General features: G+C 41.3%; 2 protein-coding genes, 1 long non-coding RNA gene and 1 pseudogene across 5 annotated transcripts; 1 reads left to right on the forward strand and 3 right to left on the reverse strand.

Moving 5' to 3' along the window:
• Positions 1–6,041: 6,041 nt before the first annotated feature.
• On the reverse strand, positions 6,042–7,062 carry LOC116360063 (T-cell ecto-ADP-ribosyltransferase 1-like; annotated as a pseudogene).
• Positions 7,063–29,414: 22,352 nt separating this feature from the next.
• LOC116360211 (ecto-ADP-ribosyltransferase 5-like) lies at positions 29,415–35,055 on the reverse strand. 2 transcript variants are annotated; one of them, XM_031815128.1, is made up of 3 exons: positions 34,699–35,055; positions 33,383–33,490; positions 29,415–33,227 (listed from the first exon to the last, which is right to left on the reverse strand). In XM_031815128.1, the coding sequence occupies exons 2-3, from the start codon at positions 33,488–33,490 to the stop codon at positions 32,358–32,360; spliced, it is 978 nt and encodes a 325-aa protein (XP_031670988.1). In that variant the 5' UTR covers positions 34,699–35,055; the 3' UTR covers positions 29,415–32,357. The 2 variants fall into 2 exon arrangements, with proteins under 2 accessions (XP_031670988.1, XP_031670990.1); XM_031815130.1 differs by lacking the exon at positions 34,699–35,055 and having other exon boundaries at positions 33,383–34,641.
• Positions 35,056–41,929: 6,874 nt separating this feature from the next.
• Positions 41,930–42,738, reverse strand: LOC116360156 (uncharacterized). The gene is made up of 3 exons (XR_004206945.1): positions 42,619–42,738; positions 42,259–42,360; positions 41,930–42,154 (listed from the first exon to the last, which is right to left on the reverse strand). It is a non-coding gene; the product is annotated as an uncharacterized LOC116360156 (long non-coding RNA).
• Positions 42,739–58,058: 15,320 nt separating this feature from the next.
• On the forward strand, positions 58,059–64,000 carry LOC116360153 (CD209 antigen-like protein C). 2 transcript variants are annotated; one of them, XM_031814921.1, is made up of 6 exons: positions 58,059–58,314; positions 61,703–61,816; positions 61,914–62,231; positions 62,368–62,492; positions 62,593–62,693; positions 63,694–64,000. In XM_031814921.1, the coding sequence occupies exons 1-6, from the start codon at positions 58,173–58,175 to the stop codon at positions 63,839–63,841; spliced, it is 948 nt and encodes a 315-aa protein (XP_031670781.1). In that variant the 5' UTR covers positions 58,059–58,172; the 3' UTR covers positions 63,842–64,000. The 2 variants fall into 2 exon arrangements, with proteins under 2 accessions (XP_031670781.1, XP_031670782.1); XM_031814922.1 differs by having other exon boundaries at positions 61,718–61,816.
• Positions 64,001–72,089: the final 8,089 nt, after the last annotated feature.

Genomic DNA, 72,089 nt, shown 5'->3' on the forward strand with positions numbered 1-72,089 from the left:
GATGGAGTCCGTCACTCCTCAGCAGGTCAGGCTTGGTCCTGTTTGTGGGTGAGTCCCAGAAAGAGGGCCAATTATCTACAAATTCTAACTTTTGGGAGGGGCAGAAAACAGTTTTCAACCAGCGATTGAGTTGTGAGACTCTGCTGTAGAGCTCATCACTCCCCCTAACTGGGAGGGGGCCAGAGACAATTACTCGATGCCGACACATCTTTCTAGCTGATATGCATGCAGAAGCTATGTTGCGCTTGGTGATTTCTGACTGTTTCATCCTAACATCGTTGGTGCCGACGTGGATAACAATATCTCTATACTCTCTACACTCGCCAGTTTTAGCTTTAGCCAGCACCATCTTCAGATTAGCCTTAACGTCGGTAGCCCTGCCCCCGGGTAAACAGTGTATGATCGCTGGATGATTCGCTTTAAGTCTAATACTGCGGGTAATGGAGTCGCCAATGACTAGAGTTTTCAATTTGTCAGAGCTAATGGTGGGAAGCTTCGGCGTCTCAGACCCCGTAACGGGAGGAGTAGAGACCAGAGAAGAATCGGCCTCTGACTCTGACCCGCTGCTTAATGGGGAAAACCGGTTGAAAGTTTCTGTCGGCTGAATGAGCGACACCGGTTGAGCGTTCCTACAGCATTTCCTTCCAGAAACCGTGAGAAAGTTGTCCGGCTGCGGGGACTGTGCCAGGGGATTTACACTACTATCTGTACTTACTGGTGCCACAGACGCTGTTTCATCCTTTCCTACACTGAAATTACCCTTGCCTAACGATTGCGTCTGAAGCTGGGCTTGCAGCACAGCTATCCTCGCCGTAAGGCGAGTACAGCGGCTGCAATTAGAAGGCATCATGTTAATGTTACTACTTAGCTTCGGCTGTTGGAGGTCCTGACGAATCGTGTCCAGATAAAGCGTCCGGAGTGAAAAAGTTGAGGAAAAAATAAATAAATATATGAACGGTAATTAAAAAGTGAAAAACGTAAAGTTGTCAGGTAGCAAAACAGGTTGGCAACAAAACGCACAGCAACTCGAAAACAAGCCTGCAAGTTGTGACCAGAAATGACGTCAGACGTTCACACACGTGAAAGTATATCGCCTGATATACCTGATCTCGCCTTCCATAATTTGAGGATATGTATTTCCATTGATAGAGCTGTCACTTGATTATCTTCTCAATATAATAGACAATCTTTGTCATGGTTCAAGACAGAAGCCATGTGAGGGTCAGCTGTTTGTTCACCCTGCACCTGCCCACAATTACTAATAACAACCCATCCACAACTTTAAAGTACTACTTAAGTCGTTTTTTGGGATATCTATTCTTGACTATTTATATTTTTGACTACTTTTACTTCACTACATTCCTAAAGACAATATTGTACTTTTTACTCCATACATTTTACCTGACACCCAAAAGTACTCGTACATTTTGAATGCTTAGCAGGACAGGAAAATGGTTTAATTTACACACTTTTTAAGAGAACATCCCTGGTCATCTCCACTGCCTCTGATCTAGCGGACTCACTATCAAACACATGCCTTGTTTGTAAATTATGTCTGAGTGTTGGAGTGTGCCCCTGGCTATCCGTAAATAATATAAAAACAAGGAAATGGTGCCGTCTGGTTTGCTTAATATAAGGAATTTGAAATGATTAATACTTTTACTTTTACTTAAATTACGTACTTTTGATACTTAAGTATATTTAACCTTTTGCGTGTAGGGGGCAGTATTGTCGTTTTGGGCTAAAAAACGTACCCATTTGAAACTGCCTATTTCTCAGCCCCAGAAACTAGGATATGCATATAATTGTCAGATTAACATAGAAAACACTCTAAAGTTTCCAAAAGTGTAAACAATATTGTCTGTGAGAATAACAGAACTGATATTGCAGGTGAAAGCCTGAGGAAAATCCAATCAGGAAGTGCCTCTTATTTTGAAACCTCTCTGTTCCTATGCATATCTATCCTCCATTTAAAGGGATATCAACCAGATTCCTCTTTCTATGTCTTCCCTAAGGTGTCAACAGTCTTTAGACATAGTTTCAGGCTTTTATTTTGAAAAATGAGCGTGAAAGATCACATTGCGTAAGTGGATAGGTGGGGGCTCTCAGAGTGAGTTTTGCGCTACAGAGTAAAGTGGCCATTGTTTCTCCCGGTGTTATTGAAAAACCTACACACCAGGTTGATATATTATCGAATATACAGTATATTTAAAACAACCGCTGAATAGCATAGCGCCACAGTCAAATAATATTACTAAAAATATTCATATTCATGAAATCACAAGTGCAATATAGGAAAACACAGTTTAGCCTTTTGTTAATCCACCTGTCGTGTCAGATTTTGAAATGATGCTTTACAGCGAAAGCAATCCAAGCGTTTGTGTAAGTTTATCGATCGCACGACAAAACATTAAGTACACTTAGCATCAGGAAGCTTGGTCACGAAAATCAGAAAAGCAATCAAAATAATAGTTTACCTTTGATGATCTTTGGATATTTTCACTCACGAGACTCCCAGTTACACAACAAATGTTCCTTTTGTTCCATAAAGATTATTTTTATATCCAAAATACCTCCGTTTGTTTGTCACGTTATGTTCAGAAATCCACAGGAAAGAGCGGTCACGACAACGCAGGCGAAAACTCCAAATAGTTTCCATAATGTCCACAGAAACATGTCAAACGTTTTTTTATAATCAATCCTCAGGTTGTTTTTAAAATATGTAATTGATAATATATCAACCGCAAATGTCTTTCACAGTAGGAGAGGGAAAAGCAATACCTATCCAAACTCTGTTGCATGAGCAAAACTCATGTGACCACTTGACGCGACGTTATCGTTCTGGCTCATTTTTCAAACTAAAAGCCTGAAACTATGTCTGAAGACTGTTGACACCTTGAGGAACTGATAGGAAAAGGAATCTGGTTCATATCCCTTTAAATCCAGCAAAGGGAGGCTATGGAACATGGAGTTTTCAAAATAGAAGCCACTTCCTGTTTGATTTCCTCAGGGTTTCTTCTGCAATATCAGTTCTGTTATACTCACAGACAATATTTTACAGTTTTGGAAACTTTAGAGTGTTTTCTATCCAATACTAATATTAATATGCATATATTAGCAACTGAGACTGAGGAGCTGGCCGTTTACAATGGGCACCTTTTCATCCAAGCTACTCAATACTGCCCCTGCAGCCATAAAAAGTTATCCAACATATCATACTGAAACATGGTATCAAAAGTGGCTCGAAAACCACAAGTTTGTTATTTTTGTAGCTAAGTACAGTATAGGCGCAGCTACGTTCCATATGCGAACACACACCGTGTCCTACTCCTAGTTACAACACTGATCAACTCGTTGTTAGCTGGCTTCACTACTTACCTTGATGGCTGAAGGCAAAGAGATCTCTTGTTCTATCGCTATGGCAGCAAACATTCCGCCACCAAATCCCACGACTGTATATTTTTTACACACATTGAAACCCTACTTCCATTTATTTGTATGGGTACCATGACTCTCATGTTTGTGAGAGTCCCAACTTTCCATAGAGTGGTCATATTAGTTAGTGGGCTGAACCGTTCAGATGCTACAGATGTTTTTATGAGAAGGCCGAATTTGTCTCCAGTCTGACAAACAGCACTTTCCACTACAGATGCTGAAAGGCCACTATAGGCAGATATGCTAGATTGAGAAGCAGCCCATGCAAAAAAAACTGGTATCTCTAGCTTAAACTGACAGATTTTGAAGGGCATTTCTTCATTATGTTCCTTAGATTGATGCTCCTTGCATCAATAGACTAGATACTACTGACCATGCGGACAGTATTTGAAAACTCATTGGTTATGTCTTGTTTTTAGACCCAAATTAATATACAAACAACACAGCATCAGCTTAGTTAATTTATTCATCAGGCACAGTTCTGGGGGTGTTCCAACACCAGCGTCCTCCTGCTGGACCCCAGCTCTGACACACTCTACCTGGGAGCCAAGAGGCTCCATCCTGGTCCTGCACACCTCCAACCTGAGGGAGGGAGGGACAGAGAGATGAGAGAGAGAGAGGGGGGGGTGGGAGGGAGGGAGGGATGAAGGAAGAAGATACAGTGAGAGAGAGAGAGAGAGGTGGGGGGGGGAGACTTCTTCACTTGACTGAGTGTGTGTGTTTCTCTGTGCTGCATATTGATTATTAACCAACCAGCAGAGAATCACGTGTGTATTTGCACCCCATTGGAAGACAGAAATAAGAGGGGAGCCAATCAGGGACAGCAGGGGTGGGGCCCCACCTGCTCTGAGAATCTGGTGATGAGTGACACCTGTCGGCCAATTTAAGTCAAGACGCCAACTTTGCTCTGTAACAGTACTGTGGACAGTACTGTACTACAGTACTGTGGAGCCAGCCAGTCAATCCTTAAATTGGGCGTGCAAAATTATTCAGCCCCTTTACTTTCAGTGCAGCAAACTCTCTCCAGAAGTTCAGTGGGGATCTCTGAATGATCCAATGTTGACCTAAATGACTAATGATGATAAATACAATCCACCTGTGTGTAATCAAGTCTCCGTATAAATGCACCTGCACTGTGATAGTCTCAGAGGTCCGTTAAAAGCGCAGAGAGCATCATGAAGAACAAGGAACACACCAGGCAGGTCCGAGATACTATTGTGAAGAAGTTTAAAGCCGGATTTGGATACAAAAAGATTTCCCAAGCTTTAAACATCCCAAGGAGCACTGTGCAAGTGATAATATTGAAATGGAAGGAGTATCAGACCACTGCAAATCTACCAAGACCTGGCCGTCCCTCTAAACTTTCAGCTCATACAAGGAGAAGACTGATCAGAGATGCAGCCAAGAGGCCCATGATCACTCTGGATAAACTGCAGAGATCTACAGCTGAGGTGGGAGACTCTGTCCATAGGACAACAATCAGTCGTATATTGCACAAATCTGGCCTTTATGGAAGAGTGGCAAGAAGAAAGCCAAGAAGAAAGTCCATAAAAAGTGTTGTTTAAATTTTGCCACAAGCCACCTGGGAGACACACCAAACATGTGGAAGAAGGTGCTCTGGTCAGATGAAACCAAAATTGAACTTTTTGGCAACAATGCAAAACGTTATGTTTGGCGTAAAAGCAACACAGCTCATCACCCTGAACACATCATCCCCACTGTCAAACATGGTGGTGGCAGCATCATGGTTTGGGCCTGCTTTTCTTCAGCAGGGACAGGGAAGATGGTTAAATTGATGGGAAGATGGATGGAGCCAAATACAGGACCATTCTGGAAGAAAACCTGATGGAGTCTGCAAAAGACCTGAGACTGGGACTTAGATTTGTCTTCCAACAAGACAATGATCCAAAACATAAAGCAAAATCTACAATGGAATGGTTCAAAAATAAACATATCCAGGTGTTAGAATGGCCAAGTCAAGGTCCAGACCTGAATCCAATCGAGAATCTGTGGAAAGAACTGAAAACTGCTGTTCACAAATGCTCTCCATCCAACCTCACTGAGCTCGAGCTGTTTTGCAAGGAGGAATGGGAAAAAATGTCAGTCTCTCAATGTGCAAAACTGATAGAGACAACACCCCAAGCGACTTACAGCTGTAATCACAGCAAAAGGTGGCGCTACAAACTATTAACTTAAGGGGGCTGAATAATTTTGCACGCCCAATTTTTCAGTTTTTGATTTGTTAAAAAAGTTTGAAATATCCAATAAATGTCGTTCCACTTCATGATTGTGTCCCACTTGTTGTTGATTCTTCACAAAAAAAATACAGTTTTATATCTTTATGTTTGAAGCCTGAAATGTGGCAAAAGGTCGCAAAGTTCAAGGGGGCCGAATACCTTCGCAAGGCACTGTAAGTGCTTTAAAGTCTGATACACAGGTTAATACACACATCTTAATAATAACTATTCTGGTAGTCAGAATGAGGTTTGTATGTAACATCCACAAATAAACCAATTAACGCATTACAATAGAAACTATGGTCACTCAACATTTTATTGTATTTATTTTTGTAAGAAGCGTGAGAATAGGAAGCTGAGCTGGTTGAATTACATCCTCTTTAGGGACAATGACTCAATGTTCATTTTCTTAATTAATAATTGGCTTCTTAAACATTTGCAATTCAGGTTACTCTTGGCTATTTTGGTGCTCTGTAGTTTGTTTCACAACATCACACCAAAGTGTTGGATCATCTTCTTTCTTGAGTACTTCAGTAACGTTGAACACTTCATAGGGTGGAATCAACACCTCCTCTTCTTTTGTCCCCATTTTGGGGAAGGACTTCAGGTAAGCGCCAAAAACACGTCTCTATCTCAAAGCAGGACTTGTCTCCAAATTCAGAATTGTCCTTGTTAAGAGAGCTGGAGGCAAAGTAGCCAAATCTAATAGTTTTGTTAACTTTACCCACAAACTTCCTTTTGGTTCTTCTGTATGTGATGTGACAAGATTGTTTTTTTTTCAGGAGGCGAATGGCGTCAGTCAGGAGGAAATGCAGGGAGTGGAACTGGAAGGAGGTTGTGTACTCATATCTATTGGTCCGGACTGCTTGGTTGAACTCTGAGTGTATTGAAGGATGACCTGTTGTGTAAGCACAGATAGCCTTGATATGATTATGTGAAAGTTTGTTGCCAACATTGTACTCAGACTTGTCCTTTCGGAATCGTTCCTTCACATTTTTTGCACACCTTTCGGCCCACTTCCAGGCATTTTTGAAGGGCTCTTTGTTTTCATGTACAAGATATTCCTTCTGCACCTTGTTGTACATTTGTTCAGTGCAGCCGTTATACATGTCGTCAACAGAGTCAGGGACCATGTCTAAGGGTATGCTGGAATTGAGACCAGGCTGATGGAGATGAACCTTCAGAGAATACGGAGGAGAATACAGTTTTATATATATTATTATTATATATTTTTTACTGTAATAATCTTGTTCTCATCTTAAAAGTAGCAAGACTATATGCTGAAAGTACCATCTTGGAGACCAAGTCTTACCATCTTCGAGTCCACACCCAGAGTCCAAACATGGAAGATACACAGCACAGCAAAGGTTAGGATGTTGTCTCTCCCCATGACTTCAACAGCACCTGTAGTAAAACAACATGTACAGGAAACAAATACCAATCATCATAACAGTACCCAACATGATACAACATAGCTTTGATGTTTTTCACATTTTAAAACCAATTGCAAAAGCACCATATATGAGCTGATAGTAAACATACTGGCAATCATTATATTCGTTATAGATATTATTAATGATATTATTCACTTCTAAAAATTGCCAGGACTTTTTGGAAACCCACCATTTAATAAAGGCTTTATTGTGAAGTAAAACTACTGTCAATCAAGTCTCATTCAATAATTGTTGTTTTGGCAATTTCCTGTATTACCAATTGAGGAGAGTTACAAACCACACACCAGTCAGAGTTATACTTAAACTTCATCTTTAATAATAATAAAGCTTTTGCAATAGCATTTGACTCTCAACAATTCACTATCTCTAATGAAAAGTTGAGAGTGTCAACATAATGGCAACTGAGATATTTTATAGCAAAGATACACCCCTCTCAACTTACATGACCAACCACAGATCTTAGGAAAACTTCACAAAGGGCCTTTTACTCGAGAAAGGAGTATCCCATAGCCAGATAGCATTAGCTATATATTATCATCCAGTTTGGTCTCTAAGACGAGGTTCTAATCCCGTTCCTGGTACTTTATAGTACCAAAACATTACCTCATCCAAGGCATAACTCAATTGTCAACTCTAGATACTCCCATCTCAAGTAACCCCCCCCCCCCCCCCGCCTTGACCCCACTCCTGGACAAGCTCACTGAGGGGAGTGACTTGGCAACAGACATTGTGGAGACAAGTAATTGGTTCCCTGTTAATCACACCATCCCTTCACATGGTTTAACAGATACATTCACATATGAAGACAATGTTCCATCCTGTTCTCTTCCCTTTCTGATATTCTGCATAGCACCAGAGACATACTAAAGAAAAACCTGACCTCTCCCCTCTCTGGGCCCCAAATGACTTTTCCTTAGCTGAGAAGGGAAAAGTGCAACTGCCAACAGTATATTCCAAAAGGAGACATTCTCATGACAAGTATCTCACATAAGCATATTATGTAAATAAAACGTCTTATTTATCAACGTTACCCAACTAATTCTGATTCATCCTCCACATTGTCTTGCTACTTTTTTCCAATTGACCGCAGAATGACAACAGATATATGCAAACTCTATAGAGAACGGAAGGAAACCGTTCAGGGATTTCACAATGAGGTCAATGGTGACTTTAGAACAGTTAAAGACTGTAATGCCTGTGATAGTAGAAAACTGAGCATGGATCAACAACATTGTACTCACTCCACAACACTTACCTAAATGACAGATGGAGAACGAAGCCTGTACAGAATACAATGTTGCAAAACATGCCACCTGTTTGCAATAAGACACAAAAGTAAAACTGCTAAAGAAATGGCAATTAAATTAATTATATCCTGAATACAAAGCGTTATATAAGGGGGAAAATCCAACAGAACAAATCACTGAGTATTATATTTTCAAGCATGGTGATGGTTGCATCATGTTATGGGTATAATTGTCATTGACAAGGACCAGGGAGTTTTTTCGGGGGGAATAAAGCTAAGCACAAGAAAAATCCTAGAGTAAAATCTTGTTCAGTCTGCTTTCCACCAGACACAGAGAAATACATTCACCTTTCAGCAGGAAATAGCCTGAAACACAAGGCCAAATGTACATTGGAGTTGCTTAACAAGACGACATTGAATGTTCTTGAGTGGTCTAGTTACAGTTTTGACTAAATTGTCTTGAAAATATATGGCAAGACTAGAAAATGACTATCTAGCAATGATCAACAACCAACTTGATTGAGCTTTAAGAATACAAAAACATGCAAATGTTGTACAATGCAGGTAGGCAAAGTTCCTAACTTACCCAGAAAGACTCACAGCTGTAATTGTTGTCAAAATTGATTCTATCATGTATTGACTCAGGGGGTTGAATACTTATCTAATCAAGATATATTTGTTTTATTTTTCATTAACTTTTCACAAATGTAAAATAATTTCTTCCACTTTGACACCTAGTCAAAACTAGGGGCGGCAGGGTAACCTAGTGGTTAGAGTGCTGGACTAGTTGCAAGCTCAAACCCCCGAGCTGACAAGGTACAAATCTGTCCTTCTGCCCCTGAACAGGCAGTTAACCCACTGTTCCTAGGCTGTCATTGTAAATAAGAATTTGTTCTTAACTGACTTGCTTAGTTAAATAAAGGTAAAAATATATATATTTTGTGTAAATCTTTGACAAAAAAATGACATTTAAATCCATTTTATTCCCGCTTTGTAACACAACTAAATATTAAGTAAGTATTTAGTTAGTATTTAACTAAGTATTTAATTAGTACTACTGATATAAACTCTATAGAGAAATAATGAATACTACTACTGACAATGCTATATATCATACCACCACTGTTGATGTAACAAATTATAAGATTATAATGATCTGATAGTTCAACTTACCAGACTGGAGCACGATTGAGGTTGTTTTGTATTGATCAGCTTCAGGACTTGTGTTTGCAGCTTTTCTGCAAAGGTCTACTTATACCTGGTCAGACATCTGACTAATACAAGCCCACACAACCACACACATTGTTCCCACACAGAAGTACCAGATCCTACGGTCACACGGTCACAGGCTCTCAGGTTGTGTGAGTAACTGGTAATGACGTCACAGTTCCAGCGATTTCTCAGTGATACGATTTAATGTAAAAAGTTTGTGAAAGAACCAACCCACTGGTTGAATAAATGTTGTTTCCACGTCATTTCAATGAAATTAGGTTGAACCAGCGTGGAATGGATGTTGAATTGACGTCTGTGCCCATTGGGAAGTATCCTAATATGAATGGAATAGAAAATATTGTCTATTGAACACTTCATAGGGGGCAAATCAGCACCTCCTTCTCATGCGGCAGCTGAGAGTACCCCCCCAGTGGGGTACCAAGGTAGGTGGTGACCTCAAAACAGGAGCAGGAGTTCCAAGGTATTTAAGGTATTTAGAGGTGATTTGCTTGTCTAAAGAGCTGTCCAAATCACATTGTAGTATTTCAGACACCATAGAAAGCCTCTGGTTCCTCGGGAAGGTTTGGAAATGCTTCATGTTCTTGTTCAGAATTCCTAAGGCCTTGGTCAGAAGGTACAGGGAATGGTACTTAAATATTGTGTTGTTGCTCTTATTTTGAGTACGAGTGGCTTCGTTGAATGACTTGTAAATGTTGGATGTTGCATTCACACACAGCTGGATTGTCAGGGAATACTTTTTAGTTCAGTTCTGGTTTGTAATGTAATGTCAATGTAAAATGCACATATAATCAACAGTGTAATGTTTGGATTCAGTCTAGTCAGGTGACCTGTTGTGTCCTCACCTTTAGTTTGGTCATTGTTCCATAGTCTCCCAACTGTTCCCTTTTAAGTGCTACCATGGTTATGCATATATCTTCTGCAAGAAACACTTCAATTAAGCCCTATCCATATAGGTAAATTCCCATGAGTGTAAGTGGTTAATGGTATTACATTTTTTTTTAAATATTTCATAAAATATTTCACATTTGGTCAAATGTGGAATGATACCAGTCATCCGTCAATCATGATCTCTTTCCCCACTAACAGGTATCTTTTTCTAGTATTTTCCCACTCAGAACCCACACTAAAGTTTGAGGCCCTCTTGAAGGTGTGACACAGTCATCATCAGACTGAGTTTAGTGTAAACACCAACCACAACACAAACAACCTGACAAAGATAAATGTCATTAAGTTAGCCAGATGTAACTATGCAGGTGTCAGTATTGCTGTAATAGACATTTATGATCATGTCCATCTCTTAGAGATATTGTGTTTTATAGTAGTGGTTGGTACTGCCACAAAAAAAAGTTTCCCAGTTGCATCTGGGAAACTAAATGACATGTATCTTTGTCAGGTTGTTTGTGTTGTGGTTTGCACCATACTCAGTCTGATGATGACTCTGTCACACCCTCAAGAGGGCCTCAAACGTTAGCGTGGGTTTTGAGTGGTCAAGTCACTCTGAACTTCAGTGCTCACTAATGTGTAGACAACTTCACGTCAGTCTTTTTTTTGTGGCAGTACCAAGTATCCTAATTTGAATAGAACAGGACAGAATAGAATAAAATAGAACATCTTTATTGTCCATTAACATATTTTATGAATATATCCCATTTGGTAAACATGGATTGATAAAAATAATTGTATGCTTATGGATGTGTAGCTAGCTACAGTATGTAGTCGATCTGTGTATGGACCTTGGTATGAACATTAGTTCAGAACCTATCTATGAACCTCAGCTATCATAGTTGTTGTATTGACTTCAAGTCTGAAAGGCATTAATGAAGCCTATGGATTGAGTAGAATATAATGACATTTATGTTCCAAGGATGAAAGTCCTATATTCATGTAGTGTAGTTATTACCACTCATGAGATCCCCACATTGTAGCCTGTACATTGAACATATTCACTGATCATGTACTCATCCTTGGAAAATAAAGGTGCGGTTCAGATATGAATCTCTGTGAGACATTATTTTTCAGTCATATTCAATACCAGATGTATCAAACTCCATTATTTGAATGATGCTGTGTCTGCAACAATGTATTACAATTATACACTTCAATAGTTTTTACCACTCCTGCTCCTGGGACATCAATGATTACACATTGTAACTATACAATAGACTATAAACATGTAAAGGCTGATTTGTAATTCATATATACAGCAATACACCTATGCTTATCCAACTCCCTTCATCTACAGTCATCTGAGGACACAGGATAGTATTCCAATGAGATACTTAATTTCCACCAGTGGAGAATGTGTACCGCTTTATTCAAATGTCATGATACAGGTGTTATAAATAGATAATACATGCATTATAAATATTATAATTGTAATAGTATGTTCTAAATACAAGTTCAATCTGTACTTCAATGCACATATGGTGTTTATTACAACAAAGAGGAAGAAAGAGGAGGTAGAGGTGTAGAAGACAGAAAAGGTAAAACAGAGGAACAGGGAAGACAGCATATGATTAATGAATTACAGTGTTACACTAATATTCTATCAGTTCATCACAATTACAAAGTGTCTCTAGCGGTGTCTCCTAACCAGCCTTGGGCTCCAAGTCGGCCCGAAGGTTATCTTAAGAGTGGGTGAGGTGGCAATGACGGGACTGGCTTCCTCTCTCACATCAAAACATACCTGCTGACGAGAGACAGATAGATAGAGAGAGAGAGCATGATTAAGCTTAGTTGTTTTTTATTCTAACACGGTCACCATAATCATCTGGAGGTGAAATACAAAACTCACCTTGGATCATTAACTCTGGGACTACTACATCTCTATCTGTATGTCAATGTAAAGCATATCTTTAATAATACTTCCTGCATAATATAGGGATAATATCCCTTATAACAAATCATGATAACATTGGATAGATAGATACATGTGCACGTGTAGCATGTGACAATAGCAGGGTCATATCAAGGATAGCATCACAAATGAATACATAAATACCACTTGAGGTTTGATGATAACTTGATCATTTGAATCAGCTGCCCACTGCACTGAGGCTAGGTAACACGGTCACCACCAATAAATCCATGATTATCGAAAACTTCAACAAGCATTTCTCAACGGCCGGCCATGCCTTCCTCCTGGCTACTCCAACCTCGGCCAACAACCTCGCCCCGCCCCCCCCGCAGCTACTCGCCCAAGCCTCTCCAGCTTCTCCTTTACCCAAATCCAGATAGCAGATGTTCTGAAAGAGCTGCAAAACCTGGACCCGTACAAATCAGCTGGGCTTGACAATCTGGACCCTCTATTTCTGAAACTATCCGCCGCCATTGTCGCAACCCCTATTACCAGCCTGTTCAACCTCTCTTTCATATCGTCTGAGATCCCCAAGGATTGGAAAGCTGCCGCAGTCATCCCCCTCTTAAAAGGGGGAGACACCCTGGACCCAAACTGTTACAGACCTATATCCATCCTGCCCTGCCTATCTAAGGTCTTCGAAAGCCAAGTCAACAAACAGGTCACTGACCATCTCGAATCCCACCGTACCTTCTCCGATGTGCAATCTGGTTTCCGAGCCGGTCAAGGGGGCACCTCAGCCACGCTCAAGGTATTAAACGATATCATAACCGCCATCGATAAAAGACAGTACTGTGCAGCCGTCTTCATCGACCTTGCCAAGGCTTTCGACTCTGTCAATCACCATATTCTTATCGGCAGACTCAGTAGCCTCGGTTTTTCTGATGACTGCCTTGCCTGGTTCACCAACTACTTTGCAGACAGAGTTCAGTGTGTCAAATCGAAGGGCATGCTGTCCGGTCCTCTGGCAGTCTCTATGGGGGTGCCACAGGGTTCAATTCTCGGGCCGACTCTTTTCTCTGTATATATCAATGATGTTGCTCTTGCTGCGGGCGATTCCCTGATCCACCTCTACGCAGACGACACCATTCTGTATACTTCCGGGCCCGTCCTTGGACACTGTGCTATCTAACCTCCAAACGAGCTTCAATGCCATACAACACTCCTTCCGTGGTCTCCAACTGCTCTTAAACGCTAATAAAACCAAATGCATGCTTTTCAACCGTTCGCTGCCTGCACCCGCACGCCCGACTAGCATCACCACCCTGGATGGTTCCGACCTAGAATATGTGGACATCTATAAGTACCTAGGTGTCTGGCTAGACTGTAAACTCTCCTTCCAGACTCATATCAAACATCTCCAATCTAAAATAAAATCTAGAGTCGGCTTTTTATTCCGCAACAAAGCCTCCTTCACTCACATCGCCAAACTGACTATCCTACCGATCCTCGACTTCGGCGATGTCATCTACAAAATAGCTTCCAACACTCTACTCAGCAAACTGGATGCAGTTTATCACAGTGCCATCCGTTTTGTTACTAAAGCACCTTATACCACCCACCACTGCGACCTGTATGCTCTAGTCGGCTGGCCCTCGCTACATGTTCGTCGCCAGACCCACTGGCTCCAGTTCATCTACAAGTCCATGCTAGGTAAAGCTCTGCCTTATCTCAGTTCACTGGTTACGATGGCAACACCCACCCGTAGCACGCGCTCCAGCAGGTGTATCTCACTGATCATCCCTAAAGCCAACACCTCATTTGGCCGCCTTTCGTTCCAGTTCTCTGCTGCCTGTGACTGGAACGAATTGCAAAAATCGCTGAAGTTGGAGACTTTTATCTCCCTCACCAATTTCAAACATCTGCTATAGGAGCAGCTAACCTATCGCTGCAGCTGTACATAGTCTATCGGTAAATAGCCCACCCAATTTTACCTACCTCATCCCCATACTGTTTTTATTTATGTACTTTTCTGCTCTTTTGCACACCAATATCTCTACCTGTTCATGACCATCTGATCATTTATCACTCCAGTGTTAATCTGCAAAATTGTAATTATTCGCCTACCTCCTCATGCCTTTTGCACACAATGTATATAGACTCTCTTTTTTTCTACTGTGTTGTTGATTTGTTAATTGTTTACTCCATGTGTAACTCTGTGTTGTCTGTTCACACTGCTATGCTTTATCTTGGCCAGGTCGCAGTTGCAAATGAGAACTTGTTCTCAACTAGCCTACCTGGTTAAATAAAGGTGAAATAAAATTAAATTTAAAAAGTGCTAAGGCAAAAACCAAAAAATAGACTACACAAAAGTACTTGATCTATCCAAAATAGCCTACTCTCTCACTTTGACAGCTGGGCCTGTTATCCTTTCACCCTCCTCCAAAAAATCCAAATGTTTGCCATTATCAAGAGTGGCACTGGGGCTAAAACAATATCCATTGTGTTGGAGGACTGCACCTAAAATGGCTGGAGACTCATAACTAATCGAAGAGCATGTATTTATATGTCCTGACCAAAAGAGGAGGAGTGAGTGGTAGGGTTCAATTGACGTTGGAGCACAGCAATATTCTCAGAAGACATGGGGCATGGGATGTCAGGAACAATGACCCCATTGTCACAGTGTATCCAGATTCCAGGTTATCCTCCTGATAAAGCAGGTACTCCAGATGCTGAATCTGAAATGCTCAAAATAAACAAATCTGTATTAGTGATGATATATTTGGCAGCAACAGGGGCTTGATAGTCCAGTGAAAATGGCTGAGTGTTTATGTGGTGTAAATCTGTAGTAAGCATGTGAAAAACATGTGCATAAGACAAGTACCAAACACCTTTATAGAAGAAGTGCAAGCAGATGAGCAAATGTGGCTATATACAGTAGAATACATTATATAGTGAATCCTGCAAAATGGCACATGTAAATCAAGGAAAAAACACACTACCCTCCCAAAAGCAGAATAAAATGTTAGACAACCCACCAGTCCCCCCCCCCCCTCCACACACAAACATTTCTAACTGTTCCTAACAGGTATCTTTTGTGATCTTTCACCCCTCAGAAACCCCCTGCTAACAAGTTTGAGGCCCTCTTGAAGGTGTGAGACAGACAGTCATCAGGTTGAGTTTGGTGTAAACCACAACACACAAATAACCTAACAAAGATAAGATAAATGTAATTTAGTTCCCAATGTAACTTTGCATGTGCCATTACTGTATTAGATATTCATTATCATGTCCATCTTTTAGGTAAACACATTGTTTATATTAGTGTCAAAGACACTGTTTAGTGTCAAAGTGGATAGACGGTAGGTTGTATGATTGTTCACTGCCTCCCTGTGACTTCTGTTTTCTCTGTTAGTCAACACATGGCTGCTGAAAGGGTTCTTGATAACTGGGCCCCGCCCCCCATCTAACCCCTGTCATAACATTATCCGTGTTCCAGGTTGAGTTTCATTGCAAACACCTACCAGACCTCAAAACTCTTGGATAGGTGTTTAACATAGTTTAGGGTTAGGATAAGGGTTAAAGTTAGGGTTATGGCTATTGTTAGTTAGTAGATAGTTAGTTGAAATGTTACTGAAGCCTCGGTTCCATTTGCACTTTGAAGCCAGACACAGAGCCATGTATTTAGCTTGCTAATGTTATCGCTACATAACAGACTAGCTAGCTTTATTCCTACCTTGCTAGCCATGGCATTGGCTATATGATGTAGCTAGCTAGCTAGCTTTCAATACGACCTGGCCAGTTAAAAATTCCTGCTCTCTCGTTAGCTCAATCACAAATAAATGAATGATCCAGCTATGATGCTAATTCATGCCATGTCTGACTACAACAGTGTTGCTTGTCCATGTGCAAGCTAACAGCAACAAGCTAATACGAGCTAGCTAAACGTGGTATCAGCATCCAGCAGTGATCATCTGGTGGTTGCATGGTAACAACGTCACCAGCACAATTTTTAATCGAGCTGGCACCAGTTGTGAAACTGGGCTGCACTGGCCCGGGTTTCCCTCGACCCAGCTCCAATTAGAGAATTCCATTCAAGCCAGCTCGAATTTGACCCTAATTTGGCCCTAAGGGGCACCCGAGTGGCGCAGTGGTCTAAGACACTGCATCTCAGTGCAAGAGACATTAAAGGCCAGTGGAAATCGATGGACTATAACGGAAAAAGAGTTACAAAATGATATTACACAGAGATTACAATGTTTACAGATTTTTTTTTGCACTTTTCACAATGATTTTTCACAACACTATGTCTGATACCACTGTTGTTGTAACATTTTATCAGATTATAATAATCTGATTGTTGAATTCACCAGACTGTAGTACAATAGATGTTGTTTTGTATTGTTCAGTTTCAGGACTTTTGTGTTGCAGACTGAAAATACCTCTACTTATACCTGGTCAGTTTTCTGACTTTACAAGCAGACATACAGTTGAAGTCAAAAGTTTACATACACTTAGGTCATTAAAACTAGTTTTTCAACCACTCCACAAATTTCTCATTAACAAACTATAGTTTTGGCAAGTCGGTTAGGACATCTACTTTGTGTATGACAAGTAATTTTCCTGCAATTGTTTACTGACAGATTATTTAACTTATAATTCACTGTATCACCATGTCAGTGGTTCAGAAGTTTACATACACTAAGTTGACTGTGCCTTTAAACAGCTTGGAAAATTCCTGAAAATTATGTCATGGCTTTAGAAGCTTCTGATAGGCTAATTGACATCATTTGAGTCAATTGGAGGTGTATCTCTGGATGTATTTCAAGGCCAACCTTCAAACTCAGTGCCTCTTTGCTTGACATCATGTGAAAATCAAAAGAAATCAGCCAAGACTTCAGATTTTTTTTTGTAGACCTCCAGACTACGGTTTGCAACTGCACATGGGAACAAATATCATACTTTTTGGAGACATGCCCTCTGATCTGATGAAACAAAAATTGAACTGTTTGGCTTGCAAGCCGAAGAACACCATCCCAACCATGAAGCATGTGGATGGCAGCATCATGTTGTGGGACTGGTGCACTTCACAAAATAGATGGCATCATGAGGAAGGGAAATTATGTGGATATATTGAAGCAACATCTCAAGACATCAGTTAAAGTTAAAGCTTGGTCGCAAATAGGTCTTCCAAATGGACAATGACCCCAAGCATACTTCCAAAGTTGTGGCAAAATGGCTTAAGGACAACAAAGTCAAGATATTGGAGTGGCCATCACAAATCCCTGACCTCAAACCTATAGAAAATGTATGGGCAGAACTGAAAAAGTGTGTGTGAGCAAGGAGGCCTACAAACCTGACTAAGTTACACCAGCTCTGTCAGGAGGAACGGGCAAAATTCACCCAACTTATTGTGGGAAGCTTGTGGAAGGCTACCCGAAATGTTTGACCCAAGTTAAACAATTTATAGGCAATGCTACCAAATACTAATTGAGTGCATGTAAACTTCTGACCCACTGGGAATGTGATGAAAGAAAGAAAATATGAAATAAATAATTATCTCTACTATTATTCTGACATTTCACATTCTTAAAATAAAGTCATGATCCTAACTGACCTAAAACAGGGAATTTTACTAGGATTGAATGTCAGAAATTGTGCAAAACTGAGTTTAAATGTATTTGGCTATGGTGTATGTAAACTTCCGACATCAACTGTAACTACAAATCCTGTTCCCACACTGAAGCACCAAGCGAATACGTGCACAAAGTCATGCAGATCTTCATGTCTGCAAATGTACACATGCATGAGGATGTGCACAGCTCTACCTTGGTTCACCACAGGCCCATTTTCAACTAAAAGTGATGCTGCTGAGAAAGAGTTAACGTTCCCCCTTTCTGTCTTTCTCACGCTCTTCTCAACCCCTAGTCAAACACCTCAATGTGTGGTCAGTCAGTTGTCATGGTCACCGTCTCTGAGGTTGTGTGACTGGGAATGACGTCACTGGATGAGTTCTACTATTTCTCAACAACAGGTTTTATTTAAAAATGTTGTGGCAGAACCAAGTATCATCATTTTAATAGAATAAAATAGAAAATCTTAATTGTCAATTAAAATATGTCGTAAAATATATAATATTTGGTATATGTGGAACAGTGGAGGCTGCTGAAGGGAGTACCATGTGTTTGATGTATTTGAATCCCTTCCCCTGATTCCGCTCCAGTCATTACTACAAGCCCGTTCTCCCCAACTAAGGTGCCACCAACCTCCTGTGATATGGAAGGATACCAGTCATCAGTCAGTCACCAAGGGGGACTTCACTCATGACTTCTGACTGCTGTTTAGATCTTTCCTAGCCTGAGTCCCAGATCTGTTTGTACTGTCTTGCTAACTTGAGGTGTCATAAAAAAGATTCACCCCCCTCTGCAATGTAAAAAATATTTTCACATAACCTTCCCCTTGTCCTGTCCAAAAATGTGCAGACACTCCCTACTATTAAAATCTACTCAGAAAAATGTATTACGACGATTAATAACAATACATGTAGCAAACCTGTGCTTATAAACGTGGATATCAACTTTACCACAGTGGATGCCACGCAGGGTTAACGGGCCAGAAGGTTGAGGGTTCGCCGACCACAACAGACGAGCCAGCTCTCTCTGCCTGTTTTATTACACTATGATAAGGGCCGGCTTCAGATAATGATGAGATAAGATATATGCAACACATTTTCCACCAATCAATAAGCAACGCATAACTGCATACCGATTACTGACTTTGAGTGCTTATCTCCATTGTTTGTGTCATAATTAACCCTCCCTACTCAGTATTAAAGTCTTGGCTTGACAATCTCCCAATGTATTTACATTTGTTGGTGTAATAGAATGGCCGGTGTGCAGTTTGGATGCTGGAATTATATTAGAGGGGAGTGGATGAGCGTGTGCAGGTAGCCTACAGGAGACTTTTAAAGTCTGGCCTGCTGCTGTGCCTTTCTAGAATCGGTCAGAGTAGACCCACAACTGATCCAAATGGAATGAAACATTCAAATTACAGGGCTTATTATTACATTTTTACTGCAGTCTACAGCCTAGAGTAGAACAATAATGCAATTATTCATTGGTTTTTGGTCTCGTAGGCTAGTGTAGGTAGGAATATTGTATTGTCCCTAAGCAAGATCAATAGGGGAGCTGCATGTGTCTTCACTGTTCTTTCATGCGCAATGATGCACCTGGCCTCTCCAGTGCCTGTCAGCAATTCCTATTTGTTGTTGTGGATTTATACTAAGCATTGATGCAGCTTTGAATGCTTTTATGTGTGGTATGATTTCTAGTTAGCCTACAGCAGATCTGGACAAATGATCCACCTACCACTATTGCCACTATGAATGGTGGATAGAGGGCAGGATAGACAGTTGACTGGTAGACTATATTGACCTGTGGTATAATAAGCTTGCGGAAAAGCATAGTGCATAAGACAAGTACCATTCACCTTGATAGCAGAAGTGCATGCAAGCAGATGAGGACATGTGGTTATATACCGTAGTGTTAGGTTCAACATTTTCAGAGTAAATAACTCACGATTAACCAAGTTTAATTCTTCCCAAAGGGTTGTTACAGCTGTAATTCAGATAAAAAACATTTCACACAAGCACTGATATTTAACCCTTTCTCCTAGGTTGAGTCTCCTCCTCCACAACTGAACATCCAGACAGAACCTTAGTTATATCTGTTCTTCCTCACTTCATCTGACCTGACCTCTACCCCAAAGTGCTCACTCCTTCCCAACTCAAGGCTGTCAGGGTGATTGATACCAGACTGTGTCTCCTCTCCTCCCAGAGTATCCTTGATGGCTAACAATAACATATCCTGACACTGTAAACGTTATACATTACCCTCTCTGCCTTAGTGACATTGTTAGTTTCCAAGTTTAGCCCGAATCCAACTGTAGAATACATTAAATAGTAAAACCTGCCAAATGGTCAATGTAAATCAGGGAAGAACATGCCCCTGTGCCCGGAAAACCCTGCACTACCCTCCCAAATGCAAAACAAATTTGACAACCCACCCCTATTTTGGACAATTTCTAACTGTTCCTAACAGGTATCTTTTGTGATCTTTCCCCCCTCAGAAACCCCCTGCTAACAAGTTTGAGGCACTCTTGAAGGTGTGAGACAGACAGTCATCAGGTTGAGTTTGGTGTAAACCACAACACACAAATAACCTAACAAAGATAAGATAAATGTCATTTAGTTACCAATATGTAACTTTGCATGTGCCATTACTGTAAAATACATTCATTATCATGTCCATCTCCTATATAAAAAACATTGTTTTATATTAGTGTCAAAGCAACCATTTAGTATCAAAGTGGATAGATAGTATGTTGTATGATTGTTCACTGTGGTCTCTGTTAGTCAACACAGGTTTTGACAGGTTTTATTTAAAAATGTTGCTGAACGGGTTCTTTCTAACTGAGCCCCACCCCCTCTCTCCTCACACCCCGTCATAACATTGGTGTCACGTTCTGACCTTAGTTCCTTTGTTTTTTCTTTGTTTTAGTGAGTTGGGGTGGGTAGTTTATGTTGGTTTTTCTATGTTGGTTTTTGAGTTTGGCCTGGTATGGTTCTCAATCAGAGGCATGTGTCGTTAGTTGTCTCTGATTGAGAATCATACTTAGGTAGCCTTTTTCCACCTGTGATTCATGGGTGTTTATTTTCAGTGTTTGTGTGTCTGCACCAGACAGATCTGTTTTGGATGTTTCTTTGTTGTTTGTTATTCAGTGTTCAGTTTTTTCATGAAATAAGATGAACACTTACCACGCTGCGCTTTGGTCCTCACCTTCTTCCCACGACAGCTGTTACAATTGGCCGTGTTTCAGGTTGACTACGTTGCAAACACCTGCCAGGCCTCCCAACTCTTGGATAGGGTTAGGGTCAGTAGATATAGTTAATTGAAATGTTACTGAAGCCCCGTTTCCATTGACACTTTGAAGTCAACCCAGGTAGGGCCTTGGTCGGCTAGCTCGAATTGCATTTTCACTGCCTTCAGAAATGTGAAGGTATGTCATGTTGCTAAGTAGCCAATATGTGACTGTGCAGCTGGTTTAGGTAATGTTGCTAGCTAGCAAGATGTTGAAGAATTGTATTCAAACTCACCATGCTGTAACTAAAGTTGACCCATACTCCTGCCAGTGCCAGCCAGACTCAGAGCCATGTATTTAGCTTGCTAGCATTAGCTAGCTAAACGGTTAGCATCATCGCTAGCATAACAGACTAGCTAGCTAGCTTAATTCCTACCTTGCTTGCCATGGTATTGGCTATTTGCTAGCTAGCTAGCTAGCCAAGCCAACAAAACAACAGGTTTTATATGATGTAGCTAGCTTTCAATATGACCTGGCCAGCTAAAATTCCTGTTAGCTAATTAAACAATAAATGAATGATCCAGCTATGATGGTAATTCATGTAATGTCTGACTACAGCAGTGTTGCTTGTCCATGTGCTAGCTAACAGCAACAAGCCCAGACGAGCTAGCTAAATGTGGTCTCAGCATCCAGCAGTGATCAGCTGGTGGTTGCATAGTAACGGTGTCACCAGCCCGAATTCTAATAGAGCTGGCACCAGTTGTTAAACTGGGCTGCACTGGACCGTGTTTCCCTTGACCCAGCTCGAGTTTGAAAATTCCTTTCGAACCACCTCAAAATGGAGCTTGATCGAGTATCTTTTTTAGAATTTCACCTTTATTTAACCAGGTAGGCCAGTTGAGAACAAGTTCACATTTACAATTTGCAGTGTGACAAGACAAGACTATACAAAAAAAGTGTTACCAAATGAAATCACAGAGAGATTACAAGGTTTCCGGGATTTTTCGTACTTTGCACAATTATTTTGCGCTATGAAAATGTTGCACTATATATGATACCACCACTGTTGTTGTAACATCTTATCAGACTATAATGATCTGATAGTTGAATTTAGAGCATGATATAGGTTGTTTTCTGTTGTTCAGCTTAAGATCTACTTACACCTGATCAGACTTTAAAAGCAGACATAACCACAAACCATGTTCCCACACTGAAGCACAAAGATAATACGTGCACAAAGTCATGCAGATTCTCATGTTTCAAGGTAAGACCCAGATGCAGACCATGTTGAATTAACAACAGTTGAATAATCCAGCAGGGGCAGGCAAAAGACAGGTCAAGGACAGGCAGGGGTCAATAATCCAGATAGGTGGGGCCAATGTACCCTGATGGCAGGCAGGCGCAGGGTCAGGGTAGGCAGAGGTCAGTTATCCAGATACGTGGGGCAAAGGTACAGGACAGCAGGCAGGCTCAGGGTCAGGGCAGGCAGAAAAGGTCAAATCAGGAAAACTAGAGATCAGGAACAATCAAGAGACAGGAACAGAGGGGAAAATGCTGGTAGGCTTGATGAAACAAAACGAACTGGCAATAGACAAACAGAGAACACAGGTATAAATACACAGGGGATAATGGGAAAATTGGGTGACACATGGAGGCGGGTGGAGACAAGCGCAAATACAGGTGTGACAGTATCCCCCCTCTAGCGGCGCCACCTGGCGTCCTACCTGGGCACATATCTGTTTGACCAGGTTGTCGGCGTTGGAAATCCGCGATGAGGCCTTGGTCCAGGATGTCCCTGGCGGGGACCCAGCACCTCTCCCCCAGGCCATAACCCTCCCAGTCAACCAGGTACTGCAAACCCTTGCCCCGAGGTCAAACTTTCAGGAGACTCCTCACCGTGTATGCTGGTTGGCTTTCGATGAGATGGGGGAGAGTGGTGGGTCTGGAAACAGGAGACAAAGGGCTGTGAGACATGGGTTTAACTCTGGACACATGAAAGGTGGGGTGTCTATGAAGGGTACGGGGCAACAGAAGACGAACAGCAGAGGGGCTAACAGCGAAGGGTGTATCGGAGGTATTTCACCCACACAACCTGCTGGCTCCAGGTTGTGGGGTTGGCGGAGCCCAGGCAGTGCAAAGTAGTCCCGAGATCCTGGTTGGCTCGCTCTGACAGGCCATTGAAACTGGGGTGGAGAACGCCTTCCAGAACCAGGATGAGAACTGAGGCCCCCGTGAGAAACTCCCGATTCCCCACATCGTACATCGTAGATCCTCCCCGTGGCGTTGAGGCAGTGGGAGAAGAAGGCGCAGGGATTCAGCTTAAGGTCCAGGGAAGAACGTTGGGTCAGGACAGCCCCCACTTTGACATCTGAAGCATTGGCCTACACCACGAACTGAAGGGAAGGGTCAGGATGAACCAAGATAGGAGCAGTGGTGAAGTGGTGTTTGAGGTCCTAGAACGCTCGGTCAGCAGCAAAGAACCATGTGAATGGAACCTTGGTAGAGGTGAATGCAGACAGGATGGAAGCCAGGGTGCTGTAACCCCGGATAAAGCAGTGATAAAAGTTGACATACCCCAGGAAACATTGTAGCTGCATGCTGGATGTAGGCTGAGGCCAATCCACCACTGCTCTCACAATGCCGGGATCCATCTGGACACTCCCAGGAGAGAGGATGTAACCCAGATAGTGGAGCGATGGAACTCGCACTTCTTCGCCTTCACAAACAGCTGCTTCTCCAGAAGGCGTTGAAGAACCAGCCAGATGTGGAGTACGTGTTTTCAGGGGGGAGTGGGAGAAGACGAGGATGTCATTAACTTCTTGCGTCGAGCAATCCCGTATCTGGGAGCGTAATCATAGCCTCAAGCTCATTACCATAACGCAACGTTAACTATTCATGAAAATCGCAAATGAAATGAAAGAAATATATTCACTCACAAGCTTAGCCTTTTGTTAACAACACTGTCATCTCAGATTTTCAAAATATGCTTTTCAACCATAGCTACACAAGCATTTGTGTAAGAGTATTGATAGCTAGCATAGCATTAAGCCTAGCATTCAGCAGGCAACATTTTCACTGAAACAAGAAAAGCATTCAAATAAAATCATTTACCTTTGAAGAACTTCGGATGTTTTCAATGAGGAGACTCTCAGTTAGATAGCAAATGTTCAGTTTTTCCAAAAAGATTACTTGTGTAGGAGAAATCGCTCCACTTTGTTCATCACATTTGGCTAAGAAAACCCCCCAGAAAATTCAGTCATTACAACGCCGAACTGTTTTCCAAATTAACTCCATAATATCGACAAAAACATGGCAAACGCTGTTTAGAATCAATCCTCAAGGTGTTTTTCACATATCTAATCGATGATAAATCATTCGTGGCAGTTGGGTTTCTCCTTGGAAGCAAATGGAAAAATACACGCAGCTGGAGATTACGCAATAATTGCGACAGAGGACACCAATCGAGCACCTGGTAGATGTAGTGTAAAATGGTCAATCTTCCAATGATATGCCTACAAATACGTCACAATACTGCAGACACCTTGGGGAAACGACAGAAAGTGTAAGCTCATTCCTGGCGCATTCACAGCCATATAAGGAGACATTGGAACACAGCACCTTCAAAATCTGGGGCATTTCCTGTTTGAAATTGAATCTTGGTTTCTCCTGTGGCATCAGTTCTGTAGCAGTCACAGATAATATCTTTGCAGTTTTGGAAACGTCAGAGTGTTTTCTTTCCAAAGCTGTCAATTATATGCATAGTCGAGCATCTTTTTGTGACAAAATATCTTGTTTAAAACGGGAACGTTTTTTTATCCAAAAATTAAAAGAGCGCCCCCTATATCGAAGAAGTTAATGTAGACGAAGACAAACCGGTCCAACATGTCGCGCAGAACATCATTTACCAGAGCCTGTAACATAGCAAGGGCGTTGGTGAGGCCAAAAGGCATGACCAGATACTCGTAGTGGCCACTGGTCATATAAATTCTGCAGAAATGTAGGTCTCCATAGTCTTGCTTTCAGGTCCCGACAGAGAGTACAAACATCCATGGGGTGGCATGATGCTAGGGAGAAGGCCAATCCCGCAGTCATAGGATCAGTGCGGCTGAAGCAAAGTGGCCCGGGTCTTGCTGAACACCTCCCTGAAGGTCATGGTACTCCGTGTGGATGGCAGAGAGTTTCGGGGCATCTTCCGGGCCCCAGGAAGACGTCCCGGTGCAGGTTGTTCTGACTTCAGACAATGGGTGTAGCAGAACGGACCATGATGGCACCCATAGACCAGTTGATGAGAGATTGTGTCGCCGGAGCCAGGAGATTCCCAAAACCACGGGAATCTGAGGAGACTTGATGAGCAGAAATTGAATAGTCTAACTGTGATTCCCTGACACCCGTAGGTTGATGGGAGTGGTATTATGAGTGACCCGGCCTATGGGCTGGTTTCCCTATAGCAGAATGGGATGAAATAGGGTTGCGAGCAAGGGAAGCAGAAAGGTTCTCCGTATAGCCCACCAGAGTACACACTCCTACCGGTGAGCCTGCTCTTTTTAAAGGACAAGAGGTTACAAAATGACCAAGTGTCCCGCAATACATACAACTCTTCGTGTTGATCCTGTATTGCCTTTCCACTGGCATCCCAGCTTTGCCTAGTTGCATAGGCTCGGGAAGCAGTGCTCAGCCATCTTCGGCGACTCTCGGGGGAGGTCAGGAAGCCTCTGATTCTCTCGGCAACGGGAGGGTAGCAGCTGAGTTACTGAGGGGCTGTGGGGTTACCACAGTGGTAGGCTGCCTCCCAGACAAACTGCAGAATTGCTCCAGCAAAATGTCCAACGCCCGGTCATTGAGTTCAGCCAACGTTTGGACTCCCTCCATAAGGCCACGAAGCAATTCCTCGTGCGTAACAATGTTGGCTCCTTGGGAGGAGATGGCATTGCGCAGCTGGCCCGAGTCTGCTGGGTCAGTCATGGCCAGTTCGTACAAATCACGTTTCAAGGTAAGACCCAGATGCAGACAACGTTGAATTAACAATTGTTTAATAATCCATTAGGGGCAGGCAAAAGACAGGTCAAGGACAAGCAGGGGTCAATAATCCAGATTGGTAGGACAAAGGTACTGGACAGCAGGCAGACTCAGGGTAGGCAGAAAAGGTCAAACCCGGAAAACTAGAGAACAGGGACAATCAAGAGACAGGAACAGAGGGGAAAACGCTGTTAGGCTTGACGAAACAAAACAAACTGGCAACAGACAAACAGAGATCACAGGTATAAATACACAGGGGATAATGGGGGAGATGGGCGACACCTGGAGGGGAGTGTACACAATCACAAAGACAGGTGAAACAGATCAGGGTGTGACACAGATCTTCATGATTGCACACATACATGGTAATGTACAGTACACCTTAGTTCACTACAGGGCCACTAAAAGTGATGCTGATAGTTAACATTCCACCTTTCTGTCTTCCTCACACACAAGTTAACCACTGCACCTAATGCCAGTTGTCATGGTCACTGTCTCTCAAGTTGTGTCACTGGATGAGTTCCAGACATTTCTTAGTAACATGTTTTTTTTCAATTTTGTAGCAGAATCATGTATTCTGTATTGAATAAAATACAATAAAATAAAACATCTTAATTGTTGCTTTTTTTCCTGAGCTTTCGTATATCTCCTAGATATAGGACAGACACTTGAAAACCTTATTCCTTTAGATTTCGTTTTTACTGTATTTTTTGCCATTTATGAATATGTTATTCAATGTGTTTCTGTGGACTACAGTAATAAAGGCCAATTTCACTATTTTATCAATACATTTCTTTATATTTTTTTCATAGGCAACAACATCTCCTCCCCGCTGATCCTCAACACTGGGGCCCCACAAGGGTGCGTTCTGAGCCCTCTCCTGTACTTCATGTTCACCCACGTCTCCAACTCAATCATCAAGTTTGCGGACGACACAACAGTGGAAGGCTTGATTACCAACAACGACGAGACGGCCTACAGGGAGGAGGTGAGGGCCCTCGGAGTGTGGTGTCAGGAAAATAACCTCACACTCAACGTCAACAAAACTAAGGAGATGATTGTGGACTTCAGGAAACAGCAGCGGGAACACCCCCCTATCCACATCGATGGAACAGTAGTGGAGAGGGTAGCAAGTTTTAAGTTCCTCGGCATACACATCACAGACAAACTGAATTGGTCCACTCACACAGACAGCATCGTGAAGAAGGCGCAGCAGCGCCTCTTCAACCTCAGGAGGCTGAAGAAATTCGGCTTGTCACCAAAAGCACTCACAAACTTCTACAGATGCACAATCGAGAGCATCCTGTCGGGCTGTATCACCGCCTGGTACGGCAACTGCTCCGCCCTCAACCGTAAGGCTCTCCAGAGGGTAGTGAGGTCTGCACAACGCATCACCGGGGGCAAACTACCTGCCCTCCAGGACACCTACACCACCCGATGTTACAGGAAGGCCATAAAGATCATCAAGGACATCAACCACCCGAGCCACTGCCTGTTCACCCCGCTATCATCCAGAAGGCGAGGTCAGTACAGGTGCATCAAAGCTGGGACCGAGAGACTGAAAAACAGCTTCTATCTCAAGGCCATCAGACTGTTAAACAGCCACCACTAACATTGAGTGGCTGCTGCCAACACACTGACAATGACACTGACTCAACTCCAGCCACTTTAATAATGGGAATTGATAGGAAATGATGTAAATATATCACTAGCCACTTTAAACAATGCTACCTTATATAATGTTACTTACTCTACAATATTCATCTCATATGCATACGTATATACTGTACTCTATATCATCGACTGCATCCTTATGTAATACATGTATCACTAGCCACTTTAACTATGCCACTTTGTTTACATACTCATCTCATATGTATATACTGTACTCGATATCATCTACTGTATCTTGCCTATGCCGCTCTGTACCATCACTCATTCATGTATCCTTATGTACATATTCTTTATCCCCTTACACTGTGTATAAGACAGTAGTTTTGGAATTGTTAGTTAGATTACTTGTTGGTTATTACTGCATTGTCGGAACTAGAAGCACAAGCATTTCGCTACACTCGCATTAACATCTGCTAACCATGTGTATGTGACAAATAAAATGTGATTTGATTTGATTTGATACATAAAGGGGTCCTAAAATTCCATATCAAAAAGCTAAAGGATCGATTGTTATGACCATCTTAAAACGACTGCATTATGTTAGCTTAGTGACAGTTGTCAAAGCAACAGTTTAGTGTCAAAGCGGATAGACGGTAGGTTGTATGATTGTTCACTGCCTCCCTGTGGCCTCTTGTCTCTGTCAGTGAATACATGGCTGCTGAAAGGATTCTTGATAACTGAGACCGCCCCCTCTCTCCTTCCACCCTGTCATAACATTGGCCACGTTCCAGGCTGACTACATTGCAAACAGAACTCACAACTTCTGGATAGGTGTTTAACATCTCAGTTAACCACATCATATGGTATAGCAATCTGATGAGCATTGGTTGCAACTCAACTGCAATATAGTTGGCCTGGAACGAGACAGCTCTCTCCTCGTTGTAGTTGATAGATTGAGCTGTACTGAGCTCTGACTTCACAGATACAGGAAACTACTAACCCTGCTACTGTTCTCCCTCCCATCTCACTCTAACCTCACAGACACAGGAGAAACTACTAACCCTGCTACTGCTCTCCCTCCCATCTCACTCTGACCTCACAGACACAGGAGAAACTACTAACCCTGCTACTGCTCTCCCTCCCATCTCACTCTGACCTCACAGACACAGGAGAAACTACTAACCCTGCTACTGCTCTCCCTCCCATCTCACTCTGACCTCACAGACACAGGAGAAACTACTAACCCTGCTACTGTTCTCCCTCCCGTCTCAATCTGACCTCACAGACACAGGAGAAACTACTAACCCTGCTACTGCTCTCCCTCCATCACTTTGATTTCAAAACCATAAATGTCATTTATTTCTACAAATATTTTTTTAACTTTTAATCATTGTTTAAAACTAAATATCTTTGTAGCCACTTCTAATTATACCTGAGAACAAACATATTTTCTTCAAGTGAGCTGAAATTGATATCTCTATAGCAGATGTACAGGAAGTGGATAAATAGGACAGGAGATGTAATAATGCTGAATGCTTTTCTTTATTGGTTTTAACAAAAGCTGCAGTGCACATGACAACAAATGTCAATTCACTGGCAGAAGAAATATGAACAATATAAGCAAACAATGTGGGTATCATTTATAACAGGACAGATGACTAAGATGGCGTCGGAGAAGAAGGCAGACATTTTACATGTTTTTCTGTTCGTTTATTTGCATTGTCTGTGTGTGTGTGTGTGTGTGTGTGTGTGTGTGTGTGTAATTGATGCAGGTGTGCCAGTCTGGTCGTTTCCGAGGAGGGGGTTGTGAGGTACTGCACCAAGTAAGTAACCCTGGTCCTGTAGTGCTGCAGGCACTTCATGTTTTTCATTTAACCTGGAAGACCAGGTGTGTTGAATTTAGGCAATCACTGAACTGATCAATTAGCTAAGTAGCTCAGTGTGGTCTGTAGTTGCGACAAAATCCTGCAGTACCTGCAGCACTACAGAAAGAGGTTTTTCCAGTCTGAGTTTTGTCTGCCAATCATCCCTTTAGCTGGTGGAGTTAAATACTGCCCTCTTACGGCTTCTGTCCAGAATGAACCGTGTCTTTTCACTAAAGGCCTCTGGGTACATTAGTGTGTGTTTGGTTTTCAGTGGTCCTAATCTGGCACACCTGATTCAGTCTACTAACCATCAAACCCTTTACTAATTGATGCAGGTGTGCCTGTCTGGTGAACCCAGAGGAGAGGGTTGGGAAGTACTGCACCTTGTAGGCAACCCTGGTCCTGGAGGGGCCCAGGCAAATCATGTTTTGAATTTAACCTACCTGGAAGACCAGTTGTGTTGAATTTAGGCAATCACAGAACTGATCCCCACTGTGTGAGACTGGATTTGAATAACCCTAGTCTGAACTTTCTCTGTCAATCAGGCCTTTAGCTGGTTAAGTGAAATGCTTCCCTCTTCTGGTAACTGTGAATAAGGCTCCATGTCTCTGCAGCCTACCTAAACTGAAGGACCTGTCAACCATCTATTTAAAACATTTGTTCCACCAGAATCCAACTTCTAAATAAGTGTGTGGCCCATTAACAGGTGTGAGACAATCATATGAATATTGATCATCAGATCAATTAAAAAAAGGTCAATGACTAAAATATATCCTTGATTGTTGTACTATTTGATGTTTATTGTCAACCTGCCTCTTAGGCAAACCGCCATGTCTGACATCTGTCTTGACTACTACTGACTATAACTACTGTGTTCTGATCATACTACACACTATTTAGAATGGAGCCTGGTGAGCCGGCCGGATCTCTCACATTAATATTACGCTACATGGTTATCTGTCTGGTTATTACTACGCTATTTACAATGTAGTCTAGATAAAATGTATGCAATAAGCAACAAATATTAACATACTAGGTTCACCCATACTGAGAATGTGTCTTCTACTGTCTATCCACTTATCTTATTATCAGCTGATTATCATCTGGGTCTGAAGTGACAATTCTCTTCCTCAATAGAATGTAGTGAAGAACACTAGATTAAAAACTGAAATTATGATGACGACCTGGCATTGAAACCATACTCAATATTAGAAATGTCACATATTATAAAACATAGTATTTTCTCATATCCATCAGCCTACTAGTTAGTATGGGGAGTTGGACTTGGCCAGTGTGTTTAGTCATATGGTAGAACAACATACCAGACAGAAGCCTACATATAGTTCTTTCTCTCTATTAACCTATGGCCTATATTGTTCTTATATGTTATCAATGTGTGTTGGTTGTGTTTGAGTCTCTTAAACCAGTTTTTCCAGGTGAACAACGTACTTAATGAAACCGACAGAATATCCCTCCCATGAAAAGGCTAGCATGATATTTAGGTTTGATACTATAGCTGCATCAATCATCTTTGTTTTGTCTCCTCCCACTCATCTGAGAGGCGTATGGCCAGTGACCTCACAGACAGAAAACGACTAACCCTTCTCAGTGCTCTCTCACCCAACCCTCTCACTCAGCCTCAGAGCTCTCCAAGTTGTATTCTCTCCTCACTCTTGTTATTCTTACAACCCATTACGAACTGACCTTAGGTTCAATTGAGTCAGTTTGTCTGATATAATTCATTGTAGATTAGACATGATGGGACACATGCAATCCTGTCAAGACTTGCATAGTGTGAAAGGTAATACAACTGAAGTATTTTGTAAACCATGTAATGTGAAGCAAGCTTTAAAGCCAGTACTAACGTGTCATTTCTTTGTACAGCCATAAGGCTGATTTTGAAAATGGTGTAATGTGAAAAAAGCTTTATCATGTTAACCACAATGTCATTCAGATGTGATGATAGTGGATGGTTCTCTTTGGCTTCATCTCGGCAACTCATTATTACATGAGCACTGGCCTCTAGACAGTTACTAGTGTTGGTTGTGGGGGGTTGAGATGTTGGACTAGTGGTGGAACCAGGGACGATCATCTTTGGTAGCCCTCCCCCTCTCTCTGTAAGTCGCGTGCAACGTATGGCCGAAAAATCCCTCCCCTTCCAAAACTCAAAAGCTGCCAGGTGTACTGTAGGTAGCCGCGGTCACGGTGTACATGCCAGCAAATGTCAAGAAAATATTACACGTGACCAGACATGTAATCTCAACCATTTCAAAACAGTAGCAGTAAAAAAAATATGCAACCGATTAATCAATGCAGGTTAATACAAGCATTAACAGGGGTTGCATTCCAGGTCGAATACATTGCAGACAATGCATTGCATCAACCAATGGTTGTGTGCCACATCATCGACTGTGCAGTCGGGCATCAGATTGCTAAATGATGTGGTTAGTTGATATGTTAAAGACCTATACAGGTGTGAGATTAGGCATGCGTCTGCAATGTAGCTGGCCTGGAACACAGCCAGAATCTCTACACTGTGAAGCTGGGGCAGCTGTTGTGTCAGATCAGGCTACTTCTCATTGTTAGAGGTGGTGGTAATGATCAGTAACATACAGTAGTTATCAACATAATATAGAGTATTATGTAGCCTGTATCTGATGCTCTGATAATGTTTGATTCTCCTCCACTCAAAATCAATTTGCAATTCAGATCAGTGTCTGTTCCCTTGCTCTTTAGTGTGTAGACGACTTCACACAACAGGTTATTCACTGGTGACTTTGTCTGGATTTTGGTGACTTCAAAAATCTCATATGGAGGAATTAAAACTTCTCTCTCTTCAGGAAAGGCAGAGTAAGAAGTTAGCTCAGCACCAAAGCAAGTGTGGATCTCAAAGCAAGACACATTCCCAAAATTGGTTAAGTCGGATCTTAAAGAGCTTGTGGCGAAGGTGCCGAAACGGATCTCGTGGTTGAGAACACTCATATCAAACTTCTTGTTGGTTCTGTGAAAGGTTTCCTTACATGTCTCTTGTCTTTCTCTAAGAATCTGAACAGCGTCAGTCAGGTAGAAATGCAGTGCATGGTACTTGAATGATGATGTCATATATGCAGAATGGCCCTCTTGAACTGCTTTGTTAAAGTCCAGGTACATTGATTTGGAATTTGATCCTGGTATGTTTTTTGTATACAAATAGATAGCAATAGAATGCTCTGTATTCAAACTGTCTCCATGTGGTATAGCGTGTGGTTTTGCTATGTTCCAGGATGTATTGAATTGAGGATTTGTTTTTAACTCATCGAAGAGGTACATGTTTTCAACCTCCCATAACATTAAATCTCTGCACCCATCATATTTGTCATCAACAGAAGAACGGACCATGTCTAGAGGTAGAATCTCTTGCATCCCTCCATCTTGAATCCCTCCATCTTGCATCCCTCCATCTTGAATCCCTCCATTCTCAGTTTCTCCATCCTGTAACAGTGACATTATTTAGACACGTTTCCATTCATAAGACTTATGGCAAACTGTACTAAAGTTTGGAAACGCTGATCTAATGTAGGGGCAAACAATGACAATTTAATATGTAATCATTAAAAAAATATATTAAAAAAAGTCAAATATCTCACCTTTGAATGGGGAATGCCGAAGATTAAAACTAAGATTACCATCAAAACAAGTAGAAAAATAACAGAAAAGACGATTGTCTTCTTTTTATCGATGTTATTGATTTCCATCTAGTGACGTTGAAGAAGGAAGTAAAAGGTTACAGTTAGTTTCAACAAGAAACCAGTGCTGTGTTCGAATACTCATACTTACATACTGTATACTACATACTTAATGAGTACATACTACATACTATAATTTCATTTTAGTATACTGTAAACGAACAGTATCCTTTCAGTAGAGTGTACTAGAGCTTTGCCTGTCTAGAGCTTTGCCTGCTGTTGCTATGCAACTTCTTGCTAGCTTGTTAGCATAGCTAACAAATGACTAGCTAGACATCTTACAACTTCATTAACAATGTCCAACGAGAACGCACAATGACTATACCACTTAACTAACCTAAGAATGACCTGAATAGTAAAGTCAGTAAATATTGGGTAGTTAGTTAGAGAGCATATAGTTAATGTGGTTTGATGTATTAGTAGCCAACTAACGTTAGGTAGCCAGCTAACATTCCGGTACATACAAGCAACTGCTGCAATGATATGCTATGCGGTTCGTAAGGCTAGCGTACCTAACAAATTGTCACCCAACATAATGTGTAACGTCACTTATTTGAAAAGTCATTACATTATTACATTGCTGAACATTTTCTTAAAATATGTCATAATTACTTAAAGCAATGCATTTGTGTCTGCTCTCATCGGACGGCATATTTTTGCCATTTTCTACAAATCTGAAAATGTTGTGAAGCCACCCCCATTTTCTGAAGAATTGCATTATGAGCCCCAAAAGCACAGAAATAGTGTCCACTGCTTGTTATACTTCCTATTTTGACTAATGTAGTACGACATCCGGGAACCTGTGGCATACTAACTATATCCATACTATGGCCAATAAGCAGACTACATACTCAATTTCCGTCACAAATAGTACGGTTAGTGCGGTTAGTATGAGTATTCCAACACAGCTCAGGTCCTACTGTGCCTGTTCCTGAGGCATTCATATTGAGAGGTACAATTGGAAGACCTCGAAAAGAAATTAAATTACATGTGACATTTGTAATATCTACCATCAAATGTATTTTTGCTCTCTGTTCTCACTAGTTAGTCACTTTTAATTATCACTCACAAGTTAGTGTTACACTGTACTCTGTGAGAGAGCAAAGTTACCACTATGATCATTCTTAAATCATTCAATTTTAATGTATTTTGCTGTGAAATAATCTGTAGAGAACTGGATGTACAGGCGTTGACAGAAAGAAATGTTCCATTCCTACCTGTTAGTTCAGTTCTGGTCACTCAATGTTATGGAATCCTTTTTTGTGAGGCCAAGTTATGAGCAAAAGCTCTTAATCTTCTTCTCTTGTGTTTTTCACTGTCATGTCGATACGCACAACAGGTTTTTTTTCCGAACCACCCATGTATGACGCAGTACTGGTTTTTCTGGTCCTTAGTGACTTTAGCCCTGAGGACACCTTGCATTACAGTTCTAGCACAGGTAAAAGGGGAAACACTGATGTGTCACAAGGGATAAAAAAGGGGAAACACTGTGTCACAAGGGGTAAAAAAGGGGAAACACTGTGTCACAAGGGGTAAAAAAGGGGAACACTGTGTCACAAGGGATAAAAAAGGGGTAACACTGTGTCACAAGGGATAAAAAAGGGGGAACACTGTGTCACAAGGGATAAAAAAGGGGAACACTGTGTCACAAGGGATAAAAAAAGGGGAACACTGTGTCACAAGGGATAAAAAAGGGGAACACTGTGTCACAAGGGATAAAAAAGAGGAACACTGTGTCACAAGGGATAAAAAAGGGGAACACTGTGTCACAAGGGATAAAAAAGGGGAACACTGTGTCACAAGGGATAAAAAAGGGGAACACTGTGTGTCACAAGGGGTAAAAAAGGGGAAACACTGTCACAAGGGATAAAAAAGGGGAAACACTGTGTCACAAGGGATAAAAAAGGGGAAACACTGTGTCACAAGGGGTAAAAAAGGGGTAACACTGTGTCACAAGGGATAAAAAAGGGGGAACACTGTGTCACAAGGGATAAAAAAGGGGGAACACTGTGTCACAAGGGATAAAAAAAAGGGGGAACACTGTGTCACAAGGGATAAAAAGGGGAAACACTGTGTCACAAGGGATAAAAAAGGGAAACACTGTGTCACAAGGGGTAAAAAAACGGGGTAACACTGTGTCACAAGGGATAAAAAAGGGGGAACACTGTGTCACAAGGGATAAAAAAGGGGGAACACTGTGTCACAAGGGATAAAAAAGGGGTAACACTGTGTCACAAGGGATAAAAAAGGGGGAACACTGTGTCACAAGGGATAAAAAGGGGAAACACTGTGTCACAAGGGATAAAAAAGGGGAACACTGTGTCACAAGGGATAAAAAAGGGGTAACACTGTGTCACAAGGGATAAAAAAGGGGGAACACTGTGTCACAAGGGATAAAAAGGGGAAACACTGTGTCACAAGGGATAAAAAAGGGGGAACACTGTGTCACAAGGGATAAAAAAGGGGGAACACTGTGTCACAAGGGATAAAAAAGGGGTAACACTGTGTCACAAGGGATAAAAAAGGGGGAACACTGTGTCACAAGGGATAAAAAGGGGAAACACTGTGTCACAAGGGATAAAAAAGGGGAACACTGTGTCACAAGGGATAAAAAAGGGGAACACTGTGTCACAAGGGATAAAAAAGGGGAACACTGTGTCACAAGGGATAAAAAAGGGGAACACTGTGTCACAAGGGATAAAAAAGGGGAACACTGTGTGTCACAAGGGGTAAAAAAGGGGAAACACTGTGTCACAAGGGATAAAAAAGGGGAAACACTGTGTCACAAGGGATAAAAAAGGGGAACACTGTGTGTCACAAGGGATAAAAAAGGGGAAACACTGTGTCACAAGGGATAAAAAAGGGGAACACTGTGTGTCACAAGGGGTAAAAAATGGGAAACACTGTGTGTCAAAAGGGGTAAAAACCATCATCATGTGGGGGCTTCCACACAATTTTGGACCCCCTTGTGGCCCCCCTAAATGTGGATTATGAAATCATTTTTACATAACAAATTTTTGCTATCATAATTTTTTTTACATCTGTTATTAGACAGTGGCAACGCGGAACACTAATTTAACCCACAGATTTTCTAGAGGGACGGCTTTAGGCGGAACACAACAGTATCGTACCACATGCATCTGCAATTTTTTTCTATTCAGAAGTAAGAAATTCCGCACGAAAATTATAGTTCAAGCACAAAGAAGGAAATATAGAGGTGAGTAAAATTGTTAATATGTTGTATTAGTTTTAAATGCATTACAGAAGTGTAACGTTAGATTAGCTTATCTTAACCTGGCCGTTTGTTACTTTGTGGCAGTATGAAAAGGGATAAAATATATGATCAACTAACTCATGGTGCTGAGTGTTTTTACTTAAACCACACTCCTTCCTTAAACGCATTGTAAAACGGTTAGATATAAAGGGTAGTTACCTAGCAAGTCAGTTATTTTAAGTAAATTAATTAATAAGCATCATGTCCTTCTTCCAAAGAAAAGACAAGGCAGACAGTGAGACAGAGCCAGATAGTTCAGGTGTGGAGAGCGCAAGAGAGAGCATAGAGCCTGCAGAAAGAGAGCAGGAAGACTTGTCCATTGGAGAGACTGAGAGTGAAGGCATAGTAGAGCAGGAAAGTGAGACAGCCTCTACCTCAGCCTCAGTCTCTCCATCTAAGAGTGAGACACCAACAGAGGTTCCTCGTGCGTCCACAAGCAGTGGACAGCCAGGTTTGTGATGTTGAATAAATCTGTGGTTACTTGTAAAGCAGTGCAATTAGTCAGTTTAAATGGTGTGAGTCGGTTTGAAATGAAATGAGTCGGTTTGTGATTGAAATGAATTCTTATTTAACATGCTATTGGGCTTGTGATATAGATGTCAAATGGATTTCAGAAGTTGCCTGGTGGCAATGGTATATCTAAAATTACCCAGATACATTTAATTATATATTTTTTTCTTTGGCAGATATCAGCAAATCCCGGGAGGAAACCACCGGTGCAGCCAATGATGAACATATACCCAAGAACTCTGATGGGAGACCGGAGGAGGAGCTTCAAGGCGGCCTGGTACCATATCCATCCCTGGCTTGAATATTCAAATAAATCAGACTCTGTGTTTTGTTACGCCTGCAGGCATTTTAGCCCTCCCAAAGTCTCAGAGACTGTATTTGATTCACAATTGGGTTTTAACAACTGGAAGAAGGCAACTTTACAAAGAGGGGGGATTTGCAATTCATGCAAGGTCTGAGCAGCACAAACAAGCAATGATTACATGGAGAGACTATCAGAAAGCTGTACAAAGTAATGCAACACTGGTAAATGCCCTAAACAAGGAACACAACAAACAGGTTCAAGAAAAATCGGGACTATATTAAAACAATAGAAGTACTACTACTTACAGCCACACAAAACATTGCACAAAGAGGACACATAAAGGGAACTTCATGGCAATCCTAGAAACAATAGCTAAGCATGACATAACTGGGAAAAAAAAGGTTGACTTCTATTCATAATGCAAAATATTCAAGCAAAGGGATTCAGGATGAGTTTCTGAGTTGTTTGGCAGACATGGTTCGAACAAAAATGATAGAAGAAATGAAAGACAGCGAAGGTCTTTAGCATAATGGCAGATGAAACAAAAGGTGTTTAAAAAAAGGAGCAGATCTCTAGTACTCAGGTACTATTTCAGAGGAGCTGTCCATTAGAGCTTTCTCCACTTTGAATGGGCTGATCGACTAGATGCTGCAGGGCTTACTGACAAAATCATACACATATTAGAAAGTCATGGTCTTGAATACAAAACCAACCTAGTAGGCCAAGGATATGACGGTGCTTCCGTTATGAGTGGCAAGCATTCAGGCGTCCAGGCACGCATTAAAGAACAAGCAAAGCCTTTTACATCCACTGCAGTGCACACTGTCTAAACTTAGATTTAGTGGATACAGTAAAAGCTGTCCCTGAGTTCGGACAGTTCTTCTCCTTACTAGAAAGACTTTACGTCTTCAGATCTGGGTCATATGTGCATCAAAAGTGGCTTAGCATACAAAAAGAGATGTACCCAGGTGCACCTAGAGAGCTTCAGAGACTAAGTGACAGTCGCTGGTGTCATGATGTTTCCCTCTTTGGGTACAGCGAGCACCATCCCCCTCTCTGTCTCCTACAACCAGGCTGCTGTGGTCAGAGAGGTTGTAAATTCCTGGAGGAGATTATCTCCTCATGGCCACAGTATAGAGAGAGAGTGAGTTTCATAGAGAGAACAAAGGAATTTCTTCCACCTCACAGAACTTGAGGTCCGAACAATATTTATGTTCTGGAGAATGTATAAAAGATCTGTGAAGAATCCAGCTACGAACTGGTCCATTTGGAACAATTTTGTGAAACTCATGGGAGACAATACGGCCACATTACCATAATGCTGTTTATACAATAGCCTCAGATATGAGGCTTACATCTAATTGTTGTATAAGATGAATTAGTGAAGATGATATTGTTTGTGATTTTGGACTGTTTAATGAAGGAAACCTCAATTTCCTTTGGAGTTTAACTAAATCAGAGGACCGCCCATGAGCACAGTTATGGTCTGGCGTCCTGGGACAGGCCCTTTTCTGCTCTTCTGAATAAAACCCCCACCCGGGTTTTCTATCACCAGACCAAGCATACCTCAATTACGAGATGGCTAAAGGTTGCAGACCAGCTTACCTCGATAACAAGAGGGCCAAGGTTTGAGTAGAGACCATACACCTGAGTATAAGCTAAGGTTTGAGTCGATTGCTGAATCTTTTAACCATACCACGTGGATAAACTCTTAGACTATCGATTCCGACAGAGTAAGAACAAGTCTTTGATATTAATTACTAGTCTGCAGCTAGGAATTCGGTATCATTGAACGCAAAGACCGACAACCGCCGAAACATCTATTCTATAACGACATGAATGAATGTCACTCTGAACTATCCATGCTAACCACGTCAGAGAAAGAGTGACAGAGAGAGTGCGGACAAACTCTCCAACAGAAACAAACTTTTCAACAGAGATCCCGACGACACACTGAGCGTAAATATGTATATTGATTGCAATTGTTCCCGAATGAGTGAGCGTTCATGTGCAAAGGATTAACATTTCAATTGTTATTATTATCAACTGTGTCTTATCTCAGTCTAGACCCCCACTTCCCCAAGCCGCGATGCCGGTTTATCCCACTAGGGAAACTCCGCTATCATTTCCTTGTAACTATCTACTGTTTGTTTGTGTTTTCTGTGAATTACTTAGTACATAAATGATTTTAAGACAATTGATGTATGGATGTCTCATAGTGAAGACTGTGTTCATGCAGATAACCAACGATTTACGACGTTTGGAATGAGACTAACGTGAGGTAAAGAATACGTCATTAATCAGAAGACTAAGGGATCAGATATTAAAATATCTGAAAGTTATATTAGGAAAATTATAACTTTGTAATCCGAATCATTTCCTTGGTGCCCCAAGTTCCTAATTAATTACAGTTACATGAATAATAATTTCAATCACGTAATAATAATTAGAGTTATTTGATAAAGATTTAATCTTAAATTTAATGAAGCCAAAGACACGACATTGGGCATGTCGAAATATGGCTCTACATACTATTATGGATAGATTACCTGCCATTAAGCGAGTCTTGCAAGATATAGTCCAAGAACACAATGGTGACAGATCTGTTGAAGCATGAGGTCTGCTTGCACAGGTAAATTTACAATTCATTATGTGCCTTGTTACACTCCATAACGTGTTTGGAGAAGCAAAATCTCTATCAGATATGCTACAGACTTCATCACTTGACCTGTCAAAGGCTGTTGATTTAGTGCAAACGTTAAATGACTACAGGGATGAGTCATTTTTTGATGACCTATGGAATGGAGTGTTGAACACAGCTGAGCAATGTGATACTGCAATACTCCCCCCTGCAAAATGACCAAAAAGCTCAGCTCTCAATTTAATGGAGACTGTGTACTCTGTACAGTGGGTCAGAGATCAGATTCAGAACAAGAAAAAGGCAGTTTTCGTACAACCCTTTTCTACCCTGTTTTAGATCATATATGAGCTTAACAGAAGGTTCCCTAGCAAAATCTGTGACATAATGAATGGCATCCAAACTGTAAACACTACAAGTGATGTGTTTCTCAAAGAGAAGTTCCTGTTTCCATTTGCTAGAATGTATGAATACAATATTGAGGACTTGGGGCTTGAACTACATCAGTTCAGAAGAATTGTAGAAAGGAAAATACAGAGTGGCATGCAGAGACCCTCCTGTGTAGTAGAGCTGGCATTATTCATTGAGCCGTATAAAGAAGTTTTCTTTTAGTTTTTTAAACTGTGCAAGATAGCTGTTTCAATCCCTGTCAGTACTGCTTCTTGTGAACTTTGTGCACTAAAGCTGGGGAAAACGTTTTTCTGCACTAAAGCTGGTGAAAACGTATCTCAGGACCACAATGTCAGATGACAGATTAAGCAATTTAGGTGTATTAAGTATTGAGTCAAGGAGGGCAAAGGCCTGGAGTCGAGATGAATTTGCTGATCTTTTTGCAAAAAAACCACAAAAACCCGGAGAATGCAGTTGATGTGACCTGATACTGAATATGTATTGCAAATGAAATTATAATGGCAATGCAAATCAATTGTTGAATGATTATGGACATGGTCTTTTGCCTGCTAATGCCTGCAATGCAGTGAAGAAAACGATATGACAACAATAACGTCTAATGTAACTGGCCCCTCTAACAGTAGAACTGGCCCCAGCTTGGCCCCCCCAATCTGAAATGGTATAGAATCGCCACTGCTCTAACTCTGTGGTAAGTGTTAGTCCACCAGTTGAGTATGGAGAACCTAGAGTATGAACAACACAGAGAATCAGTCTTACACCTTACACTGTGGTCAGTGTTATTAGAGCAGTGGTCAGTAGGGTGCTGTCCACCCATCTCCAGGTCCCCTCAGTAACAGAGTCAGTCAGACCAATCCAGACTCTCTTGTTGAGTTTGAAGAGAATCTCCTGTTGTTGAGGAAGATAAATATATACCTATTTGTTTGGTCATATATATCCCTACAAAGCCATATCTCCTCTCTCTCTCTCCCTCTCTCTCTCTCTCTCCCCCTCTCTCTCTCTCTTTCTCCCTCTCCCTCTCTCCCTCTCACCTGTTCCTTATCACTGTTTATCATCACCAGGTCTGCTCCTCTCTCCAGACAGCCCTCTCTGCTCTCCTTCCAGGTTTTAGTCTCAGTAGACAGGAAGTACCAACTGGATTCAAACTTCTGCCAGCCTTCAGGAGAGGTTTTTCTACAAGATGATAACATGTATTTCCTTCAATGTATCACGCTGGACACTTAATGACAGAATGCAGACATACAATAAGGTGCTTGGGATTAATGATCATTTATTATTGTAGGTTTACTCACTGCAATTGGTAAGCCTCCCGCTAATAACATTTCTCTCAGTCTGAAGCTGGTCTCTCTCTTTAGTCAGGTTGTTGTAATTGGACTGTAGCTGGTCTCTCTCTTCAGTCAGGTTGTTGTAACTGGACTGTAGCTGGTCTCTTCAGTCAGGGAGTTGTAACTGGTCTGTAGCTGCTCTCTTCAGTCAGGGTGTTGTAACTGGTCTGTAGCTGGTCTCTCTCTGTTGAGTTGTGATGACCAATGACTCCATCTGTAAAAGGCAAGACTTATTCAAACATGTAACGACCAAACCTTTTATGGATAAGTATGATTAAGTAGGCTACTTAAGTCTCAGTAAAAACATACTAAACTTACAGTAGACAGACAGGCCTATGATCCCAGCCAGTAGGAGAACACACAGCAGCCCCAGACACACTGCAGCAACTACAGAGGGTCTCTTCCACCACTGAACATGTACTGAATAACAAATTATTAAAGATCTTTGATAGTGTGTTTTACTGAATCATCCAGGATTGGGACAAATAAAGGTCTAGTACAACAGGGTAATCTGTTTTAATGTATTGTGTGTGTAATTTATGTGTGTATGTCACATCTGCTCCTGAAACACCCTCTACTGCTCATCCTGTGTCTCCTTGACCTGCTGCCACTCCCCCAGTACTCTCTCCCTCTCTTCTCTGTGTGTGTTCGTGTGTGTGTGTGTGTGTGCGATCTTACCTGAAGCAACAACTCCATCTCTTGTACTGGGTTTGAAGGCTCCTACGTTGGCATATAATTGGCCGTCAATGTCTGTGTTCTTCATTGCATCAGGCTCATCGTCTTCAAATCTATCTGAGTTTTCATGGACTCCCTCTGACATCTTAACACACTGGTGGACCTATACAGTAACTTCTACTTCTAACCACAACTCTAATATACATCTGTCCTGTGTCTTCTCCCTACACTGTCCTGCATCTGTGTGACTTAGGGAATTGACATTATTTCTTAAACGGTCAACCACTGTGAAGGGGAAACTGTCAAATCAACACGTCACTGGCCACCACATGACTCCCCCCACTATAGTTTCTAATGGAAATATGTTTTAAATGATTCAGGATAAACGAAGTGATCATATACTGTATTTTTGCAGATTAAAGATTGAACTCAGTGAATTTGCACATAGATCATATAGTATTACTGAGGCTTTGAAACCCCAGCCTTCAAACAGAGGTCCCGTTATGGCTTGTCCTCTGTGACCGGCCATTGATGGCCATATAAGGGTATTTTGTATGTATGTGTGCTGTCTGTGTGTGACAGTGTGAAGAGTTATTCAGAGGTGGTGGGGGAAATCTATATCTGCTTCTTTATCAGAGGTGTAATAGGATAACTTTACATGTGTGTGAGTGTGTGTGTGTGCGCCTGCATGCACTGTATCCAACCATCAACACTTAACCATTCAGCATGACCATCAACATGATAACTACCAGACATCCTCACTTAACCATTCATCATGACCATCAACATGATAACTACTAGACATCATCACTTAACCATTCATCATGACCATCAACATGATAACTACTAGACATCCTCACTTAACCATTCAGCATGACCATCAACATGATAACTACTAGACATCATCACTTAACCATTCATCATGACCATCAACATGATAACTACTAGACATCCTCACTTAACCATTCAGCATGACCATCAACATGATAACTACTAGACATCATCACTTAACCATTCATCATGACCATCAACATGATAACTACTAGACATCCTCACTTAACCATTCAGCATGACCATCAACATGATAACTACTAGACATCCTCACTTAACCACATTCATCATGACCATCAACATGATAACTACTAGACATCATCACTTAACCACATTCATCATGACCATCAACATGATAACTACTAGACATCATCACTTAGCCATTCATCATGACCATCAACATGATAACTACTAGACATCATCACTTAATCTTTGGGAAAGGTGAAACACTTGCGCCCGGCCTCGACAACATCCGGTGAAATTGCAGAGAGCAAAATTCAAAAATACAACATTCGTAATATTAAACATTCATGAAAATACAAGTGTTATACATTGGTTAAAAGCTTAACTTCTTGTTAATCCAGCCACTTTGTTACATTTCAAAAAGGCTTTACGGCGAAAGCACATCATGCGATTATCTGAGGACAGCACCCAGCATACAAAAGCATTAACCATGATATCTGACTGTTGTTAACCCTGTAGGTACTGGTATTAACCATGATATCTGACTGTTTTTAACCCTGTAGGTACTGGTATTAACCATGATATCTGACTGTTTTTAACCCTGTAGGTACTGGTATTAACCATGATATCTGACTGTTGTTAACATCACCATGACAGCATACTGTAACACATACAGCAGCCTACAGCATACACAACTTCCTCCTTCTCTCTCTCTCTGTGTCTCAAACCCATGTACACACATGTTGTTTTAGTGTATTAATAAAAGTCTGACTTAATTCCAAACATTTTAGCTTCCTGTTTAACAGAGTCAGCGTGAAGTTAGTACATTTGACTTTGTCCACACTCTGCATGCAGTACATTTTATCAATTCCAATTATAATACCTTCTTCTCTCTTGCTACAGATATTTACATGCTCCAATTTAGGCCTGGTGGAAACATACTAGACTGTACCAAACCACCTTTACATACACTGTATAGGAGTTGACTGTATCACCATTCAATGAGTGTAGTAGAGATATCAAAGAATGTTACTTAATAATTTGACAGTCAGCCTTTCTAGTCAAGTATCATATAAGCACAATATCAAATGCTCATATTTGACTGTTGTTCCCCTATATGGATTCCAAAAAAGGGAAGTGAAGTTGATCTGTTCAGTGGTTCAACCAGCTGTCACTCAAAACGTCTCAACCAATTAGGTTCATAACGTGAGAGGAGAGCCCTGGTTGTTTCTGTTGTCATCTCATCCTCACTGGTTAAGACAACCTATCCTCAATATCCACTTGGAGCAGTTTGTAGTGTCAAATCTATTGTCTGGACATTATAATGACCCATGTTTGTAGTCCTGGACCTCCTGAACATGATGATGTATATTTGGGAGTAAACAGAGGGTCCAAATCAGCAGAAAGGTGAAAGGAAGGAGGAGTTCTGGAAACTCCCTGAATAAACTTGGGGCTGTTACATATGATATTTAATATATGTTAACAGCTAGTCTTTGTTCTCCACTTCCCCTCTATGATCTATATCTTCCTGGTATGACAGTGTCCTGTCCATCATCACAAATAGCAAGTCCCATTCCCTGGACAGGAGGACAGTGTTGAGATTACATGGTCATCTTGTCCAGAGTATGAGACACGGAATGGTTTATATTGTGCTGCAGAAAATGCTTTAACATGAATCACTGTAACAATCTCTCACATGCACACAAATACGAACGCAAGTATGCAAACGTGTTCTATTTTTTGTGTTAGCATAGCCACAACTACCCGTGTCATTATGTTGATACTTCCCTAGAGTTAACACTTACAGCAGTCACACAGATAGAGAAACACAGATGACTCAGAGACAGAGATATCACTAGAAGCAGAGACTTAACGTAAAGAGGACTTGCCTCCTGGTGGCCATGTTGGAAGACCACCACATTAATTCTAGAAGCAGAGACTTAATGTATAGTAGACCTACATAGAAAGAAACACCCAGGCATTGTTAAAGATGTCAAAGGTCATCTATGTTGAGCCAGATATTAAAAAGAAGTTTGACAGAGGTGAGATGGAGGAGAGTATTGTGGATATCTACGTCAGTGCAGACACCCTGAGAGATGGTGAGACCAGCACCAAGACAGAAGAGACAGCAGACACTGCTCCTAATAATGGACCAGGAGACCAGCACTCTGGTAACACACACAAACACACACACACACACACACACACACACACACACACACACACACACACACACACAAACATAAATGTATCTTGTATGTGTCCACAGAGGGAGGGAAGAAACCATTCCTAATTGCTGTAGTGTGTCTGGGGCTGCTGTGTGTTCTGCTGGCCCGGCATTTTTATGTTATTTTTTATTATTATGATTTTTATTTGACCTATTATTCGTTTTATTTTATTTAACCTTAAGTCAGTTAAGAACACATTCTTATTTACATTGACGGCCTAGGAACGGGGTTAACTGCCTTGTCACGGGGATCATTTTGTCAGTTTGTGTCCATGTTCATTGCTTATCACCTAGTTGTAAGAAGTGCTGGTTACTAGGCCTACTTCCTTGTTGTTTTACCTAGTAACTATATGTTTATACTTTGTAGATAACAGAGCCATCAAAGATTCTGAGGATAACAGGAACAAGTTGTTCCAGAGTTTATCACTTTATAAGACCAACACAACTGCAGAGAAAGACCAGCTACAGACCAGTTACAACACCCTGTCTGAAGAGAGAGACCAGCTGCAGACCAGTTACAAAACCCTGATTAAAGAGAGAGACCAGCTACAGACCAGTTACAACACCCTGTCTGAAGAGAGAGACCAGCTACAGACCAGTTACAACAACCTGTCTGAAGAGAGAGACCAGCTACAGACCAGTTACAACACCCTGACTGAAGAGAGAGACCAGCTATAGACCAGTTACAACACCCTGTCTGAAGAGAGATACTATCTTCAGGACCAAGCCTGACCTGCTGAGGAGTGACGGACTCCATCCTAGCTGGAGGGGTGCTCTCATCTTATCTATCAACATAGACAGGACTCTAACTCCTCTAGCTCCACAATGAAATAGGGTGCAGGACAGGCAGCAGGCTGTTAGCCAGCCTGCCAGCTTAGTGGAGTCTGCCACTAGCACAGTCAGTGTAGTCAGCTCAGCTATCACCATTGAGACCGTGTCTGTGTCTCGACCTACGTTGGGAAAAACTAAACATGGCAGTGTTCGCCTTAGCAATCTCACTAGGATAAAGACCTCCTCCATTCCTGTCATTATTGAATGAGATCGTGATACCTCACATCTCAAAATAGGGCTACTTAATGTTAGATCCCTTAATTCAAAGGCAATTATAGTCAATGAACTAATCACTGATCATAATCTTGATGTAATTGGCCTGACTGAAACATGGCTTAAGCCTGATGATTTTACTGTGTTAAATGAGGCCTCACCTCCTGGCTACACTAGAGACCATATCCACTGTGCATCCCACAAAGGCGGAGGTGTTGCTAACATTTACAATAGCAAATTTAAATTTACAAAAAAAATGACGTTTTCGTCTTTTTAGCTTCTAGTCATGAAATCTATGCAGCCTACTCAATCACTTTTTATAGCTACTGTTTACAGGCCTCCTGGGCCATATACAGCGTTCCTCATTGAGTTCCCTGAATTCCTATCGGACCTTGTAGTCATAGCAGATACTATTCTAATTTTTGGTGACTTTAATAGTCACATGGAAAAGTCCACAGACCCACTCCAAAAGGCTTTCGGAGCCATCATCGACTCAGTGGGTTTTGTCCAACATGTCTCTGGTACCTACTCACTGTCAGAGTCATACTCTGGACCTAGTTTTGTCCCATGCAATAAATGTTGTGGATCTTAATGTTTTTCCTCATAATCCTGGACTATCGGACCATCATTTTATTACGTTTGCAATTGCAACAAATAATCTGCTCAGACCCCAACCAAGGAGCATCAAAAGTCGTGCTATAAACTTGGAAAGACAGTACCATGCAGTATCGAAGAGCCCTCACTGCTGCTCGATCATCCTATTTTTCCAACTTAATTGAGGAAAATAAGAACAATCCGAATGTACTTTTTGGTACTGTAGCAAAGATAACTAAAAAGCAGCATTCCCCAAGAGAGGATGGCTTTCACCTCAGCAGTAACAAATTCATGAACTTCTCTGAGGAAAAGATCATGATTATTAGAAAGCAAATTACGGACTCCTCTGTAAATCTGCGTATTCCTTCAAAGCAAAGTTGTCCTGAGTCTGCACAACTCTGCCAGGACATAGGATCAAGAGAGACCCTCAAGTGTTTTAGTACTATATCTCTTGACACAATGATGAAAATAATCATGGCCTCTAAACCTTCAAGCTGCATACTGGACCCTATTCCAACTAAACTACTGAAAGAGCTGCTTCTTGTGCTTGGCCCTCCTATGTTGAACATTAATAAACAGCTGTCTATCCACCGGATGTGTTCCAAACTCACTAAAAGTGGCAGTAATAAAGCCTCTCTTGAAAAAGCCAAACCTTGACCCAGAAAATATAAAAAACTATCGGCCTATATCGAATCTTCCATTCCTCTCAAAAATGTTGCACAGCAACTCACTGCCTTCCTGAAGACAAACAATGTATACGAAATGCTTCAGTCTGGTTTTAGACCCCATCATAGCACTGAGACTGCACATGTGAAGGCGGTAAATTACCTTTTAACTGTTTGAGTGTAGGGGGCAGTATTTTCGTTTTTGGCTTAAAAACGTACCCATTTGAAACTGCCTATTTCTCAGCTGCATAAACTAGAATATGCATATAATTGTCAGATTAGGATAGAAAACACTCTAAAGTTTCCAAAACGGTCAAAATATATTATCTGTGAGTATAACAGAACTGATATTGCAAGAAAATGAGGAAAATCCAATCAGGAAGTGCTTCTTATTTTGAAACCTCTCTGTTCCTATGCATGCCTATCATCCATTTAAAGGGATATTAACCAGATTCCTTTTTCTATGGCTTCCCTAAGGTGTCCACAGTCTTTAGACATAGTTTCAGGCTTTTATTTTGAAAAATGGGCGTGAAAGATCACATTGCATAAGTTGATAGGTGGGGACTCTCAGAGTGAGTTTTGCACAAAAGAGTAAAGCGGCCATTGTTCCTGCTGGTGTTATTGAAAAACCTACACACCCGTTTGATATATTATCGAATATATATTTTAAAAACTAACTGAGGATTGATTGTAAAAAACGTTTGACATGTTTCTGTGGACATTACGGATATTATTTGGAATATACGTCTGCGTTGTCGTGACCGCTCTTTCCTGTGGATTTCTAAACATAACGCGACAAACAAACTGAGGTATTTTGGGTATGGAAATAATCTTTATGGAACAAAAGGAACATTTGTTGTGTAACTGGGAGTCTCGTGAGTGAAAACATCCGAAGATCATCAAAGGTAAACAATTAATTTGATTGTTTTTCTGATTTGTGACCAAGCTACCTGATGCTAAGTGTACATAATGTTATAATCTGCTATCGATAAATTTACACAAACGCTTGGATTGCTTTAGCTGTAAAGCATATTTTCAAATTCTGAGATGACAGGTGGATTAACAAAAGGCTAAACTGTGTTTTGCAATATTGCACTTGTGATTTCATGAATATGAATATTTTTTAGTAATATTATTTGACTGTGGCACTATGCTATTCAGCGGTTGCTGATGACAATTATCCCGCTACCGGGATGGGTAGCGTCAACAAGTTAATGGCATCAGACCGAGGCTCTGCATCTCTCCTCGTGCTCCTAGACCTTAGTGCTGCTTTTGATACCATCGATCACCACATTCTTTTGGTAGGATTGGAAACCCAAATTGGTCTACACGGACAAGTTCTATCCTGGTTTAGATCTTATCTGTCGGAAAGATATCAGTTTGTCTCTGTGAATGGTTTGTCCTCTGAGAAATCAACTGTAAATGTCGGTGTTCCTCAAGGTTCCGTTTTAGGACCACTATTGTTTTCACTATATATTTTAACTCTTGGGGATGTCATTCGAAAGCATAATGTTAACTTTCAATGCTATGCGGATGACACACAGCTGTACATTTCAATGAAAAATGGTGAAGCCCCAAAATTGCCCTTGCTAGAAGCCTGTGTTTCAGACATAAGGAAGTGGATGGCTGCAAACTTTCTACTTTTAAACTCGGACAAAACAGAGATGCTTGTTCAAGGTCCCAAGAAACAAAGAGATCTTCTGTTGAATCTGACAATTAATCTTAATGGTTGTACAGTCATCTCAAATAAAACTGAAGGACCTCGGCGTTCCTCTGGACCCTGATCTCTCTTTTGACGAACATATCAAGACTGTTTCAAGGACAGCTTTTTTTCCGTCTACGTAACATTGCAAAAATCAGAAACTTTCTGTCCAAAAATGATGCAGAAAAATTCATCCATGCTTTTGTTACTTCTAGGTTAGACTACTGCAATGCTCTACTTTCCGGCTACCCGGATAAAGCACTAAATAAACTTCAGTTAGTGCTAAATACGGCTGCTAGAATCCTGACTAGAACCCAAACAATTGATCATATTACTCCAGTGCTAGCCTCCCTACACTGGCTTCCTGTTAAGGCAAGAGCTGATTTCAAGGTTTTACTGCAAACCTACAAAGCATTACATGGGCTTGCTCCTACCTATCTTTCCGATTTGGTCCTGCCGTACATACCTAAATGTACGCTACGGTCACAAGACGCAGGCCTCCTAATTGTCCGTAGAATTTCTAAGCAAACAGCTGGAGGCAGGGCTTTCTCCTATAGAGCTCCATTTTTATGGAATGGTCTGCCTACCCATGTGAGAGACGCAGACTCGGTCTCAACCTTTAAGTCTTTACTGAAGGCTCATCTCTTCAGTGGGTCACATGATTGAGTGAAGTCTGGCCCAGGAGTGTGAAGGTGAACAGAAAGGCTCTGGAGCAACAAACCGCCCTTGCTGTCTCTGCCTTGCTGGTTCCCCTCTTTCCACTGGGATTCTCTGCCTCTAACCCTATTACAGGGGCTGAGTCACTGGCTTACTGATGCTCTTTCATGCCGTCCCTAGGAGGGGTGCGTCACTTGAGTGGGTTGAGTCACTGATGTGATCTTCCTGACTGGGTTGGCACCCCCCCTTGGGTTGTGCCATGGCGGAGATCTTTGTGGGCTATACTCGGCCTTGTTTCAGGATGGTAAGTTGGTGGTTGAAGACATCCCTCTAGTGTTGTGGGGGCTGTGCTTTGGCAAAGTGGGTGGGGTTATATCCTTCCTGTTTGGCCCTGTCTAACTTTTCTACATCTAGACGTCCATCAAATTCATACTTTTTCTCCCTTTTGGGCCAAAATAAATGTTCCTTTTATCCTTAGACTCCACATATCCCTCATCTCCGGTTAATTCCGGAACCTCCTTTGAGGATTTACTCCCCATTATTGGTTAACCCTTCTCATTGTTACCCACTAAGAAAATCGGAATAATCACTCATGACTTTTAGATTATTATTAGGTCTCACCCATGAACTTGTTAATCAGCTCTATCTGTAACCCAGAGATTGTAAGGCTCTAGTTTCATGAGACAGACAGAAATCAAATGAAGTCGTTTCTGTTGAATTTCGACTGATCAATATATCTATCTCTCACACAAGGAATAAACCTTTTTCCTTTGAGGATTTACTCTCATGGTTGACTAAGTTAGAATGTTATTCACTGTTCTTAACTCTACTTGGAAACAAATTTCCCTTGGATTTTATTATTAGACACGACTCTTGAATGAATGTTTATGATTGAATTATTCAATTAACCATTTAAATTATTCTACCCATAACCCAGAGTGTATTAATAAGACCCTAGTTTCATGAAATAGTCAGAATAACCATTCTTTCTCACGTATCTATTTTATATCCCTTCATAATAATCGACCAATTATACTTAGGTCACAATATTAACCTCTTTCAGCTAGGGGCACTATTTTTATTTTTAGTAAACGGCCTATTTCTCACACCCAGATGCTAGAATATGCATATAATTGACAGAGTAGGATAGAAACACTCAAAAGTTTCCAAAACGCTCAAAATATTGTCTGTGAATATAACAGAGCTGATATTGCAGGCGAAGACCTGAGGAAAATCAAACCAGGAAGTGACTTCTATTTTGAAAGCTCCATGTTCCATAGCCTGCCTTCGCTCCATTTAAAGAGATATCAACCAGATTCCTGTTCCTATCACTTCCTCAAGGTGTCAACAGTCTTTCGACATAGTTTCAGGCTTTTATTTTGAAAAATGAACGAGAAAGATAACATCGCGTCAGGTGTCCACATGAGTTTTGCTTGCGCAACAGAGCTTGGGCAGCCATTGTCTCTCCCTCTCCTACTGAAAAAGAGACAGTCACAGTTGATATATTATCGATTATATATTTTAAAAACAACCTGAGGATTGATGCTAAAAAACGTTTGACATGTTTCTGTGGACATTACGGATACTATTTGGAATTTTAGTCTGCGTTGTCGTGACCGCTCGAGCCTGTGGATTCCTGAACATAACGCGCCAAACAAACTGAGGTATTTTGGATATAAAAATAATCTTTATGGAACAAAATGAACATTTATTGTGTAACTGGGAGTCTCGTGAGTGAAAACATCCGAAGATTGAAGGTAAGCGATTCATTGGATTGCTTTTCTGATTTTCGTGACCAAGCTACTTTGATGCTAGGTGTTCATAATGTTTTGTCTAGTGATCCATAAACTTACAAACGCTTGGATTGCTTTCACTGTAAAGCATATTTTCAAAATCTGACACAACAGGTGGATTAACAAAAAGCTAAACTGTGTTTTAATAGATTGCACTTGTGATTTCATATATTTTTTTAATGTGGCGCTCTGCAATTCAGCGGTTGTTGATGAGAATTATCCTGGTAACGGGATGGGTTGCGTCAAGAAGTTAAGTTAGTTTAGTTGTGGTACCGGCCAGTTACCTTCAGGTCATTACGGACCTGTTCCTACTTATCGATTTTAGTAATTACACTGTCTAGAGCAAAAACCTCTTCTTCTGATTATTTTAGGTTAAGATATACAGTGGGGAGAAGAAGTATTTGATACACTGCCAATTTTGCAGGTTTCCCTACTTACAAAGCATGTAGAGGTCTGTAATTTTTTTATCATAGGTACACTTCAACTGTGAGAGACGGAATCTAAAACAAAAATCCAAAAACTCACATTGTATGATTTTTAAGTAAATAATTTGCATTTTATTGCATGACATAAGTATTTGATACATCAGAAAAGCAGAAATTTATATTTGGTTCATACATTTCCTGTAGTTCTTGACCAGGTTTGCACACACTGCAGCAGGGATTTTGGCCCACTCCTCCATACAGACCTTCTCCAGATCCTTCAGGTTTCGTGGCTGTCGCTGGGCAATACAGACTTTCAGCTCCCTCCAAATATTTTCTGTTGGGTTCAGGTCTGGAGACTGGCTAGGCCACTCCAGGACCTTGAGATGCTTCTTACGGAGCCACTCTTTAGTTGCCCTGGCTGTGTGTTTCGGGTCGTTATCATGCTGGAAGACCCAGCCACAACCCATCTTCAATGCCCTTACTGAGGGAAGGAGGTTGTAGGCCAAGATCTTGCGATACATGGCCCCATCCATTCTCCCTTCAATACGGTGCAGTTGTCCTGTCCCCTTTGCAGAAAAGCATCGCCAAAGAATGATGTTTCCACCTCCATGCTTCACGGTTAGGATGGTGTTCTTGGGGTTGTACTCATCCTTCTTCTTCCTCCAAACACATTGAGTGGAGTTTAGACCAAAACGCTCTATTTTTGTCTCATCAGACCACATGACCTTCTCCCACTCCTCCTCTGGATCATCCAGATGGTCATTGGCAAACTTCAGATGGGCCTGGACATGAACTGGCTTGAGCAGGGGGACGTTGCGTGCTCTGCAGGATTTTAATCTATGACGGCGTAGTGTGTTACTAATGGTTTTCATTGAGACTGTGGTCCCAGCTCTCTTCAGGTCATTGACCAGGTCCTGCCGTGTAGTTCTGGACTGATCCCTCACCTTCCTCATGATCAATGATGCCCCACGAGGTGAGATCTTGCATGGAGCCCCAGACCGAGGGTGATTGACCGCCATCTTGAACTTCTTCCATTTTCTAATAATTGCGCCAACAGTTGTTGCCTTCTCACCAATCTGCTTGCCTATTGTCCTGTAGCCCATCCCAGCATTGTGCAGGTCTACAATTTTATCCCTGATGTCCTTACACAGCTCTCTGGTCTTGGCTATTGTGGAGAGGTTGGAGTCTGTTTGATTGAGTGTGTTAACAGGTGTCTTTTATACAGGTAACGAGTTCAAACAGGTGCAGTTAATACAGGTAATGAGTGGAGAACAGAAGGGCTTCTTAAAGAAAATCTAATAGGTCTGTGAGAGCCGGAAATTCTTACTGGTTGGTAGGTGATCAAATACTTATGTCATGCAATAAAATGCAAATTAATTACTTCAAAATCATACAATGTGATTTTCTGGATTCTTGTTTTAGATTCCATCTCTCACAGTTGAAGTGTACATATGATAAAAATGACTTACTACATGCTTTGTAAGTAGGAAAACCTGCAAAATTGGCAGTGTATCAAATACTTGTTCTCCCCACTGTATGTCCCAGTCTCTCTCTCTGTGTCTCTCTCTCTGTCTGTCTGCTCCATCTCCTCTCCCTACAGATGACAGATCCCCCTTGAACCAACTGCCCGGCCGACTTCAGTACCCCTTATCAGCAGCACTCTGCCAACCTCACCGACGGTGTCAACAATTTTATCCCTGATGTCCTTACACAGCTCTGTGTCACCCTATGCCAGGGAAACGGGACCCTCAACACTTCTACGGCGGTGGGCCGAGAACGTGACCCCGGGTGGCTTGCAGCGCCACCTGCTGATCAAAGATGTAGTGGACAGGGCAGGCAACATGGGTGTGTGTCTTGGCTCAGTGAAATACTCTGTGGTGGTGGTGGTGGTGGTTGTGAGCTCTACATCCCAGGGCCCAGATTCCCAATATCATCTAATACCGGCTAAGTCCATCGTTATTATCATAGGATCCTATTGTTCTAAGATTAACTTAGCCTTAATATGCTTTTGGGAAACCAGGCCCAGGTCTCTGTCACCAACACTACAGCTGTACCTGTAGTTAGTACTACATCCACCCAGGTCTCTGTCACCAACACTACAGTTGTACCTGTAGTTAGTACTACATCCACCCAGGTCTCTGTCACCAACACTACAGTTGTACCTGTAGTTAGTACTACATCCACCCAGGTCTCTGTCACCAACACTACAGCTGTACCTGTAGTTAGTACTACATCCACCCAGGTCTCTGTCACCAACACTACAGCTGTACCTGTAGTTAGTACTACATCCACCCAGGTCTCTGTCACCAACACTACAGCTGTAACTGTAGTTAGTACTACATCCACCCAGGTCTCTGTCACCAACACTACAGCTGTACCTGTAGTTAGTACTACATCCACCCAGGTCTCTGTCACCAACACTACAGCTGTAACTGTAGTTAGTACTACATCCACCCAGGTCTCTGTCACCAACACTACAGCTGTAACTGTAGTTAGTACTACATCCACCCAGGTCTCTGTCACCAACACTACAGCTGTACCTGTAGTTAGTACTATATCCACCCAGGTCTCTGTCACCAACACTACAGCTGTAACTGTAGTTAGTACTACATCCACCCAGGTCTCTGTCACCAACACTACAGCTGTACCTGTAGTTAGTACTACATCCACCCAGGTCTCTATCACTAACACTACAGCTGTACCTGTAGTTAGTACTACATCCACCCAGGTCTCTGTCACCAACACTACAGCTGTACCTGTAGTTAGTACTACATCCACCCAGGTCTCTGTCACCAACACTACAGCTGTAACTGTAGTTAGTACTACATCCACCCAGGTCTCTGTCACCAACACTACAGCTGTACCTGTAGTTAGTACTACATCCACCCAGGTCTCTGTCACCAACACTACAGCTGTACCTGTAGTTAGTACTACATCCACCCAGGTCTCTGTCACCAACACTACAGCTGTACCTGTAGTTAGTACTACATCCACCCAGGTCTCTGTCACCAACACTACAGCTGTACCTGTAGTTAGTACTACATCCACCCAGGTCTCTGTCACCAACACTACAGCTGTACCTGTAGTTAGTACTACATCCACCCAGGTCTCTGTCACCAACACTACAGCTGTACCTGTAGTTAGTACTACATCCACCCAGGTCTCTGTCACCAACACTACAGCTGTACCTGTAGTTAGTACTACATCCACCCAGGTCTCTGTCACCAACACTACAGCTGTACCTGTAGTTAGTACTACATCCACCCAGGTCTCTGTCACCAACACTACAGCTGTACCTGTAGTTAGTACTACATCCACCCAGGTCTCTGTCACCAACACTACAGCTGTACCTGTAGTTAGTACTACATCCACCCAGGTCTCTGTCACCAACACTACAGTTGTACCTGTAGTTAGTACTACGTCCACCCAGGTCTCTGTCACCAACACTACAGTTGTACCTGTAGTTAGTACTACGTCCACCCAGGTCTCTGTCACCAACACTACAGCTGTACCTGTAGTTAGTACTACATCCACCCAGGTCTCTGTCACCAACACTACAGCTGTACCTGTAGTTAGTACTACATCCACCCAGGTCTCTGTCACCAACACTACAGCTGTACCTGTAGTTAGTACTACATCCACCCAGGTCTCTGTCACCAACACTACAGCTGTACCTGTAGTTAGTACTACATCCACCCAGGTCTCTGTCACCAACACTACAGCTGTACCTGTAGTTAGTACTACATCCACCCAGGTCTCTGTCACCAACACTACAGCTGTACCTGTTTATTTTATTTAACCTTTATTTAACCAGGCAAGTCAGTTAAGAACAAATTCTTATTTTCAATGACCAGGAACAGTGGGTTAACTGCCTGTTGAGGGGCAGAACGACAGATTTGTACCTTGTCAGCTCGAGGGTTTGAACTTGCAACCTTCTGGTTACTAGTCCAACGCTCTAACCACTAGGCTACGCTGCCGCCCCCTAACCTGTAGTTAGTACTACGTCCAACCTTTGACTCTGTCCCTGTATCTAATGAGCTGTGTGATGCTTTCTCTCCTCCTGTGGAATAGAGTAGAGCTGTAGAGTTGTATAATAGTTCATGTAGGTAGATGTCATGTGGAACATTGGAATCAGTGCAGAGAGAGTTGTGTCATTAGATGTAACCAGTATGTATATGTTATGGGTGGAAATATCAACTTTTTATAATAAATCATGTGGAGGCTATTTATTCTTCTTTCATTTCCCTTAAAACTGAAACTATGGAGATATTGTCAGAACTTCTGCTTTTTCATTCTGAGTAATTCTTCACAGTCAGCATAGATAGAACAAAGACCCCATTGGTCATTGGTGGCCAGTCACAACACAGGGGGAAGTTTCCCCTAGGTACAGATCTAGGATCAGGTTTCCCTCCCCCAATCTTAACCTTAACCATTTGTGGTGGAAATTTGAAACAGACCTAATATCAGCGTCTAGGGGCAACTTCCCCCTACAACACTAATCACAGAGTGAGAGCCATAATGTGGTCTCCATTTGAAGGCTATTTATTTTTTATTTTTTTATTTCACCTTTATTTAACCAGGTAGGCTAGTTGAGAACACCTTTATTTAACCAGGTAGGCTAGTTGAGAACACCTTTATTTAACCAGGTAGGCTAGTTGAGAACAAGTTCTCATTTGCAACTGCGACCTGGCCAAGATAAAGCATAGCAGTGTGAACAGACAACACAGAGTTACACATGGAGTAAACAATTAACAAGTCAATAACACAGTAGACAAAAAGGGGGAGTCTATATACATTGTGTGAAAAAGGCATGAGGAGGTAGGCGAATAATTACAATTTTGCAGATTAACACTGGATTGATAAATGATCAGATGGTTATGTACAGGTAGAGATATTGGTGTGCAAAAGAGCAGAAAAGTAAATAAAAAAAACAGTATGGGGATGAGGTAGGTGAAAATGGGTGGGCTATTTACCGATAGACTATGTACAGCTGCAGCGATCGGTTAGCTGCTCAGATAGCAGATGTTTGAAGTTGGTGAGGGAGATAAAAGTCTCCAACTTCAGCGATTTTTGCAATTCGTATGAGTGCTGTAAACTCAGTTAGGATATATGTAGTGTATATGTCAATTAACAGGATCCCAATTTACTTCAGCAGATCCAAAATTGTGATCCTTTGAATTCACACATACATCATATAGCACAATATATAGTCATACAGTGTAGTTTATTATCAAACTAAGGTTGGTGCAAGTCACGTGTTGGCCAGTGTTGTGTCGATTTCACAATTTATCATCCACTGTGGTAGACTGATAAAGAGTTTCACTACCATAAATCACACAGACGCAGGACAGTGCAGGAAGAAGACACAGCTATAGATGTATATTAGAGTTCAGGTTAGAAGTAGAAGTTACTGTATTTGATCACAAGTGTGTTAAGATGTCAGAGGGAGTCTATGAAATCCCAGATGGATTTGAAGACGATGAGCCTGATACCATGAAGAACACAGACATTGATGGCCAAATATATGCCAACGTAAGAACCTTCAAGCCCAGTCCACGAGATGGAGTTGTTGCTTCAGGTAAGATTGCATGAACACACACACACACACAAACACACAAACACACACTACACACTACACACTACACACTACACACTAAACAGGTGAGATTGCCAGTACCTAAACAACACAGAGATCCAGACAGTCAGACACTGTAATATCGATATCCTCCTCAAATATAGACATAGTCCTATGTTTTTACAGCTTTAAAGACATTCTCTAAGATGAGCATACCATTATCAACACATGTTTTTACAGCTTTAAAGACATTCTCTAAGATGAGCATACCATTATCAACACATGTTTTTACAGCTTTAAAGATATTCTCTAAGATGAGCATACCATTATCAACACATGTTTTTTCTCTCTCTCTCTTTCCATTACATTTTCAAATGCAAATAGTACGTGGCTTCTATAATACATCTTCTCGACTGTATGTAATGAAACCTAAGATGACCTGGGGTACTACTGTAAGAAATAACACGTAAAAAACAAAAACTGCATAGTTTCCTAGGAACGCGAAGCGAGGCGGCCATCTCTGTCGGCGCCGGAAGTGTAATCTGTGTGTGTGTGTGTGTGTGTGTGTGTGTGTGTGTGTGTGTGTGAGAGAGAGAGAGAACGTTGTCATGGTAGGTTGAGAACGTTGTCATAGTAGGTAGTAGGATTTCATGTTAAACAACACTTATATGTTTTGTTCGATAAAGTTCATATTTATATCCATAAACCTCAGTTTACATTGCCGCCATATTCAGAAACGCCTCCAAAATATCCGGAGAAATTGCTGAGAGCCACATCAAATAACAGAAATACTCATCATAAACTTTGATGAAAGATACATGTTTTACATAGAATTAAAGATACACTTGTTCTTAATGCAACCGCTGTGTCAGATTTCAAAAGCTTTACGGCAAAAGCACAATATTCAATAATCTGAGAACAGCATTCAGCCACAAAAGGAAGCCATACAGTTACCTGCCAAATTGTGCAGTCAACAAAACTCATAAATAGCATTGTAAATCTTCACTTACCTTTGCTGATCTTCGTCGGAATGCACTCCCAGGACTCCCACTTCCACAAGAAATGTTTGTTTTGTTCGTTAATGTCCATCATTTACGTCCAAATAGCTATTTTGTTAGCGTGTTTGGTAAACAAATCCAAAGTCAGGAAGCGCGTTCACTAAAGCAGACGAAATGTCAAAAAGTTCCATAACGGTCAGTAGAAACATGTCAAACGTTGTATTGAATCAATCTTTAGGATGTTTTTAACATAAATCTTCAATAATGTTCCAACCGGAGATTTCCATTGTCTTCAGAAGTGCGATGGAACAGAGCTCCCTTTCATGTGAACGCGCATGGTCAGAGCATGGTCAGGTCATGATAGACCTTACTCATTCCAGTCTCATTCGGCCCCACTCACAGTAGAAGCATCAGACAAGGTTCTACAGACTGTTGACATCGAGTGGAAGCCGTAGGAAGTGCAAACTGACCCATATCCCACTGTGTACTCAATAGGTGATGAGTTGAAAACCTACAAACCTTAGATTTGCCACTTTCTGGTTGGATTTTGTTCCTGGGTTTTTGCCTGCCATATGAGTTCTGTTATACTCACAGACGTCATTCAAACAGTTTTAGAAACTTCAGAGTGTTTTCTATCCATAACTAATAATAATATGCATATATTAGCAACTGGGACTGAGGAGCTGGCAGTTCACTCTGGGCACCTCTGGGCACCTTTTCATCCAAGCTACTCAATACTGTCCCTGCAGCAATAAGAAGTTTTAACAAGGTCTACCATCTTCCTGATGAAATGTGATTAAATACTTTAAACAGTGTTACCTGGACCCACACAGATGGCAGAACATTACTTAGAGGAAACTGACTCACACAAAATCAATGCTAATAGAAGGTGAGAATGACTCACAACCTTCACTGTTCAAGGGACAACGTGTAGGTTACCTACGGCAACACAATTCACCAAGCACCAGTGGACCTGTCTGCTACATACCCACACACTCATCATGGTGTCTATCTGCTGCTGTGTCTCTTTCTGGAGGTTGTTGTCTTCTCAAACCACTGTACGTTCTCAGGTGTGAAGTCCTCCCTACACCTATAACACTGTACGTTCTCAGACACAGCAGACTGTTACACTAAAGCAGCTGTTTAACAGGATACAGTATATCACAGAATATACTGTCCATTGTACTGTGTGTAGATCCATAAAGTACCAAAGTATATTTTAAGGGGGCAATTACAATTCGCCTTTATATGGAGGATATTTATGCTAATGTGGACAGGGAGAGCTGTGGACAGGATACTGTGAACAGGAGCACAGATAAACAACCTGAATCTCAGAACACTGGTAAGTACACAGTAGTCATAGAGACACACATGTGGAAGTTTAAACTAATGGTTCTTATCCTTCCACTTGCCGCATAAACAATTGTGCCTATGTTAATGTGATGAGTTTGGCCGATGCCTCATGCCCCAAGGCTTCAAAGTCAACTGAGTAAAATAAACTGTAACAAACAGATGATTAAATATTCAAAAAACAGAATACAACGTGTCTTCCAAATATAGGTCTTACTTCACAAGGGAACGCTTTGGAATTGATATACTTGTGGAAAAGGATACATGAAACACTAAATACTACATCTCATAAAGGAAGGTTGTTCCTTTAAGACTCATTGCATTTGTATTATTATGTACGTAAATCCGAGTCAATCCATTTACTGTAATATGTTTCATATGATATGTATCAATTTGTGGATGTCCATGTGTCACGGCTGTGGAATGAAGAGAACCAAAGCGCAGCATGGTGATCGTACATATTCCCTTTATTTAGGATGACGCCGACAAAAAACAATAAACAATTCAAAACAACCGTGAAGCTATGTGCCACAAACAAAGTTAACTTCCCACAAGGAAAGGAGGGAAAAGGGCTATTTAAGGATGGTTCCCAATCAGAGACAACGATAGACAGCTGTCCCTGATTGAGAACCATACCCGGCCAAAACATAGAAATAGGAAAACAAAAACATAGAATGCCCACCCCTAATCACACCCTGACCAAACCAAATAGAGACAGTAAAAGGCTCTCTAAGGTCAGGATGTGACACCGTGATCCATTTTGTATGTTACAAATGAATATTTCTATGATGTTACGATTTACATTTTGTACGAAATACAATTTGTATATGTTACGAATGTCTTAAACATATGAATTCTACTAACATTAGCTAGCTGGATACCGTTAGCAAGGCTAGGAGATAACTATAACTGGCCACTATATTTCCTGTTAATGTGAACAGCTGTATCTTTAACAACCACAAGTCCCCCTCAACAGGTAGAGAGATGGGGTGAGAAAACATCACTTTAAAAGTGTGATTGTGTCTCATTGATGCTATGTACAGTACCTGTGTCCACAGAGCCTGATAGCTCAGGGAAGAGACTCTTCCTAGTTGCTGCAGTGTGTCTGGGGCTGCTGTGTGTTCTACTGGCTGGGATCATAGGCCTGTCTGTCTACTGTAAGTCTGAAGTTATAATTCCTACAATTCACCAGCATTCACCTACAATTCACCAGATTATCTATTTTATTGATACACTTTGTTGTTGTTATAACAGATGATGGGGTCTCTAAGAGCTTCTTAGCCTATAAAACCAACACATCTGCAGAGATCAAACAGCTACTGACCAGCCACAACAACCTGACTAAAGAGAGATACCAGATACAGACCAGTTACAACACCCTGACTAAAGAGAGAGACCACATACAGACCAGATACAACACCCTGACTAAAGAGAGAGACCAGCTACAGAATAGTTACAGCACCCTGACTAAAAAGAGAGACCGGCTACAGACCAGTTACAACACCATGACCAAAGAGAGAGACAAGCTACAGACTGAGATACATTTTCTTAGCGGGAGGCTTACCAATCTCAGTGAGTAAACCTACAGTAATAAATTATCATTAATACCACACAACTTATCATCAGTCTGTGTTCTTTCAATAAGTTTCCAGTGTGATAAATTGAAGGAAATGCGTATGTCATCAATATATTCAAACCTGTCCTAAAGGCTGGCAGAAGTTTGAATCCAGTTGGTACTTCCTGTCTACTGAGTCTAAAACCTGGAAGGAGAGCAGAGAGGACTGTCTGAAGAGAGGAGCAGACCTGGTGATCATAAACAGTGATAAGGAACAGGTGAGAGAAAGAGGGAGAGGGAGAGGGAGTGGGGATGGGTGTGCAAGGGGTAAATATGATCAAACATAAACGTCTGTTAATCTATCTTTCTCAACAACAGACATTTCTCTTCAACCTCAAGAAGAGAGTCTGGATTGGTCTGAATGACTCTGTTAAGGAGGGGACCTGGAAATGGGTGGACGGCACCCCACTGACCACAAGGTGAGAGATGATAACTAATCTGTCAATAAGGCTCCATTCAACATGTTTCTATGCAGGTTACTGATATTGATGATAGCAGTCAACGCAGTTACCTATAAAATGTTGACATATTATTTAGTATTATGATGTTGTAACTGTGATGTCTGACTGTTTTTAACCATGTAGGTACTGGTATTAACCATGATATCTGACTGTTATTAACCCTGTGGGTACTGGTATTAACCATGATATCTGACTGTTATTAACCCTGTAGGTACTGGTATTAACCATTATATCTGGCTGTTTTAACCCTGTAGGTACTGGTATTAACCATGATATCTGACTGTTTTTAACCCTGTAGGTACTGGTGTTAACCATGATATCTGACTGTTTTTAACCCTGTAGGTACTGGTATTAACCATGATATCTGACTGTTTTTAACCCTGTAGGTACTGGTATTAACCATGATATCTGACTGTTTTTAACCCTGTAGGTACTGGTATTAACCATGATGTCTGACTGTTTTTAACCCTGTAGGTACTGGTATTAACCATGATGTCTGACTGTTTTTAACCCTGTAGGTACTGGTATTAACCATGATATCTGACTGTTTTTAACCCTGTAGGTACTGGTATTAACCATGATATCTGACTGTTTTTAACCCTGTAGGTACTGGTATTAACCATGATGTCTGACTGTTTTTAATCCTGTAGGTACTGGTATTAACCATGTTATCTGACTGTTTTTAACCCTGTAGGTACTGGTATTAACCATGATATCTGACTGTTTTTAACCCTGTAGGTATTGGTGTTAACCATGATATCTGACTGTTTTTAACCCTGTAGGTACTGGTATTAACCATGATATCTGACTGTTTTTAACCCTGTAGGTACTGGTATTAACCATGATGTCTGACTGTTTTTAACCCTGTAGGTACTGGTATTAACCATGATATCTGACTGTTTTTAACCCTGTAGGTACTGGTATTAACCATGATATCTGACTGTTTTTAACCCTGTAGGTACTGGTATTCCAAACAGCCTGATAATGCAGGTCCTAATGGGGACGAGGACTGTGCTGAGATACACAAAGACCAGAGTCCTCTAAAGGCATGGAATGACATGTCATGTGACAGCAAACTCAACTGGATTTGTGAGAAAGCGGTTTAAAATCACCATGACAACATGCTGTAAAACATACAGTAGCCTACAGTGCACAGAACTTCTTCCTCTGTCTCTGTCTCTCTCTCTCTTTGTCTCAAACTCAGACACAAATGTTGAATTTATTTGTATTAGTATATTAATAAAAGTCCTACTTGTTTCCTGACATTGTAGCTTCCTGTTTACCAGAGTCAACATGAAGATAGTACATCAGACTCTGCAATATGGGTCTCAAAAGAGGGGAGTTAAGTTGTTATTTTCAGTGGTTCAACGAACTCCTCGACCAATCAGGTTCATTTAGAGAGAACAGAGCTGCGTCCGTTTCTGTTGTCATCTCCTCCTCACTGGTTAAGCCTTCCCATCCTCAATATCCACTTGGAGCAGTTTGTAGTCTAAAATCTATTGTCTGGACATTATAATGACCCATGTTTGTAGTCCTGGACCTACTGAACATGTTGATGTATATTTGGGAGTAAACAGAGGGTCCAAATCAGCAGAAAGGTGAAAGGAAGAAGGAGTTCTGGAAACTCCCTGAATTATCTTGGGGCTGTTACATATGATATTTAATATATGTTAACAGCTAGTCTTTGTTCTCCACTTCCCCTCTATGATCTATATCTTCCTGGTATGATAGTGTCCTGTCCATCATCACAAATAGCAAGTCCCATTCCCTGGGCAGGAGGACAGTGTTGAGATATACTCTGGACAAGATGACCATGTAGAGACATGAAATGGTTTATATTGTGCTGCAGAAAATAGTTTAACAATAACCACTGTAACAATCTCTCACACAAGTATGCAAACGTGTTATATTGTTGTATTAGCATAGCCACAACTACCCGTGTCATTTTGTTGATACAACCCTAGAGTTAACACCTACAGCAGTCATACAGACAGAGACACACAGATGACAGAGATATAACTAGAAGCAGAGACTTAATGTAAAATAATTCTATGTTTTATTTAGTTAACTAGGACGGTCATTTAAGAACACATTATTATTTACAATGACTGCCTACCTCAGCCAGGGTCAGTAGGGACACCTCTAGCACTTACATGCAGTGCCCTAGACCGCAGCACCACTCAGGAGCACATTCCAGAAGCAGAGACTTAATGTATAGTAGACCTACATAGAAAAAAAGACTCAGACATTGTTAAAGTTGTCAAAGGCCAACTATCCTGAGCCAGATATGAACAAGAATGTCAACTTGGACAGAAGTGAGATGAAGGAGAGGATTGTTAATATATCTACGTCAGTGCAGACACTCTGAGAGACAGTGAGACCAGCACTGCTCCTAATAATGGACCAGGAGACCAGCACCAAGAGAGAAGAGACAGCAGACACTGCTCCTAATAATGGACCAGGAGACCAGCACCAAGAGAGAAGAGACAGCAGACACTGCTCCTAATAATGGACCAGGAGACCAGAACCAAGAGAGAAGAGACAGCAGACACTGCTCCTAATGATGGACCAGGAGACCAGCACCAAGAGAGAAGAGACAGCAGACACTGCTCCTAATAATGGACCAGGAGACCAGCACCAAGAGAGAAGAGACAGCAGACAATGCTCCTAATAATGGACCAGGAGACCAGCACCAAGAGAGAAGAGACAGCAGACACTGCTCCTAATAATGGACCAGGAGACCAGCACCAAGAGAGAAGAGACAGCAGACACTGCTCCAATAATGGACCAGGAGACCAGCACCCTGGTAACACACACATTCACATAACATACTAAAAAGGTAAGAGACTACTGCTCTATAATAACACTGACCACCCCAAGGTAAGAGACTACTGCTCTATAATAACACTGACCACCCCAAGGTAAGAGACTACTGCTCTATAATAACACTGACCACCCCAAGGTAAGAGACTACTGCTTTATAATAACACTGACAACCTAAATGTAAGAGACTACTGCTCTATAATAACACTGACCACCCCAAGGTAGGAGACTACTGCTCTATAATAACACTGACCACCCCAAGGTAAGAGACTACTGCTGTAATAACACTGACCACCCCAAGGTAAGAGACTACTGCTCTATAATAACACTGACCACCCCAAGGTAAGAGACTACTGCTCTATAATAACACTGACCACCCCAAGGTAAGAGACTACTGCTGTAATAACACTGACCACCCCAAGGTAAGAGACTACTGCTCTATAATAACACTGACCACCCCAAGGTAAGAGACTACTGCTGTAATAACACTGACCACCCCAAGGTAAGAGACTACTGCTCTATAATAACACTGACCACCCCAAGGTAAGAGACTACTGCTCTATAATAACACTGACCACCCTAAGGTAAGAGACTACTGCTATAATAAGATTGACCACAGTTTAAGTAGTTGGACTGATTTTCTTTGTTGTACATACTGTAGGTTCTGAGAGAGGTCAGTGTGACTAAGTGTGGTTCATACTGTAGGTTCTGAGAGAGGTCAGTGTGACTAAGTGTGGTTCATACTGTAGGTTCTGAGAGAGGTCAGTGTGACTAAGTGTGGTTCATACTGTAGGTTCTGAGAGAGGTCAGTGTGACTAAGTGTGGTTCATACTGTAGGTTCTGAGAGAGGTCAGTGTGACTAAGTGTGGTTCATACTGTAGGTTCTGAGAGAGGTCAGTGTGACTAAGTGTGGTTCATACTGTAGGTTCTGAGAGAGGTCAGTGTGACTAAGTGTGGTTCATATTGTAGGTTCTGAGAGAGTGGTCAGTCTAACAGTCTAACTTTAATGCAGGTATTGGTAGAGCGGAGATTCTAATGGTGGCAGAGGTCAGAACTGTGTGGTGGTACCTTACTGGTTATCAGGCCAAGGAGAGTAGTGGGACTGTCAATTTTCATATCCAGAGTACTGGATCTGTGAGAAAGACCTTTTGTAGGTACTTTGTCTGCACTGCTGTTTAAGGAACTCTATAATATATGTTAATGATGGTCTGAAGACTGCTTTGATTTGGTAGAATACCACATGTTAAACTAGAAATTGGAGAGTAAGGCACTTGCAGCGCCATTGACGGCTTCCACCATCCTTCCACCATTTTAAAGTAGTCAAGGTAGTTAACTGGGTGGGTTTTCCTATGGGTTGTAGCCTCAGTGGTGCTGCACACATTGTCAAAGACACTATAATTGAACAGATTTTAAGATGAATCCTCTTTCTATCTCTATGGGTCAAGGTCACATTAATAGAAGGAAGAAACTGAGCTTGTAGAAAACAGCCAGTAGGGGGAGACAAACACTTAATAAAGAAGGTATTATACCCAACATGAGGGACTTTTCTGACCAGCATCACATTTTTATTTTTTATTTTTTATTTTTATTTCACCTTTATTTAACCAGGTAGGCTAGTTGAGAACAAGTTCTCATTTGCAACTGCGACCTGGCCAAGATAAAGCATAGCAGTGTGAGCATACAACAAAGAGTTACACATGGAGTAAACAATTAACAAGTCAATAACACAGTAGAAAACAAAGGGGGGGTCTATATACAATGTGTGCAAAAGGCATGAGGAGGTAGGCAAATAATTACAATTTTGCAGATTAACACTGGAGTGATAAATGATCAGATGGTCATGTACGGGTAGAGATATTGGTGTGCAGAAGAGCAGAAAAGTAAATAAATAAAAACAGTATGGGGATGAGGTAGGTGAAAAGGGTGGGCTATTTACCAATAGACTATGTACAGCTGCAGCGATCGGTTAGCTGCTCAGATAGCTGATGTTTGAAGTTGGTGAGGGAGATAAAAGTCTCCAACTTCAGCGGTTTTTGAAATTCGTTCCAGTCACAGGCAGCAGAGTACTGGAACGAAAGGCGGCCAAATGAGGTGTTGGCTTTAGGGATGATCAGTGAGATACACCTGCTGGAGCGCGTGCTACGGATGGGTGTTGCCATCGTGACCAGTGAGCTGAGATAAGGCGGAGCTTTACCTAGCATGGACTTGTAGATGACCTGGAGCCAGTGGGTCTGGCGACGAATATGTAGCGAGGGCCAGCCGACTAGAGCATACAAGTCGCAGTGGTGGGTGGTATAAGGTGCTTTAGTGACAAAACGGATGGCACTGTGATAGACTGCATCCAGTTTGCTGATTGACACACAGATTATAGACAAAACCTAAAACTGACCCTTACCTTGACCCTAACCTTCACCTAATTTGAACCAATTCAGATACTGAACAGATGATACATGTTTTATGATTAAATAATATGATGTTATTGATGTTTAAAATAAAGCAATTTTCTTTATAAATGTCCTATTGTACTTGTGGTGACCTTATATCCATGGATGAAACGTGTCCTGTGTTTTTAGTACTGATGCAGTACATGAGGCCTACATAGAATATGAATAATGACATTAATGGTATATCTCAAATGGCACCATATTCTCTGTGTAGTACACTACTTTTAACCAGGGTTCATCACTATGTAGGAAATAGGGTTCCATTTGGGACACAGTAAGTTTAGAGAAGTTATTGCTTGAGCTCATTTTGTATTGTAACTTCAGTTGATTTCAGCATGTGTTGCTATTTAACCCTACCACTAACTTCCTTTAATAACAGCTTCCTGTATGTCCGTCTGTCCTTCCGACCATCCATCAGTGGATGGTGGTTTTTAGCAGACCTGGACCACGTTCATTAGGTGCACACCAGAGTAAAAATGTTTTACAACGGCAAATTAAAAAATGTTTTATTAGACAGTTCATCCCTCCCTGTTTCAGTTTGCTTTCTTCCATTTTGTGCCCAATGAATACAACCCAAATACGTTAGCTTTGCTTGGTTGAGCCTGGCTTAATGGAACCAATATAATAGTCCCAAAAGCTCAAAAGATTTTACACATTTCAAATAGATTTTAAGCCCAGTTCTGGTTATTTGTTATTTTTTAAATCATCCAGAAACATTATTTAAACCTGTTGCGGAACCTCTCGACAATATCTGGTGAAATGGCGAAATTCAACTTTCTTTTTTGTGAAATATTTATACATTCACAAGTGCAATACACCAAATTAAAGCTTAAGTTCTTGATAATCTAGCCATCGTTTTTTCCAAAAAGGCTTTACGGCACACCAAGTGATTATGTTAGGTCAGTGCCTAGTCACAAAAAAACCATACAGCCATTTTCCAGCCAAAGAGAGGAGTTACAAAAAGCAGAAATAGAGATAAAATGTATCACTAACCTTTGATGATCTTCATCAGATGGCACTCATAGGACTTCATGTTACACATTACATGTATGTTTTGTTCGATGAAGTTCATATTTATATAAAAACATCTCAGTTTACATTGGCGCGTTATGTTCAGTAATGTTTTGCAGAGAGCCATGTCAATTTACAAAAATACTCATCATAAACGTTGATGAAAGATACAAGTGTTATGCATAGGATTAAAGATAAACTTCTCCATAACCTCTTTGGGCTAGGGGGCAGTATTTTCACGTTCGGATGAAAACCGTGCCCAGAGTAAACTGCCTGCTACTCAGGCCCAGAAGGTAGGAAATTCATATTATTAGTAGATTTGGATAGGAATCACTCTGACGTTTCTAAAACTGTTTGAATGATGTCTGTGAGTATAACATAACTCATATGGCAGGCAAAAACCTGAGAAACATCCACCAGAAAGTGGGAAATCTGATGTTTGTAGTTTTTCAAGTGATTGCCTATCCAATATAGATGGGGTCATATTGCACTTCCTAAGGCTTCCACTAGATGTCAAAAGTCTTTAGAACCTTGTTTCAGGCTTCTATTGTGAAGGGGAGCGAATAAGACCCATCAGAGAAGGTGGCTCAGTTGAAAGCCTTTAGTTATTGATAGCGAGCGGCCGTGAGCACGAGCTCCGTTCTTTTTCCTTTCTAAAGACAAAGGAATTATGAATTGGCCAGTTGGAATATTTTTTAAGATTTATGATTTTTTTTTTTTAAAGGAAAAAAAGATTGATTATATACATTGTTTGACATGTTTCTACGAACTGTAATGGAACTTTTTTGACTTTTCGTCTGGACTTAGTGTCCGCACCTTGTGCTTTTGGATTAGTGAACTAAATTCGCAAACAAAAAGGAGGTATTTGGACATAAAGATGCGACTTTATCGAACAAAACAAACATTTATTGTGGAACTGGGATTCCTGGGAGTGCATTCCGATGAAGATTATCAAAGGTAAGTGAATATTTATAATGCTATTTCTGACTTTTGTTGACTCCACAACATGTCGGCTATCTGTATGGCTTGTTTTGGTGGCTGAGCGCTGTATTCAGATTATTGCATGGTTTGCTTTCACTGTGAAGCTTTTTTGAAATCTGACACAGCGGTTGCATTAACAGGATCCCAATTAATTTTAGCAGATCCAAAATTGGGACACTGTGAATTCACACATATTATCAAACCAAGACTGGTGGGAGTCAAACCACCCTTCATCACACTGTTGGCTTTATTCTGAAGCTAAGCAGGGTTGGTCCAGGTCAGTCCCTTGATGGGAGACCAGATGCTGCTGGACGTGGTGTTGGAGGGCCAGTTGGAGGCACTCTTACCTCTGGTCTAAAAAATATCCCTATGCCACTGCCCTGTATAGGATGCTGTCTTTCGGATGGGATGTTTAACGGGTGTCCTGAATCTCTGAGGTCATTAAAAGATCCCATATCATCTATTATATTATCAAACTAAGGCTGGTGGGAGTCATATCATGTAGTATATTATCAAACTAAGACTGGTGGGAGTCATATCATGTAGTATATTATCATACTAAGACTGGTGGGAGTCATATCATGTATTATATTATACCAGTACGTACAGGGTTAACAACAGTCAGATATCATGATTAATACCAGTACCTACAGGGTTAAAAACAGTCAGATATCAGGGTTAATACCAGTACCTACAGGGTTAAAAACAGTCAGATATCATGGTTAATACTAGTACCTACAGGGTTAAAAACAGTCAGATATCATGGTTAATACCAGTACCTACAGGGTTAACAACAGTCAGATATCATGGTTAATACCAGTACCTACAGGGTTAAAAACACACAGACACAAAATACTAATCAGGTGAGATTACCCTGTAGTACTAGACCTTTATGTGTCCCAATCCTGGATGATACAGTAAAACACATGACCAAATATCTTTAATAATTTCTAATTCAGTACATGTTCAGTGGTGGAAGAGACCCTCTGGAGTTGCTGCAGTGTGTCTGGGGCTGCTGTGTGTTCTCCTACTGGCTGGGATCATAGGCATGTCTGCCTACTGTAAGTTTAGTATGTTGTCACTGAGTAGCCTATTTAATCATACTTAATCATCAATGGTGTGGTAGTTACATGTTTGAATAACTTTTCACTTTTACAGATGGAGTCATTGGTCATCATGACTCAACAGAGAGAGAACAAGTACAGACCAGTAAAACCACCCTGAATAAAGAGAGAAACCAGCTACAGACCAGTAACACCACTCTGAGAGAAAACCTACAATAATGAGAGAGCGAGAGAAGATATGAGTGTAGAGGGAGTACATATGATCAATCATACACGTTTGTATGTATCTTTCTCAACAAAATAGATTTCTCTTCAACCTCAACAAGGGTGTCTGGATTGATTTGACTGACTCTGTTACTGAGAGACCTGGAGATGGGTGGACGGCACCCTACTGACAACAAGGTAATATACTACTGCTCTAATAACACTGACCACAGAGTAAGGAGTAGGACTGATTTTATGTGTTGTTCATACTCTAGGTTCTCTACACTCAACTGGTGGACCAACACTGACCACAGAGTAAGAGACGATAACTACTCTGATGGAATAAGTCCATTCAACCTTTATCTATACAGGTTATTTCTATTGATAGCTGCAGTCAACAAAGCTGAAACATTTCTGGATATTATTTAGGATTGTGATACTCTAACCACGATATCTGACTGTTTTTAACCCTGTAGGTACTGGTATTAACCATGATATCTGACTGTTGTTAACCCTGTAGGTACTGGTATTAACCATGATATCTGACTGTTATTAACCCTGTAGGTAATAGTATTAACCATGATATCTGACTGTTGTTAACCCTGTAGGTACTGGTATTAACCATGATATCTGACTGTTTTTAACCCTGTAGGTACCGGTCTACACCACATCAGGCTGATAATGGTGCTGGCAAACCAGAATATGGTAAGGCGGTCTGTGTTGAGATACGTAATGAACAGAGTTCTCTAGATGCATGGAATGACTTGTCATGTGACAGGAAACTCAACTGGATTTGTGAAAAAGTGGTTTAACATCACCATGACAAC

This window comes from Oncorhynchus kisutch, unplaced genomic scaffold, assembly GCF_002021735.2.
Source record: "Oncorhynchus kisutch isolate 150728-3 unplaced genomic scaffold, Okis_V2 Okis07a-Okis12b_hom, whole genome shotgun sequence".
Lineage (NCBI taxonomy): Eukaryota > Metazoa > Chordata > Actinopteri > Salmoniformes > Salmonidae > Oncorhynchus > Oncorhynchus kisutch.

Excerpts from the sequence above, each read along its gene's own strand:
- LOC116360211 (XM_031815128.1), bottom strand. The coding sequence starts at position 33,490 with ATGGAAATCAATAACATCGATAAAAAGAAGACAATCGTCTTTTCTGTT. Across the intron at positions 33,228-33,382 it reads TCGGCATTCCCCATTCAAAG|GATGGAGAAACTGAGAATGG; the intron begins GTGAGATATTTG and ends TCACTGTTACAG.
- LOC116360153 (XM_031814921.1), top strand. The coding sequence starts at position 58,173 with ATGTCAGAGGGAGTCTATGAAATCCCAGATGGATTTGAAGACGATGAG. Across the intron at positions 62,232-62,367 it reads CGGGAGGCTTACCAATCTCA|GCTGGCAGAAGTTTGAATCC; the intron begins GTGAGTAAACCT and ends CCTGTCCTAAAG. Across the intron at positions 62,493-62,592 it reads TAAACAGTGATAAGGAACAG|ACATTTCTCTTCAACCTCAA; the intron begins GTGAGAGAAAGA and ends TCTCAACAACAG.